The sequence below is a fragment of the Phocoena phocoena genome, chromosome X (genome assembly GCF_963924675.1).
Source record: "Phocoena phocoena chromosome X, mPhoPho1.1, whole genome shotgun sequence".
NCBI lineage: Eukaryota > Metazoa > Chordata > Mammalia > Artiodactyla > Phocoenidae > Phocoena > Phocoena phocoena.
The window spans coordinates 45,809,556-45,863,651 of NC_089240.1; the positions used below are offsets into that span (position 1 = coordinate 45,809,556).

Genomic DNA, 54,096 nt, shown 5'->3' on the forward strand with positions numbered 1-54,096 from the left:
AGGTTATGGAGTCTCCCTCAGCTCCTTGTGTGGAGATCTCATTGTGGAGAGGAGTTTTTCTGACTCCTGATACCAGCTGTGGCATAAAGACTATTCATCTTTCAGGGAATGGGCAGGGCCTGTCTGTCTTGTCCTCAGACATTAGGGTTCACCTCCTCTGGGATTCATTCATACCTGTAATAATCTAGGACAAGTTGGTTGTGGAGTCTGGTAAGCCCAGTTTCAAGGTATGGAGCCCTCATGTCTTGGTTGTGTGACCTTAGCCATGTCACCTGTCCTCTCTAAGTGTCAGTTTCCTCATCAGTAAAATGAGTTGAATACCTACCTTGGATAGTTGTTGTGGGTGTTAGAGCATATGTGAGTTACCTGGCACCTGGCTACCATTTATTGAACACCTACTACTATCAATATTAAAGGGACAGTGGCCTGCCTAGTGGTTAAGAACATGAGCTGAAGATCCAGACCAACCTGATTTTGGATTATAGCTCAACTACTTACTAGCATTGGGACCTTGGTCAAGTTTCCTAACCTTTTTTAGCCTTAGAACATTTGTAAAATGAAGTTACTGTACCTACCTCAGAGTTATCATGTGTGTTCTTGTAGCAGGGTATATATGTGAGGTGGGAGCCTTCACAGGCCCCAGACTCCTCCCCAACCTGCCCTCTCAAGAGACTGGCCCCCCCATCCCCAGGGGACCTACCTTTAGCTCCCCCCTCTCTCTAAGGCTAACAAAGAGGACTGAGCTGGCCCCTCAGTGTCATAGGGCTACCTCGTTATGGAAGCTTTCTAATGTTAATTGGCTCTTGCATTTCTGGAGTAAACCCAACATTTTCATCTTATGCTAAATCTTTTTTTATTCATTTGGTTTACTAATAAATTGTTTAGGATTTTTGCACCTTTCGTCATCTACCATGTTTGTCTGGTCAAGTTTATTAGTGGGCTCATCCAGTAAATAAATTAGTTGGTCCAGTCATCTAAGTTTTCAAATTAATCGTATCCTCTTATTTTGTCATTTCTGCTGTATCTTTTATATTGTTCATATTATTTATTTGTGCCTTTTCTCTTTTTTTCTTGATTAGTCCCTCCAGAGATTTTTTTAGTGGTTAGTCTAGAAAATTTACCATACATATTCAACCTAAAGTCTAAAGTTAAACATTATCGTAATCCCCCACCCAAACAATACAAGGATTTTATAATTTTCTTTTCTAAGGAAGATATTAACATATACACTAGATGGACATTAACAATATTATTATTTTGTGCAGTGTTTAAATGCTTGTTTACTATTTTATTTGTTCACCTTCCTTCTTAAACCTCAGACCTCCTTTTTGGGGATAATTTTCTTTCTTGAAATATATACTTTAGAAGATCCTTTAGGGCAGATCTCTTTACAGGAAACTGTCTGAATCTATTTATCTGTAAATGCCTTTATTTACTTTATTCTTCTTGAAAGATAGGTTTGCTAGGTACTCAGTTCTGAATTACCTTTTTTTTTCTCTTAACACTTATAAAATATTATGGCGCTGTCTTCTGGTTTCCACTATTACTGTTGAAAAGTCTGCTGTCAGTCTAATTGTCTTTTTTCTTTCAGGTGTTCTTTTTCTCTGGCTGCTTTGAAGATCCTTCTTTGATTGTTGCTTGATTCTAAGGGCTTTTTATCATTGTTGTTCTCTGAATGTCCCTTTGTATAGCTTCCTGATCTTGCTTCATGAATACAATATTTTTTCTTGTCACTCTGAGGACATTAAATAATAGTGTCTTTCAAAAAAGTGTTCTTTTCCTTGCATAGTTTTTGTTCCCAAATATGTGTATTTGGGTGTCAGTGGCAGTGAGAAACACTCACTGGCTACCAGATTTGGCCAAAGGCATCACAGATACCAGAGACATAACCTATTCTGAAGCCCTAGAGAGAGTTTGTATGATATTGAGGGGGGCTCCATTAGTGTTTAAGCGTGGGTCAGTGCCACAGTTGTCACTTGATAGCATGGTAGTGCAGTATACTCTAGAGCCAGACTGCCTGGGTTCAAATCCTAGATCTGCCATTTCATACCTGGGCAAGTCATTTCACCTCTATATTCTTTAGTTTCATCTTCTGTAAAAATGGGGATAATAATAGTACTTACTTCACAGAGTTATTGAGGGTATTTAATGAGTAAATATATCTAACATGTTTAGAATAGTGTCTGGCAGATAGTAAGCACTATATATGCATTTGCTATTATTACCATTATTACTTTTGTGCTGAGGGAATTGAAGGGAGAAGAAGAGCTTCTATGGTGCAATGAGGAAAGCACAGAGTATATCATCTTGCCCTGTGTGTTCTCCTAATATCTTAGAAATAAAAGCCATTAATGAAAAACACAAAGTCGGGAATTTAGAGGAGTTATTTGGGTACTTTAGGCTGTGGGATATCAAGTTCATTAGGTAGTCAGAATGGGTTAGGGTTCTTCAGTGGGAAAACGGGAAGCAGGGTTTAAGGGTAGGCTCCTCTTGAGAGGTGACCCACATTGGCTACTTCCTCATTGGAGCAGAACAATACCAAATGGGCAAGCAGTGACAGTGAGGGTTAATCTAGGGTAAAGGATTTCCTAAGCATTTATGTGTTTTTTTTTTTTTTTTTTTTTTTTTTTGTGGTACACGGGCCTCTCACTGCTGTGGCCTCTTCCGTTAAGGAGCACAGGTTTAGGACGCTCAGGCCCAGCGGGCATGGCTCACGGGCCCAGCTGCTCCGGGGCACGTGGGATCTTCCCGGTCTAGGGCACGAACCCGTGTCCCCTGCATCGGCAGGCGGACTCTCAACCACTGCGCCACCAGGGAAGCCCCCCTAAGCATTTAATAGTGCTTTTCTCTTTGGAACTAACCTGTCAGGTACTGAGAGGCTTTAAAGGGTGTGATGGCTCTTCAGGCTGGGGACATGACTCTGTTGAGGGGCAAGTCTGCTCCCAGGAGTTGATTCACACTCTCAGAGGTAGGACTGACCACATCAGAAATGCTTTCAGTCTTTGTTCTAAATTCTCCTGGGCCTTCTCTGAGTTTGGGAAAATTCCCAGCCTCAGTAACTATCTCAGACACAATCTATGTGTCAGAGGATATGAACAGGAGGAGTGAGTCATACTGAAAATAAGTGCTTGGTGGGGAGGCATATTTGAGGAAAGAGTCAAAAGTGAAAGTTCAAGAGATGCAAAAATTTTAAACAAGATTTTATCAAATCAAATCCAACAATGTATTTAAAAAGATATCACAACCAAGTGGAGTTTATCTCAGGAATGCAGCATTGGCGTAACATTAGAAAATAAGTCAATGCAGTTCACCATGTTAACAACCTCCCTCCAAACCCCATATGATTATTGCAATAAATGCAGAAAAACATTTGACAAAATCTAATATCCATTCCTGATTTAAAAAGAAAACCTCTTGGTAAACTAGGAATGTAAGGGAACCTCTCGACCTGATATAGGGCATTTACAAAAAACCCACAGCTAACAGTATATTTAGTGGTGAAAGACTGAAAGTTTCACCACCACCCCCCCCACAACATCAGAGACAACACAGGGATGTCTGCTTTCACCACTTCTGTTCAGCATTGTACTGGAGGTTCTTGCCAGTGCAGTCAGACAAGAAAAGAAAATGCAAGACATCAAGAAAAGAAAAGAAAATGCAAGACATCAAGAAAAGAAAAGAAAAAGCAAGCCATCCAGATGGGAAAGGAGGAAGTAAAACTATATTTTTTATAGTTATAAAAAACTATATTTTATAGTTATATAAAACTGTATTTTTATAGAAGATGACATGACTGTAGAAAATCCAAGTGAATCTACCAAACAGCAAACTACTAGGACTAATAAGCAATTCCCCAAGTTGCAAGATACAAGATCAATATACACAAAACAATTGTATATGCCAACTGTATATAGCAATGAACAATTGGACATAGAAATTTTTTAAATTCCAGCTATAATAACATCTAAAAATATGAATTAGGAATATATCTGACAGAAAGACCTGTACACCAGTATTGCCGAAAGAAGAACAAAATAAATGGAAAGATACACCTCGTTCATGGGTTAGAAAACTCAGTGTTGTTAAGATGTCCATTCTCCCCAAACCAATCTGTACATTCCTCATAATCCCTTTAAAAGTCTCAGCAGGCTTTTTTGCAGAACTTGACAAGGTAACCTTAAAATTCATATGGAGGGACTTCCCTGGCAGTCCAGTGGTTAAGACTCTGCACTTCCAGTGGAGGGGGCACGGGTTCAGTCCCTGGTTGGGGAACTAAGATCCCACATGCCACGTGGGGTGGCCAAAAAAATTTTTTAATTAAAAATTTTTAAAATTCATATGGAAATACAAAGGCACTACAGAATGTGTTACAGAGTACGGAAGCCTTGGTTAGGGTCCAGCCTTCCCACAGGATCAGTGCTGTCAGTAGAGCCCACACTGGAAAAACAGTAGAGGGGCCTCCACAAACAGGCCTACAAAGGATATGAACAAGCGATTTCCTGAAGTAGAAAACTGAAAAAACTAACGGGCATAAGAAAAGATGCTCGGTCTTCCCTGGTGGCGCAGTGGTTAAGAATCCACCTGCCAACGCAGGGGACACGGATTTGAGCCGTGGTCCGGCAAGATCCCACATGCCGTGGAGCAACTAAGCCCGTGCACCACAACTATTGAACCTGCGTTCTAGAGCCCTCGAGCCACAACTACTGAAGCCCGTGCGCCTAGAGCCGGTGCTCTGCAACAAGAGAAGCCACCGCAGTGAGAAGCCCATGTGCCGCAACGGAGAGCCCCCACTCGCCGCAACTAGAGAAAGCCTGCGTGCAGCAACGAAGACCCAACACAGCCAAACATAAATAAATAAAATAAATAAATTTATTTTTTAAAAAAGAAAATATGCTCAAATGCATTAGTTATCAGAAAAGTACAAAATAAAGTTACAGTGAGATTTCACTTTAGATCTCATAGATGGGCAAAATTTTAGAAAACTCAATCATGCCAAGTCCTATATTGGGAATGTGAGGCATAGGGACCCTCATGCACTTCTAGTGGTAGAAGGGACTTGGGCAGCCATCCCAGAGTTGAATGTGGCAGTACGTAGTCCAATTCAATATCCCCATGTGCCCTCTAAAGAAATTCTCACACAGATCCATAACAGGTCATGTAGGAGAATGTTTGTTATGGTGTGGTTTGCAACAGTGGGGAGTTGGGGGCATTCTGGGTGTCCATCACCAGGGGATGCACAGGGAAATAGTGAGGGATGCGCTCCATAGTTGGCCTTTCAGCAGTTAGATCAGTGAGTTAGATGTACACAGAGCATCACTGGTGATCTTCAACACATAGCACTGGGCGAAAAATAATAAGCCATAAAACAAAACACTATTCACCTAAGTTACAAATACATGCACATATACACCAAATATAAAAGAACTTGAACAAAAGGATATAAGTTAAACACATTCAAAGAGATGCCTATGGGCTTCCCTGGTGGCGCAGTGGTTAAGAGTCCGCCTGCCGATGCAGGGGACACGGGTCCGTGCCCCGGTCCGGCAAGATCCCACATGCCGCGGAGCGGATGGGCCCGTGAGCCATGGCCGCTGAGCCTGCGGGTCTGGAGCTCCGCAACGGGAGAGGCCACAACAGTGAGAGGCCTCCGTACCGCAAAAAAAAAAAAAGGTATGCCTATGAGGTAGGATTTGGGGTGGAACGGGAGTGTGGATAATAGGGAGTAAACAAAACAAGCAAGGGAGAAAGAAAAAAATAAACAGGAAGCATGTATTCCTTTGTCTTAGGTCACCTACTCTCTATGGCATTCATCCTTTAGCATCTGCTCTTCACTAAGGAGGAAACAGCCCCATCTGTCCTCTGTCAACCTGAGGACAGAATGCCCAGGTGAGCCTGACTCAGAATATCTGGACTTTGCAAATTTGACCACATGCTGCCGAAGCTCCTGCACCCCCTCCCTCCAAGTACTGCACAGCCTGGATCGGGCATGCACATACATTCCACCCAACAGAAGTTATCTGCTGTCTTCTACTCTTGCGGGGGGAGCAGGTCATGGGGAGATGAGAAGTAGAGAAGTCAGAGGGGCCCACTCCCCATCAAACCATACTGTTACCAGACAACTAATTTTTCTGGTCTGCACAACAGCCCTCTGGTGCCCTGACTGTGGTGAGCCATGTGTGTTTCCCTGGACTCACATGTGACCTCACCCCGATGACCTCCCTAGACTCGGCTCTTAAACTCTTAGGGAAGCTGGAGCCGGACTATGACCGAGAGACTGTTCAGCTTATCCCCTCCTGGGTATCTTCACCTAACAGTAACTTCAGTAACCAGCTGGGTGTGTGTTTGCCACTCCGGTTTTCAAAACAAAATAATATATATTATTTAGGTAAACTATAATGAAAAGCAAAGGAATGAGTAACACAAAAGTCAGGATAATGGTTTCCTCTGGGGCAGGGGAAGGAGGTATGTGAAGGGATACACAGGCGGCTTCTAAAATACTGTAAAGTTCTAGTTCTGAACCTGGTTGGTGGGTATATGGATGTTTTATTATTCTTCCTTAAACTGTACAAGTAAGTTTTAGAAACTTTTCTATATGTTGAATGCAGTTAAAATTTTCAAAGAAACACAGTTTTCAAACCCAATAATATTTACACCTGACAGAACACATAGAATCGAAGAGAATCACAGTGAACACATTAGAATATCTACCTATGGAGGCAGAGGGTTGGAAATGGGAGTAGAGAATGAAGGGAAAATGGAATGCATGGGTAAATAAATAAAAAGACATCCATTCTAGTGGTCAAAGATAATGTGGAGTACAGTTTCCTCTACCTTCTGCACCTGAATATTGAATATGAATATTGAATGAATTGAATATTGAATAAAGCAGCTGGGCCTTATAAATCTGTCCAAAACCAATAGGTGCAAAGTCAAATCACATGAAGATTATTATAATAAAGCGTTGCTACAGAAAATTTCCCAAGGCGGAGGATTTTGAAGGCCCCTCTGAGTGGTCGTCTCCAAAGTTTTATCTGTAGACTCCTACCCAACGTTCCTGGAGGATTCCCATACAGCCCTTGGCACACCAGCCCATTTCACAATAAAACTCAAAAACAAGCAGAGAAAACAGGAGACTAAAGTCATGTCCCTAGAAGAGCAGAAGAAGCAAAAGAAATTTCCTCTATAGTTTTAAAAACAAGAAACAAAAAGCTGGCAGTTGGGAAAATGAGTGCTTGAGTAAACCTCAGCCATCCTCAGCCTGGAAAAGAATCATGGGGGTTACACTGAGTCTACTCACATCACTCCTAGCCACACTGTTTCGTTTTATCCCCCAATCGTAGCATCCCCGTCTCCATTGACTGGCAAATGGGCATTTCCCCCTCAATACTAAGGCCACCTGCTCTACCTAGTCTCCCCATGCTCCGTTTGCCTCGTTAGGTCTGTTGTTTGCTGGGATTGAAATTGAGATAAAGCCAATTATCCCTAATCTTAGGAAATGGCTCCCTATTACTGTGTTATATACAATATACCTTCCTGCCTAACCCCTGTGTGTCTACTAACATATCAGGTAGAAATACTACTTACAAATGAAGCATAGTAATGTGCTGTAGGCCAGTTGGAGTATAATGCCCTCTGTAACAACCTGATCTGATCCACAGTAGCCAACTTTCTGGGTTGGGCTCTTACAGATGTCCCAGTCAAAGCTGACCTTAACAAGGGGGAGCAGCTGATTAGGACATTCCCATTAAAATCAAAATTACACAGCATATGCTACCACCTTCCTGTCCCAAAGAGCCTGTCATCAACGTCCTCCTCAAACATGGCATCTTTTTTTAAAAAATTATAGTTAATTTACAGTGTTTTAATTTCTGCTGTACAGCAAAGTAATTCAGTTATGTGTGTGTGTATGTGTGTGTGTGTGTATATATATATATATATATATATTCTTTTAATATTGTTTTCCATTATGGTTTATCACAGGATATTGAATATACTTCTCTGTGCTATACAGTAGGACCTTGTTGTTATCCACTCAAACATGGCATCTTAATACCAACTCAGAGTCTATGCAATAGCCCTGTCCTCCTGGTAAGAAAGGCAATTTATTCCTAAGAGCCAACAGGTCTGCCACCACGTTCAGGACCCACACCACATTAATGAATATGTCACCCCTCTCATCTCAGAGTTCTAAACCCACCATCATCTTCTCCATGAATCCAGCTCAGACTCCTCTGAGATTGATCTGAGCATCTCTTTGTTTCTCTGTTTCAGGACACTCCAATTCCCCAAAACTCTGTCTTCACCCACCATCGACAACAAATAACTTGAACTGTCACTTCCCAGGCTGTACCATCCATAGGGAAACTAGACTGTCCTGTTGGTCCTCGATATGCCTCAGTGTCACCTGAGAGCAGTAAGTCTCAACTCATCAGACCCAATGTACCTTTTACTCTCCTGAAATGGGATTCACTACTAATGGAACCCACCTACACAGTTCTCAAAAATCAAGATAATGCACTAATTTCAACGTAAAAGGAATATATCAAATGATTTTTTCTGCATCAATTGAACTAATCTTATGACTTTTATCCTTTAGACCATTTATATATTGACTTTTGATATTGAACCATAACATCCTTATATTCCTGGGGTAAACTCTACCTGGTTATAATCTATACCTTTGAATATACTGTTAATGTCTGTTGGCTAACATTTTATTGGGGATTTTCATTTCATAAATGAAACAGCCCTAGAATTTTCTTTTCTTTGGTTCTCCTTATCTGGTTTTGCAATCTAGGTTGCACTAAGCTCAAAAAATTAAATGGATAGGTTTCACTCTTTTGTTATTATGCATAAGACTGGAAACTTGAAAGTTTGCTACAGCTCACCTATAAAATCAACTAGGGTTTTGAAGGAGGAGAGTTCCTTGACTACCATTTCAGTTTCCTTAATACTTGCTGGGCTATTCAAGATCTTTCTTTTGTGCCTATTTTAGCATGTTATATTTTTCTAAGAATGTATCCTTTTCATCCAGATTTTCAAATTCATTGGCATATCATTCATAATTCGTCTTTTAAAAGAACTTAATTCTGCATTTTGCTTTTGTATTTTTCTCCCCCTTCCCCCTTTTTTTCTTGATCACTCTTGTCAGAGGTCTGTCTCCCTTATGAGTCTTTTCAAAAACCAGTTTTGGTTTGGTCAATTTTCACTATTGTCTGTTGTTCTCTATGTCGTTTATTTCTGCCTTATCATTATCATTTCTTTCTTATTTCTTTGAATTTAGTAATATAAACAGTGTGGCACTGGCACAAAAATAGAAAAGTAGACCAATAGAACAGCATAGATACAGACCTGTGAATATAAAGGAACCTAGTGTATAACAGATGAATGGAGAAAAGACAGTTGCTTCAGTTGATGGTGTTGAAAAAACTGACTCTTGACTTGGAGAAAAATAAAACCAGACCCCTGCCTCACACCATGTAAAAAAATGGACTCTAGATAGAAGACCTAAATGTGAAAGATAAAGAGAAATTGTAGGAGGATATCTTTGTGACCTAGGGGCTTGGAATGACTTATTAGATAAAACTGCAAGACTATAACGCATATGGTAAAGAGTTGATTGATTCGATTACATCAAAATTAAGGATTTGTGCTTGATGAAAGACACTATGGACAAAGGTAAGAGATAACCTACAAATTGGGAGAAGGTATTTGCAATGTCTAAATCAACAAGGGATTTGATATCTAGAGTATCCAAAGGCTTCCTGTGGATCAACAAAAAAGAGACCACCACCACCAGTTGGGCAAAGCATAGAACAGACAGTTTGCAGAAGAAGAAATTTGAAAAACCAACAGCATGTATGATGAGGTATTCAAGATCATTGGAAATCTGAGAAGTTAAAATAACCGTGAGATATAACTTTACATTTATGAGACTGACAAAATTAGAAAGCAGGATAATGCCAAGTGCTGGTGAGGCTCTAAGGACCTATAAACCCACCTGTGTGGCTGGTGGGAGTGTGGACTTGGGCAGCCATTCTGAAGGCTGTCTGGCAGTACCTTGCCAAATGAAATATGCATATACTGTATGACCCAACAGTTCTGCCCCTGAGTATAATAAATCTTAGGGAAATACACACATATATAAGGGGACATATGTGAGGGTGTTCATCACAGCATTAAACCCAAAAAGAAAAGGCAAAAAACTAAGCGTATGTCTCTTCAAATGAGAAGCTTCCAAGGGCAAAAATACAAGCCTTCACTCTTTAAAGTGGATTTTCCCAGCACATGTGTCCAGGAACCCTACAGTGCTGCAAATCAGTTCCACGGGTGGGAGTTATTGATAGCTGTAACTTTAAAAATAATGACAAATGTTTTAAAAATATCTCTAACATTTACAACTGGTTTTTTTAAACCGGTTTTAAAATACTTTGAAACTAAATTTGAACAGTACAGTACTCGTGTGGTTTTCTCTGTGAACTTCTAGATCCCATGATTATTATGCTGCCAGGAAAGACTCCATGCGTAGCTTCCACCATCAGAGAGCGGCTCTATGCAGGCTGCACTATGCAACACTCCTCTGACCTTCTCTGGGAATCGTTCCACTTAATATGATTTTTACTTTGCTCCTGCTCATCAAGATAATTTGTTTTGTGTGCATAAGTGTAATATTTAAATTTTTATTAGATTCAATCTGGGGTTTTAATTTTTTTACATTTTTTTCTAGTAATACAGAAGTTATGGAAGTTATATCTTATCAGAATCATCAGCATCTATTAGTAGGTGCTGCTATAAGGAACATCATTAATTTTGTTTATTTTCTCTGTTGTTATCTCCCATTCTCTCTTTCCCCTCTCTCCCTACCTTCTTTCCTTCCTTTCTTCCTTCCTCCGTCCCTTCTCTTATTCTTTATTTCTCTCTCTCTCTACTTTCTCTCTGTCACTCTCTCTCCCCAATTTCTCTTTTTCCCCATCTCTTTGTATTACTGGATTTTGATGTTAACAATGAACCAAATGCTGATTTTTGATGGAATTTCATTCTGGGTTATCATTTACTTTTAGAAAAAAATATGAAAACATAATAATGGGATTATTTAATTAAGTCAGAATGGGCTGTTATAGGCCCTTATCACTTCAAAAACGCTGTTATTCAAAATATGTTCATATGTGAGTATAAGTAATATTTATTTTGAATATTTAAAAGTTTTAGAATTTTCATTATGAAGTTAACCAAAAATTAATATTTCATTTACCACATGTGGATTTTTTAAATGTCAGTGAAGTTCATTTTAAGTACTCTTCATGCATCCTAATATTAAATATCATTTTTGAGAACCTAACATATAAATAGATTTAATTTATAAAAATATTTGTTTCCAAATCTGTATTAGGGTTCTCCAGAGAAACAAAACCAATAGAATGTGGGGGGGGGGTGCAGAGAGAGAGAGAGACAGAGAGAGACAGAGAGACAGAGAGAGAGACAGAGGTATTTATTACAGGAATTGGGTCACACAATTATGGAGGCTGACAAGCCCCAAGATCTGTAGGGTGAGTGGGCAAGCAGGAGCCCGAGGAGAATTGATGGTGTAGTTCCCATCCAAAGGCCCAGGAAGAGCCAGTGTTTCATTTCAAATTCAAAGGCAAGAAAAATCTTGATGTCCCAGTTCAAAGGCAGTCAGGCAGAAAGAATTCTCCCTTAATCTGGGGAAAGTCTGGCTTTTTGTTCTATTCAGACCTTCAACAGATTGGATGAGGCCCACACACATTGGGGAGGGCAATCTGCTTTATTCAGTCTACCAATTCAAATGTTAATCTCATCCCAGAGCACCCTCACAGGAACACCCAGGATAATGTTTGGCCAAATAGCTGGCAGTGTGTGGCCCCATCAAGTTGATACATAGAATTAACCATCAAAAGTTCACCCCCTGTCAACTTGACACTCATAGGCATCTCCTTAAATCACACTTAATCTCCAAATGAAGATAATAAAAAGGTTATCCTTCCACCTAACATGATACAACTATCCTGCATACAACCAAAAATGCACTCACCCCTCCCCCAGAAGAGGAGGTAAAGTCCTTGTGTGATGTTTACTCTTCTCTTTGACATCCCATAACTTAAATACTATGATGTAAAGTTAACAATACTTAAATATTATGATATAAAGTGAATACATCTTATTTTACATGATAAGGGGATAAGAAAGGGAAGAAAACAAAGATTATATATATATATCAAAATAAAGAGACACTAGTCATAAAAGTTGTCCTCATTTCTGTAAATGACCATATTGTCATGGCTGGTATTTATAACCACCTTCTTCCACTACCCATTCCGTATTTCCTTTGCCTTTAGCAAGCACCTCAGCTGGTCGTAGTTCTTTACCCAACGGAGTGACGCAGTCCTTCATTCCTGAAGGATCTGGACCATTACTAATCCTGCCTGGACTGGGTTGTTGTAGTTTTTCATTTAGTTTAATCACAGGATATATAATACTAAGAGATACCTAGGGCATCTCCTGTGTTGCAGACATGCTCTTTCTTACCTCTGTTATGGAGTAGCAGCCCAGTTTTCCCTTGGTAGTCGAGATGAGTCACCCCAACCAGCAAAGTAACTCCCTTCTTTGCCTGTTGATTCAGAGGCATGAGGAGCCCAAAGTGGTGGGGCAGCTGGTCTTAACTCCCAGTTCAGTGGAATCATTGTTGTGTGTCCTTGTGGAAGCATTCCTCCCTTTGGGACTAAGCCCTCTAGGCCAACAGAGCATAAGGTCATGGGAACGGGAAGCAAACATTTTGCTAGTGAGTCACCAGGGATAATTTGAGTGGTGCCACTCCTGTTTCTACCCGATTCCTGGACCCATGAATCCTGACTATGGGAGAAACAACACCACATACTGCTCTAGCCCTGCAAGGCATTGCCACCTAACTGACCCTGTAACTGACTCTTCTAAAGGCCATTCAACTATTCATCAGGCCAGCGGCTTTGGGATGGTAAGGAACGTGGTAACACCAGTGAATTCCATAAGCATGGGCCCATTGCTGCATTTTTGGTGAGTTCCTTTATCAGAATCAGTGCTGTGTGGAACACCATCATGGTACATAAAAGAAAGCATTCTGTAAGTCCATGGGTAGTGGTTTTAGGAGAAGCATTAAGTGTAAGGAAGGCAAACCCTTATCCAGAGTGTCTATTCCAGTAAAGACAAAATGCTTCCCCTTCCGTGATGGGAGTGGTCCAGTGTAACCAACCTGCCACCAGGCTGATCACCCCGGGGAATGGTGCTGTAGAGGGGGCTCAGCGTTGGTCTCTGCTGCTGGCAGATGGGTTATTCGGTGGTGGCCGTAGCCAGGTCAGCTTTAATGAATGGAAGTTCATGTTGCGGAGCCCCTGCACAACCCCCATTGCTGCCACCATGGCCACTTTGTTCATGAGCCCATTGGGCGATGAGACAGGGGTAGCTGGGGAAAGAGGCTGACCGGTGTCCACAGAATGGGTCATCCTATCCACTTGATTATTAAAATCCTCCTCTGTTAAGGTCACGCTTTAGGGAGCATTCACATGGGATACAAATATCTTCATGGTTTTTGCCCATTCAGAGAGGTCTATCCACATACCTCTTCCCAAAATTTCCTTGTCACCTATTTTCCAATCATGTTCTTTCTAAGTGCCTGACCATGCAGCCAAACCATTGGCCACAGCCCATGAATCGATATGTAACCACATGTGTGGCCATTTCTTCTTCCAAGCAAAGTGAACAACCAGGAGTACTGCCCAAAGTTCTGCCCACTGGGAGGAATCTCCTTCACCACTGTCCTTCAGGAATGTCCCAGAGAGGGGCTGTAGTGCTGTAACTGTCGTCTTTAGGGTGGTGTCTGCATGTTGTGCAGAACCATCTATAAACCAGGCCCGAGACTTTTCTTCCTCTGTCAACTGATCGTAGGGAACTCCCCATGAGGCCATAGGTGCAGGAGAGAAGGCAGTGTAGGGGGAGAGAAGGCAGTGTAGGAGTGGGGGCCGTGGACATTTGGGCCACTTCTTCATGTAACTTACTTGTGCCTTCAGGACCTGCCCGGACCCGATCATATATTGTATATACTAATTCCATTTGATGATGGAGTGTTGCTGTGCACGTCCAACTTTATGACTGGTGGGTCACATATGCCTAGTTCATGATGGGAAGCTCAGGTCACATGGTAACTTGGTGGCCCATGGTCAAGTGTTCATTCTCTACTAAGGCCCAGTAGCAGGCCAAGAGCTGTTTCTCAAACAGAGAGTAGTTATCTGTGGATGATGGTAGGATCTGGCTCCAAAATCCTAAAGGCCTGGGCTGCGATTCACTTATAGGAGCCTGCCAAAGGCTCCAAACAGCATCCCTGTCACTGACACTTCAAGCACAATTGGACCTGCTGGATGACATGGCCCAGGTGACAGAGCAGCTTGCACAGAAGCCTAGCTCTGTTGCAGAGCCTTCTCTTGTTCTGGGCCCCACTCAAAACTAGAAGATTTTTGGGTCACTTGGTAAATGGGCCAGAGTAACACACCCAAGTGACTATGTTGCATCCCAAATCCAAAGCGGCCCACTAGGCACTGTGGCTCATTTTTAGTTGTAGGACCTCCGGCTACAACAATTTACTCTTCACCTTAGAAGGGTTATCTCAACATGCCCCCTGCCACTGGACCCCTAGAAATTTCACTGACATAGAAGGCTGCTAAATTTTGTCAGATTTATATCCTACCTTCTGATGTGTAAATGCCTTACCAGTAAGTCTACAGTAGTTGCTACTTCTTGCTCACTAGATCCAGTCAGCATAATGTCATCAGTGTGATGGACCAGTGTGATATCACATGGAAAGGAAAGGTGATAAAGCTACGTGCGAACTAAATTATGACATAGGGCTGGAGAGTTGTTATACAACTGTAGGACAGTGAAGGTGTATTTCTGGCTTTGATGGCTGAAAGCAAAGTGCCTCTGGTGGGCCTTATGGACAGGGATGGAGAAGCAGCATTTGCTAGGTGAATAACTGCATACCAGGTACCAAGGGATGTGTTAATTTGCTCAGTGAAACCACATCTGGTACAGCAGCTGCAGTCGGAGTCACCACCTGGTTAAGCTTGCAATAATCCACTGTCAATTCTCCAAGATCCATCTGTCTTCCACACAGGCCAAATAGAGTTGAATAGGGATATGATGGGAATCACCACCCCTGCATCTTTCAAGTCCTTGAAGGTGAAACTAATCTCTGCAATCCCTCAGGAATGCAGTACTGCATTTAGTTTACTATTTTCCTAGGTAGAGGCAGTTCTAATGGCTTCCATTTGCAATTTCCCACCATAATAGCCCTCACTCCACAGGTCAGGGAAACAATGTAGGGATTCTGCCAGCTGCTGAGTAGATCTACTCCAAGTATGCATTCTGTGACTGGGGAAAGAATCATAAGATGGGTTTGGGAACCCACGAGGCCCACTGTGAGACAAAGCTGAGCTAAAACTCCATTGATCCCCTGACCTCCATAAGCTCCTACTCTGACTGGCGGACCAGAGTGGTCTCCTGGAAAGTGTCAGTTCAGAGCCAGTGTCCAGTAGTCCCCCAAAGATCTGATTATTTCCTTTTACTCAATGCACGGTTACCCTGGTAAAAGGCTGTAGGTCCCTTTGGGGAAGGCTGAGAGAAAGATTAACAGTATGAACTTTTGGCAGTGTTCCTCAAGGAGACCTGGGCTCACCATTCCAACTTTCAGGATCCTATTCGTTCCCCATCCATGCTCTCTCACTTTAACAGGGGACACACCCTGTAAGGCCAGGAATTCAACTTGTGTTGAAATTCAGCCAGTTGCAGGATGAGATTCTGGGTTTGATTTTCAGCAATCTCAGCCCTGCAACTACAGGAGATAAGGGTCTCCAGGGCGCACCCAGAAGCTTTCAGGTCATTTATGTGGCTCTTGTGCTGGGAATTCAAATCCTTGAGCTGGTCTTTACTTTCCCCACTTTGTAGAGCAACATTAGGAGCAACCAGCCAAGCTCATTATAGTCATTAATTTAAGAAACATGTTCAAAAATAGTCACCCAGATCCTTGCTTCTTATGAGTGGTTGATTATGAGTATCCACTGGTAATATTTTGTGTATCTCTATAAGCAGTTCATGCGATGGAATATCCGTGCTCTCTTTACTACTGGGATAGTCATTAGTGTCTCTAAAATCTAATCAGATTAGAAAACCAATTCCAGAAACCCCAGAACCAATTCAGAAATTCATCCTTAAAATTCTGTTCCTCTAGGGGCTTCCCTGGTGGCGCAGTGGTTGAGAGTCCGCCTGCCGATGCAGGGGACACGGGTTTGTGCCTTGGTCCGGGAAGATCCCACATGCCGTGGAGCGGCTGGGCCCGTGAGCCATGGCTGCTGAGCCTGCACGTCTGGAGCCTGTGCTCCACAACAGCACAACGGGAGAGGCCACAACAGTGAGAGGCCCGCATACCGCAAAAAAAAAAAAAAAAAAAAAAAGGAGGAAAGGAGAAAGGATAAAGTACTCAGTATATGGCCTTAGGAACACTGGTTATCCACTTGGTTTTTCCTCTTGGCCCACAAAGCCTAAAATAGTATCTGACACTGTTCTCCCCCACCACAGAGAAATGCACTTCAGAAACATGTTTCCAAAAAATGTTGCTAAGGGTTTTATTTCTAACAAGAGGAAAATAATAAAATAAAATTAAAATAGGCTTCAGTTGGAACCAAGTTTCTTGTTTTGCTTTTTTTTTCTTTTGAACAAATTAATTACACACCAACAATCTTCTTTTATTACAACATGAACCCAGGAGGAGGAAAGGAGACAGGGCAGGACATGGAGGGAAGATCAAGGTGGTAGTGAGGACAAGCACCAAAAGCTTTCTTCAGATCACAGGGAGCCCTGCTCAGCTCCCCAGCCAAATTCATTTAAAATAAAAAACTGTGAGCACAGCTATGTGAAGTTTCCTCCTCCTGGGTGGAACAGTCAGGGGAAGGGAGGAGAAGGAGGCAAAGGGAGGAGGGAGGCAGGAGAAGGGGGGAAGGAGGAGAAAGAGTGAGAGGGAGAGGTGAGGTTAGTGTAGCATGGCCTGGCGAGGGCCACAACTGGGGAGAGAAGGGAGAGGAGATTCCCCCAGTTTGCATATGCACTGGCCGTGTCTCTGGAATGGTGCCGGCCCAGCCCCAGCCACCCCCCTGCCCACCTGCCCATCTGTCTATCTGCCTCAGGTGTCTGGGAATGCTGGTTAGAGGCTACCAGGGAGGGGGACTCCAGGGGCCGGCCCCCAGGAGCTGAGGTCTGAACAATACCTTGGAGTCAGAATATAAAAGTCAAGGGACTCGGGGATGGGCTGGGGTGGGGGGGTGGCCATCCCCCCTACTCGCCCACCTCCCAAGAAGCAGGCCTGATGGTCAGAAAGAGGATCCTTGAGGCCAAGGGGTCTCTGCTGGGGTCTGTGCTAGGCTCAGCCACTGTCACAATTGTTGCTGAGGCGGCTGCTGCGGGCAGGGCACGTGCAGCCGGGGAGTCAAAGTGGAGAAAGGGGCCGAGGAGCCTGAACTGGCCCCTAGCGCCGGCTCCAAGCCATTCTGGTTCTCCTGGGTGCCGGGGCTGTCAGTGGTGGGCAGGAGTGGGCCCTCACCCCCAGTCTCCTCCTCCAGCTCCTCCTCCTCCTGGGCCTCCTCGGCCTCTGGCCCTGAGCTCCGTACCCTCTTTGGCTCTAGCTCCTCTCGGGCTGGGTCATCGCCCTCCCCACCCCGATCCACCTTCCGCCGCCGCCGCCTCTCCAGCGCCCGGCCCCGTGCTCGGCTCCCATGGCGCTCTGCCTTCTCCAGCTGTGATCACCAACGGGCAAAGAGAAGTGCGGGACAGTGGTCAGGCCTGGGCTCCCTGCCTGCTTGGCCTGACCTCCCATCCCTGCCCATGATCCCTCCTCTCCTCACCTCCAGAAGTGTGCGGATCCGCTCCAGGTTTGGAGGCTGCCCAGCCTGCAGCAGCTGCCAGATGCTGTGGTTCTCATCCAGGGTCACCTCAAGCAGATCCCCCTCCAACATGAGCTCCTCCAGGGGGGCCCGGGTTGCCTCAGGCAGCTCCAACACAGGGCCAGTCAACTGTGGCAACAGCGAGGACAGCAGCTCCAGGTCTGAGGGGTTGCGGGGACAAGCTGGGTTAGAGGCTGCTCCCGGTCGTACCCCCCACCCCGACAGAGCCGAGGACCACGTGGGTCACTCTGGTGAAATCCAGTGAACAGCCTACCCACACCTAAACCTACCTCTCTTACCTGAGCCCTCCCCCGGGGCTACCTTCTCGGGACTGGTCATGCTGTCTCCATTCTCCAGCAACCCCTGCACCTGCCGAAGAGAGCAAGGACAGGTAGCGGTAACTGAAGAACCAGGCCCGATTGTTCCCCCACAACCTCAGACTTGGGACCCTCCACCTCCGGGAGGAGGGCAGACACAGGCTGCCGGCATGGAGCATTGCAGGGATCTGGAGAGGAGGCAGAACGGGGCAGGGAGGCCAGGCCAAAGGAGACCAAAAGTCATAGAGCAGGGACAGGGCTGGAGCCTAAGTAAGGGTGAGGGCTAGGAGACAGGAATTTGAGGGCGAAAGAGCTGGGCTGTGCAGCTCACCTTAGGCATATCCTTGCCACTGCCTTCTCTGAGAGGGTCAGAGGCAGGGGCTGAAGGGTAGGTAGGGGGCTCCTCGGGCCTGGGTTCAGCCTGCAGCCGCTGGCGAAGCTCGGCCAGCCGTCCCAACACAGCAGTCACATCCTCAGAGGCCAGAGCCTGCCTGGCACGGCCTTGCCAGCTGATGGCCCTCTCTGTGAGGCACTGCAGGGCTTCACCCTCAGGCAGCCGCACAGGCAGTCTCTGCAGCGCTACCAGCAGTGCCAGGATGGTCTCCAGGCGTGGGCGCCGTGAGCGCATGCACAGCGGACACAAGAATTTGGTGTCCCACTCCCACCAGGCCAGCAGTGGGGATGAGGTGGGACTGGGCCTTGGGGAACTGAGGAGGCGGGGTACCGACACACATCGCCCATGGAACCAGTCCTGACACAGGTCACACTGCAGAGCTCCCACCCCAGCTGGCACCTGCCCACACACACAGATGGAGGTTGCAGAGGAAGCTGTGGTCGATGATGCCAGTGGACTGGGCTTGGCGGAGTTGGTGCGACGCAGCTGCAGAATTCCCTCCTTCTCCTTCTGTTCCCCCTCCTTGAAGGCCACGATCTGCCGTGCCCAGGACAGGGGAGGAGAGGTCAGCACCCCAACCCTCCTTCTCTGGCACCATGAATACCCCACTCCCAGACCAGGAGAACTGAGGCCCAGGGAGCAAGCAGTCTGCTGCTCATGGCCACCTGGCTCAGACACTACTGTCACCAGGCTCTTCTCCCCATCTGGGCCCAAGCTCCTTACCACAGAGCCTGGGTCCCTGAGGTCCTGCGCAGACAGCCCCAGCAACTCTGTGTCAGATTTGTACAACCCCAGCTCTTTCTCCATCCACCGGCTGCGCTTGGTGCTGTCTGAGCCGGCGTCTGCACATGGGCAGAGCACCTGAGGCAAGCAGACAAAGGAGGAATGTCCAGGCTTCCCCTCACTCCCACCCCCTCCCTCCCCTGCCCAGCACCCCCAAAGCCCCACTCATATGAGCTGTCTCAACAGCTGGGCCAGAGGCAGGAGAGGCTGTGGGTCAGGGTCCTAGGCCTCACCTCCAGCAGAGTGTAGCAAGAATTCTTCTTGAGAAAGGTCTTGGAGGCCTTCTCCCTCCAGGAGTGTGCCGTCAGTACCTGCAGCTCTAGCTGTCTCAGCTCCTCCAACCCCACAGGTAGGTCCCGGCCAACAGCCACCAGGCCCTCCAAGTCATCCAGGCAGGGGTAGTGATCACCATTCTGGGACAGGGGCAAGAGAAAGCTCAGTTCAACTTGCCAACATCTATGATGCTACTCTGTGCCTGGCCCTGAGCTGGGAAGACAGACTGGAATCAGTCTTGAGGCAGAAAAAACAGGGATCATCCTAAGGAAGGTACACCCACCTGGCTCTCTCTTACAACTCCTACATCCATTGGCTCAGCCTCTGGATATCCAGTCAGTCCCCAGGACCACCAGACTAGTTATTTTGTTGTGGTTTGCCTCTTCTATCCTCCCTGCCCCCCACCATTCTCATCCTAACCAGCATCCTATCTTCCCTCAGGCCAGCCTTGCAACCCTTCTTCACAATGCTCACCAAGCACATTTTGCCTCCTCACGATGTGCTGTGACCCCTTCCTCTCTCTAGCCAACCCAACTCAACCCAGCACAAGGCAATGTATGCCATCTCTCCCAGCTGGACTGAAGGTGTCGGGTGAATGGGGCGGGGGCGGGGGGGGGGGGTGTGCAACAGGGTCCTCACTTGGATCTCGTCCACATCAGCAATCCAGGCCCGGGCCTTAGCAAGAGCCTCCTTGAGAGCCTGGATGTTGGGCAGGTGAACAGGGATGTTTTCTGCCTCATGAATTATGGCCTCAAGCGTGGCTGGTGGATGCTTCTGCCTAAAGGTAGGGAAAAGAGAGGCCTCAGTGTGGGGTGGTCTGCCTAACCAGAAGCCCAGCCTGACTTCCAGATACAGCGGTATGAGCCCCTGGGGCTGCTGCTTGGGCCTATTTGCTTGTATCTTGCCTACGCATGGCTGTCAGTCCCTGCTTGCTCCAGATTGCACGCACCCAACTTCTGCCATACCTCCATGCCTCTGCTTGTCCACCAGTCTGTCAGCCTGTTGGCAGTGCCTACACACACAACCTGCAGTATTAACCTGGTGCTGCACTTTGTCAGACTGTCCCATGCATGGTGTCTTTCTACTGACACCTGTCCATCTGCCTTTTGGTACTTGTGCTTGTGAGTGTGTGCACACATCAGCCTGTGGAGCTAGTCCTCTATATAGCTCTGTATCTGTCCATCTCTGCTTCTCCGTAAGACTATCTCTGCCTCTACGTGTACTATGGAGTTTAAAAAAAAAAAAAAAAAGATAGGAAACAAAAAAGGCGAGGATAGTCAATACACCAACACAGGAGTCTGGTGCCCAAGGCCACCCATGGGAATCATCTTCAGCTTCTCTGCTAAACTTTGAAGGTTGCGGTAGAGCAGGGAGGGGAAGAAGCTAGACCCACCTGGCCTCCAGGCAGAGATGGGCCTTCTCCTCCCAGCGTTCAGCAATGGTCAGTAGCTCCTGCAGTTCAGCTCGGGCCTTGTCCACAGCAGGGCTAGGGGCTACACTGGCACCCGCGACCAACAGTCCCCGCATGACAGCCAGGGTGCCCCTTCGGGCTGAGGGGGCCAGTGTGCGTTTCATCTCATCCAGCCATCGCGCCTGTTCCACCTGCCGCTGGAGCTGCTGGGCCTCAGGTACCTCCACCCCCAGCTGCCGCCCTCTCTCCAGCAGGGACTGCAGGAGCCCCGGACTGGAGGGCAATGAGGCCAGGGCCTCACGGGCTTCAACCTGGTAGGCTTCCACCTGTTCCAGAATACCCTACCAGGACACAGATAAAGAACAAAATCCTCAGCAGGGCTCACACAGAAGTCCCACCACCACGTACCCCTGCCCTACCTACCTCCTTACCCTCCAGTAATTGCGAGGAGAGCCTAGCACGGGCTGGGCTCTCTTCCTTTGCCAGGCCCTAAGCAGTGGTTCCCAACACTCACTGCCCGATAGAATACCCTGTGGCATCTGTTAAAATGCAGATCTCTGGGTCCACTCCCTGAGATTCTTAATAGGGGTTGGTCAGGAGCCTGTGCTTTATTTAAGTCCCCAGAGGATTTTGATGTATAGCATCAGGAGACCCTCTGTCCTAAAAATGCTCTGCTATGCTTGGCCTTCTCACAATCTCTACACTCATACTGGTGTCCACTGCCCTCTCCATCCCACTCCTCTACCTTCCTGAACTTGACTCAGCTTTCCAGGCCCACAAACATCCTTGTTACTTCCTTTCTCCTCTTCCACCTCCACCAGGAAACCTTCCCTTGACTATATGCATCCTGTACCTGTACCCTTGTCACCTGCCCCTCAAATCCCATTTCTAAGAGGCAATTTGCTAAGAACCCGTTGCCTCTTACCTCCTGCTATTCTCACACATGCATCCTGTCTTGCCCAAATACTTGCGAGTTTTGAAAGAAGCCAAGAATGGCCTACTGCTCAGGTCCCCCAACCCCCCACCCCGATCCCTCAGCAGCACTTCAAGTCCACCCTTCCTCACCTTGACATCCCCAATCTGGTGCATGGCACAAGGCAGGTTGTTCATCTGGTCCAGAAAGGCCCGGAGCTCAGCCAGGGTCATCTGTAGACCAGCCACCCTGTAGGGGCTATGGAGTTTCACATGTAGGGTTTCAAGTCCAAACCCAGTCCCCTCCCTCCATCTCTGTGCTAAGGCCCAACACCTTTCCTCATCCCTGCCCACCTTGACCTCTCATACTTCACAGTTCCCCACAAATGCCCAGGTCAGAGGGAGGGTTTTCAGATACATGCAAGTTCATATGATGGGGGTAAAGAATTAGAAGATAGGAATATAGTATATATTTGGTGGGGGAAGCTTAGAAATTGATGGTAACAGAAGCTGGACAATTTTAATCCATCTTCTACTGTGAACTCTATGATCAGTTTATGCTTCTGTGTCCTTTTCTTGTCCCTAAACCTCCCATAACACCTCCCTGCCCACAAAATCCCTCGGCCTCTCTGAAATCAGTACCTTCAGGTACTGATAAAAAGAAACATTCCTAGCTTTCTTAGCACTGGGGTGCTCCCCTCCATTCTAGTTGCCTGGCCTCCTTGCCCTCCCCAACGCCTCCAACTGCAGTGCTTGTCAGCTTCCTGCTGATGTCATCTGCCTAATGGTACCCAGAGTCCACCCCTCCCCCCGCCATAGTCCTTCTCCTAGGTGCTGGCTCCTCAGCAGGCTACCTGTGCCCAACGCCTCATGCTTCCATACCCAGCTTCCTGGCCGCTGACCAGCCCCAGAGCCCGGGACACGCAAGCCTCTGCCTCGCTCAGGCAGTTCTTTAGTCGCTGCAGCAGCTCACTGTTAGGAAATCTCCGCTCACGGGCCTCAGACTCCAGTGCCCTCAGCTCTTCAAGGCCTGGAGAGAGAATGAGAGCAGCAAGGAGTAGGCAGTATTGAGTAAAGGCAGAGGAAGGGGGTGGGGGAGTACAGAAGAAAAGGGAATAGAACTTGCCTGTGGAGTCCCTCCGTCCCCCCATCACTCACTGCGCTTCCGCCCATCCTCCACCTCCAGGGCCACTCGCACTTTGTTGGCCCAGGTGTCAAAGGACTCAGCCCGGACCTTCAGCTTATGGAGCATGGCAGGGAGCTCATCCAAGGTGTACCGATATCTGGAGGAAGAGGGCAGGGAAGAGCACATCTGGCCCAGTTCTGCATCCCCCTCCTCAGCCCACTTCCTCCAGGTAGGCCCCCTGCTCACCGCAGATACTGCCGGCTACTGGAGCACTTGCAGAGGTCATTGATGTGGGAAAGGCAGACAAGGCCGTCTGGGCAGTCATAGCAGGCTAGGGCTGATAGAAAGCACGTGGTCTTGCACTTGATGCACTGGCGCTCATCATCCGGGAGCAGCTCAAAAGCCTCTCGCTCAGCTTCCGTGATGCCCTGGGGGTGTTCATTATATAGAACAAGAAGAGGGCTGCAGAAACCCCTAACTCAGCCACCACTGAGCCCCACAGTAGACTCACTGAGCCCCACATTAGACTCAAATCTGTGCTAAGAGCTGTGGGGGAGACAAAACTCCACAGAGCACACTGCCTTTGTGAAGTCCAAACTCTCAAAGCTGGGGGAATCACATGAAGCAGGGTAAGATCAGTGTGGGCTGAGAGGGAGAAAAATCAGGTAAGATTCAGATCAGCAGAAAGGACCTTCGGGGTGAGAGAAGGTGAGGAAAGTGGTGGACCAAGGCACCAGAGAGATGGCAATATGTGGAAGTGGCCAAGAGAAGTGCCATGTACTGGGGAATAATGCTAGCTTCCAGGCACTCAACGCCCACTGTGTTCCAGGCACTGTGCTGGCTGCTTTATCAGCACACTGCACACACATCTGTAACTTAGAGAAATAAACTCTACGTGCTTGTGTTCAGTGTTTAAAGATACAATCCCCCCCCCCCCCCAAAAACATGGCCTCCAAACCTAAGCCAATGACTTTATCTGTTGATTAGATGAAGAAAAAGCAATCCCTTCCAAAAATGGAGGAAAAGCCAGCTATCCTTGAGTAATTGAAAGACAATATAATGCTATACATTATGGGCAATTTTAGGGATTTTAGAGGGAAATTTTGATTCTAACATTTTTGTCTTCTATACCAACCTAACTTCTGCATAAGTCCATTGTACATTACAAATCCCGCTCCGCCACAAATGCGCTCTGCACATTACAAATCCTGCTCATAAGATGAGTCCACTGAACATTACAAACCTAGCTGCGTTGATATTGAGTAAATTATTTAAACCTCTCTGGGTTTCAGTTTCCCTACTTTGTAAAATGGAGACAACAGTACTATCGTCATTGGGTTGTTATGAGGATTAACAAAGGTAAAGTGACTAAGGACCTAGAAAAGTATCTTAGCACTTAGAATAGTGGAACTACAAAAGGCCCTGAATAGCCAAAGTAATCTTGAGAAAGAAAAACAAAGCTGGGGGTATGAAGTTTCCTGATTTCAAACTATATTACAAGGCTGTAGTAATCAAAACAGTATGGTAATGGCATAAAAACAGACCAATGGAACAGAATTAAGCCCAAAAATAAACTCTCGTATATATAGTTAACTAATATTTGGCAAAGAAGCCAAGAATACTCAATGGGGAAAGGATAGTCTCTTTGATAACTGGTCCTGGGAAAACTGGATAATCATATGCTGAAGAATGAAACTGGACCTTTATCTTATATCACTCACAAAAATTAACTTGCAATGGATTAAAGACTTAAACATAAGACCTGAAACCATAAAACTCCTAGAAGAAAATATAGGGAAGATGTTCCTGGACATTGGTCTTAGCAATGATTTCTTGTACATGATACCTAAAAAGCACAAGCAACAAAAGCAAAAATAAATAAGTGGGACTACATCAAACTAAAAAGCATCTGCACAGCAAAAGAAACTATCAACAAAATCAAAAGGCAACCCATGGAACGGGAGAGAATATCCGCAAACTGTCTATCTGCTAAAGGGTTAATATCCAAAATATATAAAGGAATCATACAACTCAACAGCAAAAAACCAAACAATCCGAATAAAAATTGGGCAAAGGACCTGAATAGACGTTTTTCCAAAGAAGACATACAAATGGCCAATAGGTACATGAAAAGATGTGCAACATCACTAATCATCAGGGAATGCAAATCAAAACCATAATTATCACCTCACACCTGTCAGAATGGCTTATTATCAAAAAGACAAGAGATAACAAGTGTTGGAGAGAATGTGGAGACAAAGGAACCTTTGTGCACTGCGGTGGGAATGCGAATTGGTGCAGTCACTTTGGAAAACAGTATGAAGGTTCCTCAAAAAATTAAAAATAGAACTACCATATGATCCAGAAATCCCTCTTCTGGGTATATATCCAAAGGAAATGAAACCAGGATCTCAAGGAGATATCTGCACTCCCATGTTGACTGCAGCATTATTCACAATAGCCAAAATATGGAAATAACCTAGGAGTCCATTAGTGGATGAATGGATAAATATGTGGGATGTGTGTGTGTGTGTGTGTATTCATACATACACATATAAAATGGAATATTATTCAGCCATAAGACATAAATCCTGCCATTTGTAACAACATGGATGGACCTTAAGGACATTATACTAAGTCAAACAAATCAGACAAAAAAGACAAGTATTATAGGATATCACTTATATGTGGAATCTAAAAAAGCCAAACTCATAGAAACAGAGTAGTGGGAGTTCCCTGGTGGCCTAGTGGTTAGGATTCCGGGCTTTCACTGCCAAGGCCTGGGTTCAGTCCCTGGTCAGGGAACTGAGATCCTGCAAGCCGGCTTGCAATGCAGCCAGAAAGAAAAAAAAAAGAAAGAAACAGTAGCATGGTGGTGGCCAAGGGCTAGGGAGGTAGGGAAAATATGGAGACGCTGCTCAAAGGATACAAACTTCCAGTTAGAAGATAAATAAGTTTGGGGAATCCAATGTACAACATGATGACTACAGGAGGGGAAAAAAGAATAGGTGCTCAACAAATATTTACTGATATTGGCTCTAATCTTCAGATAAGGATACCTATTTCACAGGCCTGTCTCATTTTGCTAAGGAGGAAACTAAGTCTCAGAGAGAGTAACTTGCCCAAAGTGAGAATCTGTCTGCAGCCTATTTTGATTCTGAAGCCAGAGAATGCTGCTAAAAGGATGAAGCCCCTAGGTATTCTTGGATCATGGACTCCTTTGAGAACTGGATGCAAGCTATGAGCCCTCTCCCCAGAAAAGGACTCAAACACACACACACACACACACACACACACACACACACACACACACACACACACAAAATCTTTTACAGAATTTACGGGGTCCAGAACCCTTCTCCTTAGGTAAGGGCCAAGTGTAGAGAATTCTGAGTGTTAGGATGGAAACATCTTTTCCCACCTTGCTTTGACTCCTTCTGTAGTGTAGCACAGCCCCAGAGTGATCATTCAATAACAGTACTGAACAGAGAGAGCAAATGATGCCTAGAAAAGCCCAGGGGCTCACCAACTAATACCACAGACTGACAGGCCCCAGACTTCCAACACTTACCATAGCTGCAATTCTCCTTACAACCCATGCTCATAGGAAAGTTATAAATGAGCTTTAAAATAAGAAAGTATTACCCTAAATTTTCTTATTTTAAGAAAAGGGATCCAGCAAGGGATTCCTCAGGACCAGCATTCCTTTGTAATCCTATGGAGGACTCTCACTAAGTCAACTCCCTAACTGGACAAGTTTGGAGCTTTAAAAAGGCAGCTGGGGCTTCCCTGGTGGCGCAGTGGTTGAGAGTCTGCCTGCCGATGCAGGGGACACAGGTTCGTGCCCCGGTCTGGGAGGCTCCCACATGCTGCGGAGCGGCTAGGCCCGTGAGCCATGGCCACTGAGCCTGCACGTCTGGAGCCTGTGCTCCGCAACGGGAGAGGCCACAACAGTGAGAGGCCCACGTACCACATTAAAAAAAAAAAAAAAAGGCAGCTGAACTACATGAATAGCGGTCCCACTCATCTACAAATGAAACTGACATGTTATGAGAAATCTATTAAAGGAAGACCGCCTTCTACTCAGTAGTATTAACCTAGTTTGAGCTACTGAACTATATGAGTGTAATAAGATGGCATTTCTTAAGAAATGTTCCATATTTCTATCGTTTTCTTCATGTACTAATATTACCAATAATAGCATCTGCTACACTGCAAGTGCAGCAATAGATGCTTTGATATAAATCACCTTACTCAAGCTTTACAACCACCCTGCAAGTGAGGTATTTATTCCCATTTTACAGAGTGGGAAAATGAGACTATGAGAGGTTAACTAACTTGAAAAGGTTATCCAGCTTACCAGCAAGTGGGGGTTTCATATGTCAGTTGGTCTTGGGTTATTTAAATAATGATGCAATAACATCATTAGCAATAACAGCACCTGCTATGGGTCACTTACTTAACAAACATCTTAAATCCACTCAACTATCCCCAAAAAAAGCACTATTATCATCCCCATTTTTTTTCAGATGGGGATACTGATGCTCAGTGAAGTAAATTAACTTACTAACAGTTATTAGTAAATGGTAGAGAATGGAATTGTAGTTTCCAATCCAGATGTGTCTAGTTCTTTTCACTACTCCCTAAGAGAAGTGGCTACATCTTCTACTTCTTCCTCCCCCCTACCTCTGCCAGACTAGGGTACCCAATCCAGGGCACTCTCCCCACCACCCACCTTCTCTAGCAGGGCCTTTCGTAGACGCCGCTCCTCCTGAACCATGATGAACATCTCCTTATGCACAGCTGCTGCCAGGTTCAGGTCCAGCTTCTCTGGACAGGCAGCCATCTTGCAGATGAGTTCCTCATGGGAGAAGACACAGTATCTTCGGAGCCGGCGGTAGTGCTCAATGCACTGGCGCCCAGCTGGCAGCTGTGGACAGGTTCAAGGTTGAGTATGGCAAGTCTGGAGGCGATGGTGCCTCAGCCTCCCCACAACCCTCCTGCTTCTCCCTGCCATCCCATCACACTCCAGACTCACCCAGTCAGCAGTGCAAAAGTTGACAGCCTCAGCAAAGTTGTAGCCTTGGTTAAAGCCACTGTGGTAAGCACGAGGGAAGGTAATGACAAATTCTCCTGCACACTGGTTTGTGCGGACAACCTGAGGAAGAAAAGCCAAGGTCATTGAGACAGAGATCTAAGTCCAGGGTTCTTAAGGAGAGGAAGGAAAGTCTCAGGGAACACAGTCTGACAACAGATTCCCAGACCCTCCAACTCCAAAAGAAAGGACCATTGGTCTCTGCTCTCAAGGTTTTGATTTGTGATGACAGGAAAATTTGAGTCAAAAGCAGGAAATGTACACATACCAAAATATTTCAACTTCCCTAATAATTTTTTTTTTTTTTTTGCGGTACGCAGGCCTCTCACTGCTGTGGCCTCTCCCGTTGCGGAGCACAGGCTCCGGACGCGCAGGCTCAGTGGCCATGGCTCACGGGCCTAGCCACTCCGCGGCATGTGGGATCTTCCCGGACCGGGGCACAAACCCGTGTCCCCTGCATCAGCAGGCAGACTCTCAACCACTGCGCCACCAGGGAGGCCCCCTAATAATTTTTTAAAAATTCAAAAGATCACTTTTCATTAAGCTGGACGTGTTTTTTCATTAATTTTTGTTACCAGTCATGTAAGCAGTTTCAAGAACCAAGTGGTTCTATAAGATTTGTTATAAAATCAGCAGACCTGGGGCTTCCCTAAATAACATGCTTCTAGACTATATTAAAAATAGCCTCCTATGTCTCAATTTGCTTAGTTTTCTGTGTATGTATTAGTAATTTAATCCCAACCTTTTGGACAAGTGTCCAACTTTCCTCTCTCCTATCACTTTTCACCTTTCCGTAGCAGTCTCTCATGGAGCCTTATGATCTGTTTCAATTGGGACCAGCTGCCCTCCCTGGATTGTCACTCTCCCACAACAGATCTCCTGTTTCCTAGATCCCATGTCTTCCTCTTTCTTGGTTTGTTCCTTTGCTGTGCTTAAGCACGTCATCCAACAGCTTCCTGAGAAACGGTGGGAAGAACTTTTAAAAAAAATGCCTCTATTCTACTCTCAACCTTGATAATCTGACTGCACATAAAATTCTAAGTTGAAAATCATTTTGAGAAAAAAAAAAAAGAAAGAAAGAAAGAAAATAATTTTGAAGGCACGGCTCTAGTCTTCTAGATTCCAGTGTTGCTTTTGAAAAGTCTAAAGCTATTCTGACTCCTAATGTTTTGAATGAAACCTGTTTTCTCTCTCAGAAAGCTTGTAGGAGTCTTCTGGTCCCATTGTTTGATATGAAAATTCACCAGGTATACCTTGGTGTGGATCTATTTGCATTCATGTACTGGGTAGGCCCTCTGATTCTGGAAACTGTCATTCAGTTCAGGGAAATTTTCTTGAACAATTTCTTAACAATTTGATCCTTTCAGTTTTCATTTATTCTCTTTTCAGAGAGAATTATTTGAATATTGAACCCCCAGAACAAATTCTCTAACTTTCTCTACCTTTTTCCATCTTTATCTTTCTATTCTATTTTCTGGGAGATTTCCTAAACTGTTTATCTTCTAAGATTTTTATTGTTTTTTTCGTCTTCCACTTTTGCTATCTTAATTTTAATTTTCGTTCTCAGCATGTTCTTTTAAAATAGCATCCTGTTCTTATTTTATGTTTGCAATATATGCTCATCTCTGAAGGTATTAATAAGGTTTCTTTTCCTTTTCTTTTTGAAGTTTACGTCTCCCTGCCTAGCCTCTGTTTGTCCAAGCTGCTTTCTTACCATTTGGTTCTACTTTGTTTATTCTAGAATTTTCTCAGTTGTCTGTTAATCTGTGGCTATCTAGTTATATTCAAGAGTAAGAAATGAAAAGGCTGAATGAAAGTTCTGAGTACAGAGGTGAAGTTTGTCAACTGTGAGCCACTGTAGAGTGAAGCCACTTAGTTTGGGAAACTCTAGGTCTTTCCTTTTGGGCCAGTCAGATTCCCCAGAGAAAACTCCTATTTTTTTGCCTGAAGGAAAAAGGTCTGGCTTGCTATTGTTCTAAGAGCCAAGTGGAGGAAGATGGCTGGGAACCTCAGCATTCAGTAGGTATACAGTGAATCCTACTAGTTTCACTATACTCCTACTCTCAACTGTACCTAGAAGACCTCAATCCAGAGATCTATTTCAACCTCTTTGAAAGTAAATCTCACAGTCTTTTGCTAGAGTGAGGGAGGGTCACGTTTCCAGCTGCCCAGTGTGGGTGGGGATCCCATAGCTGCTGCTTTTTTTTAAAATGCACTTTATTTATTTATTTGGCTGCTTTGGGTCTTCGTTGCTGCGCGTGGGCTACTCTTTGTTGTGGTGCTTGGGCTTCTTATTGCGGTGGCTTCTCTTGTTGCGGAGCACAGGCTCTAGGCGCATGGGCTTCGGTAGTTGTGACATGCGGGCTCAGTAGTTGTGGCACGCGGGCTCAGTAGTTGTGGCACACGGGCTTAGTTGCTCCGCAGCATGTGGGATCTTCCCAGACCAGGGCTTGAACCCATGTCCCCTGCACTGGCAGGTGGATTCTTAACCACTGTGCCACCAGGGAAGTCCCTCCCATAGCTTCTTATATAAATATGAACCAATCTTTATTCTTACCCCATTCGTCTTTACTCCCTGGAATGTCTGCTGCAACCAACTACTGAACCCTTGGTGGGTACTGAGGTATAAATCAGATTGGTTCTCAGATATTCCAGAACTGGCTTAAGATTCAGTTTTCTTATTTGTTTCCTAGTTTCAAGAATTTTGTTTATCATTGTCTCTTTTCTTGTTTTCCCCATCTCTGTGATTTTTTTTTTTACCTTAAAAAAAATCACTTTGTGGCATTTTGTGAAGCTTCAGTAAGGAATGGAAGTAGCCATGTGTATGGTTAATCAGCTGTCTTTACCAAGAAGTCTTGCAAAGTTTTTTAAAATGAACATTCCATGCTGATGAAGACACAGTGAAATAAGTACAGTGCTGTTATGGGGACCAATAACTTCTCTCTGGAAAGCAAAATCGCTGACACATAACCAAAAACCTAAAATGTTTATAGCCTTCAACCCAACAATTCATCTGCTAGGGTTCTAGACTAATGAGGAGAGAATCAGCATCCTAACAATACTGAATCTGCACATTTATTCAGGCCATGCATCAGTTCCCACCTCCAGTACATTTTCTTCTCAAATCTTTCCCTACTTAGAGGCAACATCAGTATTTACTGCTTGTACTACTGCACTGGCCCCCATTACCAACCACTAGAATTGTCTTCCCCAACCAAAATGCAAACCTGATTATGTAATGTCCCTGTTGAGAACCCCTCACTTGAATCCCCATATCTACATGATAAAGCCACGGCCCCAACAGGCAAACTCTTACTCTTCCTTCAAGTGTCACCACTTCTACAGATGCTTTCCTGACCTCCCCCCGCCGCCCCCACTTCTTAATGACCCAGTCTGTTGTCCTTTTGTAGCACCTCTAATATTTTATTCCAGTTGTTTACTCACCTTTGTCCTCTACTCAACTGCACATGACTAAAGGCAGGGATTAGTTTATTTGCTTTCAGGGTGCTGACCAGAGGCCTTGCACACAGAGGGAGTTCTAGCAGTATTTGCTGAATGATCTAGTCCCAGCCTTAATTTTACAGATGTGAAAACTGAGTCCCACAGAAGCCTCAAGTAGCAGAGCCAGAAATAGAACCTAATGCACCCTCATTTTGGCAATGTCACTTTACTGTTTCCTATGCAGTTTTTTTTAGAAAGCTCTCCTCACATTCTGCAGCTATTAAAAAATGACCCGAAAGTCCATCAACTGGTGAATGGACAAACAAAATGTAGTATATCCATACAATATAATATTATTCCATCACAAAAGGGAATGAAGTTCTGAAGCAAGCTATAACATAGATGAACCTCAAAAATATTATGCCAAGTGAAAAGCCAGACAAAAAAGACCACAGGGCTTCCCGGGTGGCGCAGTGATTGAGAGTCCGCCTACCGATGCAGGAGACACGGGTTCGTGCCCCGGTCCGGGAGGATCCCACATGCCGCGGAGCGGCTGGGCCCGTGAGCCATGGCCGCTGAACCTGCGCGTCCGGAGCCTGTGCTCCGCAACGGGAGAGGCCACAACAGTGAGAGGCCCGCGTACCGCAAAAAAAAAAAAAAAAAAAAAAAAGACCACATATTATTCCATTTATATGAACTGTCTAGAAAAAGAAAATTTTTAGAGTTAGCAGATCAGTGGTTGCCTGGGACTAGGGGTTGGAATGGAGAGTGACTGCAAAAGGGCACAAGGGATCCTTTTGGGGTGATGGAAATGTTCTAAAACTGGATTGTGGTGATGGTAGCACAACCCTGTAAATTCACCGAATGGTGCATTTAAAATGCATGATTTTTATGGTACGTAAATTATACTGCAATAAAGCCGTTTTCCAAAAAAGATGGTTATAAACAGTTCATGGTGAGGAAGTAAAAAATTATTCTAGACCAGCATTGTCCAATAGTAATATAATGCCAGCCACATATGTACTTTTTAAATTCTCCAGTAGCCACATTAAAAAAGTAAAAAGAAACAGGTGAAATTAACTTCAATGTATTTTATTTAATATATCCACAATATTATCATTTTAATGTGTAACTGGTATACAAAAGTACTACTGAGATATTTCACATTCTCTGTTTCATACAATGTCTTGAAATCCAACATATGTTTTATACTGTCAGTACATTTCAGTTGTGACTAGCCATGTTTCAAGTGCTCAATAGCCACATGTGGCTAGTGGCTACCAAATTGGACAATGCCATTCTAGATGATCAAACGTAACAAAAGAGATTATAAAATCCATACACTGATTACTGTCATGTCAAAACTTACATAAAAAAGATGGAAATGTAACAAAATGTGGAGGATATAGAGATGACCTCTCTACTGCCATTTTTTGGAAAGGGGGGATGTTTCTTTTATAATAAAAATACTTATACTATGTATCTCTATAAAAAGAAATGGCCCTCTCTCACCAAAGGGGAAGATGGGTGAGGTGGAGGGGGGGGCGCGGCCAAAGACAGCTCTGAGGGACCTCCAGCTGGCTAAACTGCAGCCTGCCAACATATGAATATGAAAATCAGATGTCCTGGTTTGAGGGGATACTGCCAAGTCCAAAGAGCCTGGAGATGCTGGGAACTACCTATAGGAAGGGCCTGGCAGACAGAGGGTGGGGTGGTGAAACAGCAGCTGGCCAGAGAAGCTGGGGAGCTATGAGCAGGAGAAATGCTGTGAAGGTGGAAGCAAAAAAGTCTGTGATAAAAGTTTTTTTAAGAAGAGGTTAGGGCTTCCCTGGTGGTGCAGTGGTTGAGAGTCCGCCTGCCGATGCAGGGGACACAGGTTCATGCCCCGGTCCGGGAAGATCCCACATGCCGCGGAGCGGCTGGGCCCGTGAGCCATGGCCGCTGAGCCTGCGCGTCCGGAGCCTGTGCTCCTCAACGGGAGAGGCCACAACAGTGAGAGGCCCGCGTACCGCAAAAATAAATAAATAAAAAGAGATTAGAATTGAATGAATATATATATGTGTGTATATATATGTATGTATGTATGTATGAATCTTAGCTGTCTGAATCCTTAAGGAGAATCCTCTTCTACTCTTATAATTCTCCTTGACACTGTGGGAAAGAACTGATGCTGTGGGTCAGGAAGAAAGGAGTCTGAGGAAAGGTCAGACCCAATGTCTACTTGTGAAGAGCATAACTTGAAGGGCCCTTGGTCATTTCTACATCTTGAGTCCAGTAATTCTTCTTTTTTTTCCCAGTAATTCTTAAATGAGGTGATGCAGAGAGGGAAAAGGAATGCGTTTCCTCTAATTCCCTAGATATCTCAAACCTTGGTTAAGTATCACTAAAATGCGTAATAAAAAGTATTACTCATAGGTTATATAGTATAGCAAAACAAGCTGAAGGCAAGAAGAAATTCAGGCGAGAACCACTGACCTACTGTACAGATGACCAGGGATCTCAAGGAGATATTAATTCAATATGTACTGACTGCTTACTGTCCCACGCACTAGACTAAGCAGCAAGGTAGCCAAGGATGGTTTTGGGGGGACAGGGTTGAAGGGAGTGGGGAGGAGTAGCAGCACAGAATGAATAAGACTGAAAGCAGAGGTGGAAGATGTACTCATTCCTGTTTCTACAGGACTGTTGATCAGGTTATTTTAAGATCCACACCAGAAAACTGGCCGATACTAATCAACGTCAGAAATTCCCAGGAATATAAAGCCCCTTATAGGTAAGCCAGGATGTATACCCACGGTGGGAGAGAAGTCCACAGAGAAGGAGAACAGGACAAGTCAGGACTCTGGGTTCAGCTTTTTTTTTTTAAAATGATGAAAGATATTGGCACTTTTTTTTTTAGGTTACTTCCCCCCACCCCGTCCCAGCTTTACTGAGATATAGTTGACATATAACATGTTGGTGTACAACATGTGGATTTGGTACACTTATATATTGCAAACTAATTACCACCATAGAACTCTGACCTGTTAAATAAGTAAACAGACCTACCCACTGCTCCAAGAAGGGTCACAATATGGAAAGGATAGCAGAAACTGCTAGCTGTCCCCCTATACTCATTCTCACCCTCTTTCTTAATAGCATGACCTCCAATTTGTAGCTGGTACATGACCATCCTTAATAAAAATCAGATTGTCCAGTTTTCCTCACAGCTAGATGTGGCCATGTGACTAAGCTGTGACTAACCAGAGGTGAATGGAAATGATGTGTGCCCTTAAGAGTAAGGAGACTTGTCTTGCCCAGTCCTTCCTCTATTTCCCTTTTCCACTGGTGGAAGCCATCCCTAAGGTGTTGCCCTCAAACATCAGGCCCAGAGGGCTCACCATCACATTGTATCTCTAATCACTATTATTTCTGTCAAACCTATAGCCTGATTAAGACAGAATAGGAATGAGAAAGGGGCAGGGGTAGATTCCAGACAATGACCACCACCACCACCACCACCACCACCACCACCACCACCACCACAAAGGACACCACTAACTCATTCCTACACCTTGCCCCTATCTCCTGGACACTCACCGGCACACCATGGGACATGAGGGTGTTGGGATTCATGAGGGTGACAAGTTGGTGCAGAAGGTCAGGCTGGCTATCAAAGAGCTCAGGCGTCAGCTTCTTCATCACCTCTTCCAAATGTTCTGCTGCAAGTGAAGGTACCCCATACCAGGTCTTCGGCTCACCCCTGGCCAAGCAGAAAGGAGACATGTAGAGTGGACACACCTATGGTACTGAAGGAGCCCACCCTGACTGCTTCCCTAGCTCTCCAGGACCCCACTCACCAGTGGAGGTAGTTAATGGAGTAACTCCAGTGATCCTCAATATGCCAGCAAAAGGCTGAGAAGACCATGCCCACGTAGAGCCAGGGCACCTTCATGCCAGAGATATCTGCATTGATGTGGCACAGTACGGACTGCTCCAGCACCGGCATCACATTCAGGTTCCAACCACTAGTAGCATACTCCTGTCAGGTCAGGTATTTGTGGAAAAGGGATGAGAGTTTTGCTAAGGAGTGGAGATCTTTAACCCAGGGAACCTTAATTTCGAGGTCATAGACCTTTCTGAAACATCTAAGAAATAATATAGGTGTTCTTCCCCCTGCCTCCGTCAAATGCATACACACAAAATTTCAATCCACTTCACTTTACTTTAATTTTAGGGAGGTTTATAGATGTGCCCACCCACCAAAATATCTGCAAGTTTTAAAAGCCCCTGCTCTGGACCAAAATGCACCCTTCCCTTGATACAGGCCTAGGGCCTCATTATTTCCTGAACTTACAATCCCAGTCCCTGAACACTTCTTATGAATGAGCCAGGCACCCTGCCAGGTACTTCATATACCTTCTCATTTAATTCTTATAAAATTTGTAAAATGGATACTATCCCCATTCTACAGACAAAAAAAACAGCCAATATCATGGCTGGAGATGCCATGCCAGATATTAGGCTGTGTTCTTTACACATACCATCCCATCTACATCTCACAGCAACCATATAAGGTAGGCATAATAGTCCCCATCCTATAGAGATACTGAGTCTTTCAGATACTAAACGACTTGCTTAAGTCACACAGCTGACATAACCATGAATCACCTACTCACCTCCTCCTCAGGGGTTAGGTGCCGCTTACTGTCACTGACGGGGAAACCGCTACCAAATTCTTTGGAATGGATGTCAGCCCCATACTCAACAGTCACATCTTCCTCAATGCTATTCACCAGCCGCCAGAATTCCTTCTCCACGAGTTCTGTGGGCACCATCTAAGGAACAGGGGTAGCAGATGACCATGGCCCATCATATCCTGGCCCCACTGACCCAGGAGAGCTATTGACCATCAGGCACCTATGACCCTAGCCCTGACACTACCCCAGCCCTCCATCACCTACGTGTACGGGCATGTTGAAGTAATCGGCTTTAAAGGAGTCAGCCATCTCGCCAAAGCTCTGCAGAGTGTATTCCCGGGTAGCCTGCTCAAAGCCAAAGGCTTCGGGGGGGCGCTTACACTCCTGAAACCCAAAGGAGAACACGTCACCAAGGCAGAGGCAAAGAGGTGGAGAATCCTCAAAAGCGGAGCTGGAATATGGGGGAGGAGTCAGAAGGAGAACAGCCCTAGGTCTGTACTGAAGGCCCCTGAGGCAGGTCTCACGTCATAGCTCTACCTTTTCCTCCTAGCACTTGAGCACAGTTCGTCTCTTCATTCCCCACATGCACTTCTACCATGCTCTTGCTCTTCTCTTCCTTTAGGACTTTACTATCTAAACCATGGGCTCCGACTTAAATATGCTACCCCATGCTCTTCTGCCACTATTTTTTCTCTCAAGATAAAATGTGACTTTATACAGGATGCTTAGAGAAGTTTTATGCCCAGACTGGAACTACAGACCTGGGAAAATGACACTGAATATTCTAGTAGCTTGGAGGATGGGAAACGAAGGCACCAACTCCTAGTGTCAAACCCCACACTATTCCTGTTCTTTACACTGTCTCAGAAGACAGGACGTGTGTCTAACTCACCTTGTATCTATGTTCGTGGTTTTAGATGAGAGATGTATGTACCCCAGTCAGACACACCTTCTGCTCATGTCTGAAAACTAAAAGTCAATCTGGTCCACTGGCCCACAACCACTTGGAGAAGAGAGCCAAGTAGACCTGACAGTCTGTTGTCTATGATACTTTTGGTATCCAAACTCCTCCCTAAAGGAATCCCCACCACTACCAAGGCAATTATGCACTGCCCTGGTCTCTTTCCTCATTTGTGTGTGTCTAGTGTGTGTGCACGTGCACACCTGGTCTCTATGACCACAGTTGACAGGGCAAGAAACTGTCAGCGTCTACTCTCCAGAAACCGAGGGAGAGATGTAGACAAGCACCCGGAATTTGGATCAAGGTAGGAGGCTCATGAAATGGAACTGAAAGACTTCCCAGGCCTCTTAGCCCTCACTGCTGCTACAGCTGCTCTCCTCACTGCCTCTCTTGCACTAGGTACACTATCCCCATGTATCCTTACTCCTGCACTCCTCCATCCCCCAGTCTAGAAAGCCTGCCCACCTCTTGTAGTTAAAATCTACAACACTGCAAACCAATCTAATTATCACAACAGAAGGAAAATACCTAAATAAATATTATACCCACATGATGGACCCCCTACAAGGAAAGAAAAAAATCATACCCATGAATAAATTTAATAATATAGAAAAATGATTATAAAGTAACAAATGAAAATATACAGTAAGATCCCAAACTTGTTAAAGATAGCTATATATACGCAACAACGAAAAGATGAGAAGAAAATATACCAGACTATTAACAATGGTTGTCTCTAGGTGGTGAGATGATAGGTAATTTGTCTATTTTCCAAGCTTTCTAAAAGAAACAAAGAATAAAAAACTTGGAAATCAAAAGAACATTTTTTTTCATATTCCTGTCCTCCAAATCTCATTGCTGACACCTTCCCTGATTACTACCCTTAGTCACTTTCCTGTCCTCTGAACTTCTACATCTGAATTTCTAACACACAATTTAACATTTGATTATATGTCATCACATATGATCTGTCTAATCATGACTCTCACCTCCCGGGGTGGTCTGAGAGCTCCCAGAGAACACAGGCTGAGTGTCCTCCTTTTCTTTCTCCCAAAGTTCTGCCCAACCTAGCCCCACCCCAGGGACCCAAAACATAAGACTGTGGCTGAGCTAGAAGGCTGCTTTCAATAAGACCGGATGAAGGAAGGCAAGGATAGCCTATGAGGCAGACATAGACTGGGGCTGGGAAGTCCTTACCGCCATGACACACTTTGGGCACCGCCAGACACCCTTGGGAATCTCAGGCAAAGGAGGCAGCAAGCAGAAGATGTGGTAGTTGTCATCACAGCCATCACACAGCAGGAGCTTGTCGTCCTCATCCCCTCGGGAACACATTCGGCATACATATGACTCAATCTGCCAGGGGAGGGAGGCAACAGTTCATCAACCTAAGCCCTGTCCAGCCTTTCAAACATCAGACTCCTCCAGACAGCACCCTAGTCCACAAAGATCTCCATTAGAAACCCACCTTGCCTGCTGGCTGGATCATTCACGGCCCTGTACAGGTTAGTCATGCTAGGCCTGGAATTTAACTGCATGCACGTACCACCTCCGCAAATAAACTAACTGTAGAGCTGTGACAGCAGAGTCTTTATCATTCAGTCCTGAATCCCCCACTTTTATTCATTCAATACTTACTGAACACTTATGTGTTCAACATTATGCTGGACTCTTCAGTACAGCGATAAATAAGACATGGCATCTGCCTTCTAAAGGCATACAGTACTCCAGAGGCACAAGTTCATAAAAATTAAAGGGCAGTGTGGAAACTGCCAATAGCAGCCCATAAAAGGGTACTATGGAAACCTAAAGGAGGAAGCACTCGAATCAGCTGGAGATAAGGAGGAACAGCCTTGAGAAGAACTTCACTGAAACGGTGACACTTGAAACTGAGACCTGAAGGCAAACTGGAATTTGGCAATGGGGCAGAGCACAGGGGAAAACTCTTCCAGGCAGAAGAAACAGCATGTACAAAGGATGGGGAAAGAAAGCATGGCACATCTCGGCAAAAAAACAAACATACCTACAAGTAGTTCAGTGTGGCTATAGCAGAAGGAGTAAGGTGGGCAGTGCTGGGGAATGAGGCTAGAGGTCTGCAGGGACTGGATCATGCATTGTAATGAGGAGCTTAGCCTTTATCCTGAAGCAATGGAGAGGGAGTCTCCTCCTCTGCACCCTTCCAGCACTTCATGTTGACAGCACTTGATCACCCTTTCTTGTTCTTTGTTCCATGTGAGTTGGCCTTGTTTCCCCAATTAAGTGAGCTACCTGAGGGCAGGGCCCACCAGGCCCACTTTTCTGCTTAATGCCACCTGGTCCAGTGCCATGCTGGGGAAATGCTCGTTGAAGGGATGAGAAGCAGAGCATTAGGAAGGCAGGGCTAGGTCCTTACAAACTGGGCATTGCTGTGGTTCCTCCGCAGCCTCATGGTCATCTTGGTGCAGGGCTCTGGGCTGTGACTCAGCTCCTCCTTGCTCTCCAGGAAGGTCTTGGGTGAGGGTGACTCCACCTTCACGTCCCCGCCTGACTCCTCCTTCACCACTATGGTGGGGGGGCACTCGGGCCCTTCCTTATCTGGGAGAGAGGAGAATGCCTCTAAAGTACAAGTCTGAACAGTCGCGGCCCAGGCTCCTCTCCCCTGGTGAGGCCATTCTTCACATTGCCCCAGCCTGTCAGGCCTCACCTTTTTTCCGCAGAGTCTTATCCTTGGCCATGAGGCCCAGGCCCATCATCTTGGGGCCTGCCCCATAGATCTGAAGCTTCTTCAGCTCAGGATTCTTTTCAATGTCTTCCTCTGTGGGTTCCGGCTGGAAGGAAAGAAGGAAATGAATCAAGACTATCTTGGGCAGACTGCCCCATCCTAAAAGAACAACAGCTTGGACTCTATCACATGAGTTCATGCCAGGGTGGAGGCATAGGTAGGCCCAGGCAAGAATTCAGATTGCTTTTTGGAGACTGAGGGTAAGTGAACTCCCTCCTCATTCCTCTCTTGGAATGGAATTAAGATGGGATCTCAGTTTTTCCAACTGTAAAATGAGAACATTAACTCCTATCTCACAGTTACAAGGGGTTTGAGGAAAACATATATAAAGAAATCTAAGTATTTGAATCTACCAATAAATGGCAGTAACTAATATGATCTGGTAAATTACATGCTTCGGTGAGCCCAGGGACAGTGTGTATCTTGTTCTCTGTTGTATCCCCAATGCCCAGAAGAATGCCAGCACATAAGCTTCTTCCTGAGGCTAAGATTTAGTTATAAGAAGAAAAAGAAGAGTTCTTCCCCTATGAGCAGAGTGAGTCAGGAAAGGAACAAGGCAGGCAAGAACACCAGACATAGGAAAGATATTATACAAATAGATCAAAACCCAGCTCAGAAGCTCAGCTGAGAGTAGAGGAAGAGCAAGAGTGAAGCCAGAAAGAGGCACACTACTGCTCAGAACTCAGAGAACCAAGAGAAGGGAGAGTGGAACAGGGAAGAGAACCTTGGTCAGAGGGAAGGGAGAGGACTCTCTTCACCACCAAAGCTCCAAGTTAGAAGAAGGGAAGTACTCACATCAGGCTGTAGTCTCTTGGCTCGCCGGCCATAGCTGTTGAACTTGGAGGGCTGCACAGACTGTCGAAGGGGGATACTGTGGGGTTTGTATTCCTTGTCCTTCTCCTCATTATCAAATGGACGTGTGTTGCACTGCTGGGGACAGGTGAGGGGTAAGGGTCAGGACATGGGGCCCCAGCTCCCAACAGCAAGGACCTCCCTTTACCCTCACCCAATAGCAACCAAAGCCGTGGTTTCACACCGCCCGCCACCCGCCCACCCAACAGGCCCTGCTCAACTGGCCACTGACACCAGCACACACTTTGGGAATTCTTCTCATGCCTCTGCTTATGCCATCCCTCCTTCCAACCACCTCCCCGCAACCATCTCCCCAACTAAACCAAACTCCATCTCTTCCCAGACCTCTCCAGGTCTCCAGTCCACTCCACTGAACCAGTTCCATTAAGAACAAGTGTGGAAATTTGCATCTGGCAGGGGAAAGCCTACTCCCACCCTGGCTCGGCATCCTTACCACCAGGTTGGCTCCAGACTGGTACATCTCATAGGGGTAAACGATGCGTTCATAGTGGGAGCGTAGCAGGGAGCCAATGTTTTTGCCTGGCGGGTAGTTGAGGCGTTGGGCCACCCGAGCCCATCGACGGTCCTTGCAGATGGCTTCATAGCCACCTTCCTCCACCACGATCTGTAAGGACAAGCAGAAAGGGACGTGGATGTGCTGTATGTATGTACAGAAAGGACAACGAGGACAACTCCAGCCCCTCACTTCACTGGAGGCTACCCCCTCCTACCTCCACCACTCAGACTCAAATTGCAGCCAAGAGATGCCAAGAAGTTCTGATGACAGCTTGTGTGCTACCAGGCTGTGCCCCTTCCACTGTAGCCTAGAGATCCAATATCCAAACCAAGGTGGCCCCCAGAGTACCAAGGATATTAAGGTGTGGGGTGGGGAGGGGTTTGAGAAAAACCTGTTCTTACTTTGCTGAGGCTGTAGAGGTCCAAGATCCGCCGTTCTACATTGGGAATCTTTAAGGAGGAGCCCTGGATTTCCCAGAATTTGGCAATCTGATCCAAGTAGTTCAGTTTCACTCTCGTCTGGGCCTGGAGAAAAAATGGCTCAGAGAGGCCGGCCTCCCCCTCTACCTGACCCCTATCTTCTGGCCTAATCTTAGGGGAGGAGAAGGGATGCAGAGCAGCCCACTACCCAGGGCCTCTCCCAGTGAACTGGATCCCCAACTCTAGGTAGCACCTCGCCCACCTCTCTTATCTTTGCCACCTTCCAGGCAACAGGAGAAGCCCAAGGTCCCAAAACAGAGCAGGTAGAGTCATAACAGCCAAAGCTTTACATATACTCTTTCTCAATCTCCCTGACAGGGCTGTAGAAGTATTGTCATTTCTTTTACAGAGAGTCCCTGCTTCCTCAAGTCACACAGCAGGTACCAAGAGATCTGAGTGTCAAATAACGTACGTATTTGCTTTTCCTCTGCTAATAATCTGCTGTATAGTCTTGAGTAAGTCAGTTCTATTCTCTGGACCCGTTTTCTGATTATGAGGGAAATAAAAAACTGCCCAGTCCACTCACCCCAGAAGGGTAGACTTATGAGAGGAACAGTGAATGCCCTCTGGAACTTTGGAATTAAATCTAAGCTCCAGGCATGTTTCAGAGAATGAAGGCTCCAAAAGAAAACATTCACCTCTTCACATGCACCATGAAATTTGTTCCATGGTAGCTGAAGGGTGAGAGTGTATGCTAAAGATAGAATGGCCTAAAGAACTGAGATGGTGTACCAAAGCAGCACTGCCACCTGGCCTACCCAGGAACCAATGTGGGCCAAAGATTCTAGGAACAAGGCATGTACCATGCTTTCCCGAAATCCCAGTGACCCAAGAAGGACTCCCCAAGGCCCCAAGTCTATAACCACCTCACCCTAATCAGAAGGCCTAGTTCTAGGGAGAACTGGGTGAGTCATTATCATTCATTACCTTGCTCTGATCCCATTAGGGGGAAACAGGGACAGTTCTTTCACAGATGAGGAAAAGTAAGGTCTATTTGTGGAAAGGAACAGCCTATGGCTCCTTTGCTATGAGAATCCCTAAGGGGCCAGGAACCCTACTCCCTCCACCTCAACCCCTTAGCTTTCCAACCTTGGCCCATCCCTGTCCCTCCCCCTCATTAGCCAGCACTATCTCTCTAGAAAACCTGCCCCTGTCCCATGGTAGGCTACACCTTGTCCTAGCTATACCCCAGCAGACCTGGTCAGATCCGTTTCTCTAAGGACCTTGTACCCCATACAAGAGATGATTTTTGCCCTGACCAGCACAGCACCTAGACCGACTCTAGAACAGTGATTCTCAATGAGGGGCAATTTTGCCCTCCAGGGGACATTTAAGTAATGCCTAGAGACATTTTTGGTTGCCATAACCGGGAGAGGGTACTATGTGGGTAGAGGCCAGGGATGCTGACAGACATCCTAAAATGCACAGGACAGCCCTCCACGACAAAAAATTACCTGGCCCAAAATGTCAATAGTGCCAAGGCTGAGGAACTGTGGTAGAGAAGACAAGTACGCTTTTAGGTAACGGGTATTCGGTTGGGCCTAATAGTCACCCCCACACCCCCAGACATCTAGTAAGGCTTGAGGATACATAATAATGAGGGAGAGGAGTGGTAGCACACCTCTACCCTACACCTTCCATGGGAAACTCCAGAACTTTACCTCTGGAACTGGCTTGAGGGCATCTACTCTCATTGCCCTGGGGCATTCTCAAGTGCTTAGTGGAGAACCTCATCTTACCCATGCAAAGGGCCTAGATTTCCTGTATGGAACATGAAGGAGAGGGAAAAGCCTACCTGCCTGACCCTCTGTCCAAGTTTGTAACCATTCCAGCTTCCTCACAGACCAGTTCTTGTGTTGTTCCTGCCCATCTACCTCACCTCCCACCTTACCAAGCACCATGGAAGAAAGGTAGGAAGCACAGGGCTGTAGATGAATTGGATAGATGAGGACACATTCAGCTGGCCAAGCAAGAAAGGGTCTCAACCAGCCCCATGTTTCTCTTTTGTTGACCCAAGCAGGGTAGGTTAGTTGACAGGGGAGCTTCAGAAGTAGCAAACCTTTGTGGAAAAGGGCCACCCCCAGCCTTGGGGCTATCAGATTTGGGATGCTAAATGCTCCTGCCCTAGGTTATATTCAGAGCTCTAAAGCTTCCTCCATGCCCTCCAGGCAATTTCACAGAAGAGAGAATAAAGGCCTAGTTAGGTAAAGTACCTTAGACAGAGAAGGTAGGAGGGAAGTGGGATCAGAGCTCAGGTATCCATTCTCCCAACCCCACCACCAGTTGCTAGTCATCTTACCTCTAGTTCATTCAGCCTCTGGATTCGGGGAGTAAACCTGAAGTTGTCCACTTCTACAGCAAAGGGTGGCTGCCAGTCCTGAGTGGGTACAGAGGAGAAAAGGGAGTTGGGTTATTCCAGCATAGTGCAAGACCAGAGGTGCACCAAAAGCAGCTCAGCACCCCATTCGTGCCTTCCCAGACCTCTAGCCACGTCACACCTTTTAACCTGGCAAACACCCAACCCATACACACACAACTCACTACAGGGCTTTAGAAGCCCCTCAAGTCCACATCCAACACCCCATGCACATACCCTGGGAAATGTCTTCAGAGTCCCTGCAACAGTACAGTGCTAGGATTTTAAGAAATAGAGAGATGGGGCCCAAACAGCTGACTTCAAACTCTCCCTATGCCCATATTAACTCCTCATCCCCTAGGCATAGGACACACAGTCTGGAAGTACTGGAAAGCACACAGGATCTGGAGTCAGAAAACCTGGGTTCATGTTTTAGCTCCACTACTTACTAGCTAAGGGATTTTACCTTTCTGAACCTGTTTTCTCAACCGTAAGGTGGGAATATGAACTCCTGCCCTGGCTTCCTCATAAGACTGATATGAAAATTCAACTGGTTTTCAAATGAAAATGTTATTCAAAAGAATCATCATTAAGACTTGACATCTAAGGCTGACCTCACTACCCAATACATATGCAGGGTAGCTCATCTCCAATTTGGGCAGGATTTAAAGGTTTGGGCCTTCAGTGTCTGTTCTCTCGGTTTAAAAGGCCTGAGATAGACACTACAGGGAAGAGCAAGGAACAAGGAGCAAGAATTTGCAATACTCACCTGGTCAGAAAGGCTTCCTGTGGGTCCTCTCTCAAATACCTGCCCAGTACAGGAAGAGGCAGGGGAGGAAGCGGGGAGGGGTGTCCTAAGTGCTGGGATGCACCACTGACTGTGGTAGCAAAGACTGGGAGGATTTGGGGAGAAGGAGGGAAGTCAGGGAAAGATAATGAAAGTGGGGGAGACTCTGTCCTGCCAAGTCAGAGCTTGTTATGTCCTGCCCAAAGGGCAGCTGTGAAGAGCCTTCTCCCCAATGCCCGCCTGCCCCCCCCCACCCCGCCACGCCCCATGCAGTCCTTTCCTCCTCAGAACCCTGGCTCCTGCTTGGGTGGTGAAAAGAACCTCGAGTAACTAGACCAGTGCCCTCATTTAATGAATGGAGAAAGTGAGGCCCAGAGAAGAAATATGATTTCTCCAGAATCACATGCTGAGTTAGTGGGAGAGCCAAGACTAGAACCCCTGTCTTCTGATCTCCAGTCCAAGGCTCTTTGCACTACACCAGGCTACGACTGTTCACGCACATGTGCATACATATGGAAGCGGGGGAGGAGGACCGTAAAAGAGAAGAAAAGCTGTTGGCCTCTTCTGTACACACACTTTGAGAAAAGGGGCCAGGGACTTCCCTGATGGCGCAGTGGTTAAGAATCCACCTGTCAATGCAGGGGAATGGGTTCGAGCCCTGGTCCGGGAAAATTCCACATGCCGCGGCGCAACTAAGCCCGTGCACCACAACTACTGAGCCTGTGCTCTACAGCCCACGAGCCACAACTACTGAGCCCGCGTGCCACAACTACTGAAGCCCGCGTGCCCTAGAGCCCATGCTCCGCAACAAGAGAAGCCACCGCAATAAGAAGTCTGTGCACTGGAATGAAGAGTAGCCCCTGCTTGCCCCAACTAGAGAAAGCCTGTGAGTAGCAACGAAGACCCAATGCAGTCAAAAATAAAATAATTAATTTTTTTAAAAAAAGAAAAAAACAGAAAGGGGCCAGAGGACTCATACTTGCATGCACACATATTTCCCCCCCGCCAAAGCAGGTAGCAAACACATGGGACTCAGTGAAGCTGGGGCAAAAACAAACAAACAAACAAACCCAACAACGACAAAAAACCCTCAAACTAAAATGATATGGCTCAAGCCCAGACAAGCTCCCCATGCCCTCTTGCCTCCCATCAGTAGGGCACTCCCCTCAGCGCAGGTAATCCAGGCAGAAAGGTGCTCAAACCCCAAACTCCAGGCACCTTTCTTTCCTGCTGAATCAAGTTCTAGATAAGAATAAGCGCAACATCAAGCAACCTGACAGGAAATGGCAGAACTGAAATCCTAGAGCAGGAGCTGTGCATGCAACAGATAGCTGGGAAAGGTTCAACAAATCTCCCTGCCTGGCTCTCCCTGGGACCTACAAGCTCCCTCATCCTGCCTTCAGTCCCATACTCCCATGTGCCAAATACTCACTACGTCATGATGGTGATAAAAAGGTTGGCTACCTGATGCAGGAAGCAAGACCCTTCCAAGCTCCCCTGCGTCTACTCCAGTATACCAACACTCTCCTCTCACCCACCTTCCCCTAGAGCAACAGTCACCTGCCTAGCAATTCAGAATCCAAATGGCCCTTCAGGCAAACCTTCAATTTCCAAGCACCCACCCATACAAAGGTTCTCACTCTGGGCCCAAGCACCACTTGGGTGAGTGCTTTAAATTCCAGCCAGAAGTCCTGGCTGCCTAAAGGAGGCCTAGGAGCAGTCCTACCGGAGGGGAAAACAGAACAAAAACCAGAGAGAGCCAGGTCTCCTGGATTAGAGGGAAGTACAGTGTTGGGGTAGAGAAGAGAAGCATAACAAAGGACGGCCCCCTGCAGGACACACACACACACACACCAGGGACATGTCACCTATCCCACCCCTGGTCCCCCAAAGAAGGGTAACAATACACACACACACACACACACACACACACACACACACACCAGGGACATGTCACCTATCCCACCCCTAGTCCCCCAAAGAAGGGTAACAATACCCGCACAAGGCCAGGCTGCCCCAAGAAGTCCAAGATAGAAAAATGGGATAGAAAATTCAAGCCTCAACTACCCCTTATGTCAGATATGCCTCTTTCCCACAGGCCTGCCGGGCCACTTCAGGGAGTGCCTCCTTGATGCTGTCCAGGACTCCAGCCTCTCCTTCCTGCTGGCCTTCCCGACCTCTCACTACCCACTGCCACTTCCTCACCATGGACAAGGAAACCTCAGAGATCTGTGGCCAAGCTCCAACAAGGAAGAAATTAGCTTACCCAACACCTCTCAGAGGATCCATCTGAAACCAGCCTAGATGTATGGCTGAACACCAGAAAGCACCAAGTTGAATAAGGAGGCCTATGGTGCCCTCCTCAGGTGGCAGCAGGGTTTCCCATTTGGTTTCAGCCAGGAGACACCTACTCAAAAATACCCTGTTCCAAACAAACTCAATTCCTGCCCTTGGAATCCCAAGTGGTGACTGAACAACGCATATCATCATTTCCCCTCCATGCTAGCAAGGTGGCAGCCTATCCTAGCCCTTGGGGGACTTCTCCTGGCCTGAAGCCAGGCCTAGGAGCAAAGATATGCCCTTTGTCACTGACATCTGGGAATCAAGGGTTCCAAAGGAGGCAGACTTCCATCCGTCCATTCTGTTTCTGGGAGTCCAAGAATATCCTATCCTCTGGGACCTCCTACATCCTGGGACAGGTCAGAGTAGAAATCTTCTGGGAAGGACTCATATACCCCACTCCAAACTGACTGGTCCAAGACTCTCCAGAGAAGTCAAGCCTGGGCGGTGATGTGCAGGAAAGGCCCAGATATTGCCTTCGACTAGGGAAAGAAGGGAACAATTCCCTGAACCCATCTCAGGGGAGCCAAACAGAGCCTGTGAGACTGATTTCCTGACTGGCTTACCAGCCCAGAATATTATCATAAATGGACTTGGCCTGGCAGGGTGTGAGTAAATATGAGTCAACCCACATAGGAGCAAACCAATGACCACATCAAACACCTTTGCAGTCGCAATAATTACCACTTATCTAGTGCCTACTACACACAGACGCTACCTAGTTTAATCCAATTCTCGAAATAACCATTCATGGGACCCATTTCACAGGCTCAGAGAGATTACGTTACTTGTCCAAGGTCACAAAGCTGGTAAACTGCAGAGTGGAGTTCTGAACTAAGATCTATCTCCCTTCAGAGCTGTGATCTTTCCATTACACCACACTGCCTGCCTGAAGAGAAATGATGCCAGTAAATGGGAGAAAAGCCTTATTTAGAGCAGCCTTGACCTAGGTGGTTTGGGGTAACCAAGAGATGTGCGGGGTGCCTCTCTGGGAACTCTCCCCGGGGCCACTAGGCATCCCTGTCTTGAACCTTACTAGGAGTAGTTCTGAAGGGCGGGGTGGGAGTTGGGGGGTGGAGGTGGGTCTCCGACTTAGGGCCCTCACACCACGAAAGGACCCCTGGCCCCAGCACCCTTTCTCCGACCCGCGTCGCATCCACAACGGTCCCAGCCACCCCATCTCCCCACAGCTCGAGCTGCCCTCCGCTCCAGACTTCTCCGCCCGCTACCCTAGTTCATCATCCCCGGCCTGGTCGCCGGCGACCACCAGCCCAGGGCCTTACCGCGGGTGGGCGGATCTTGCAAATACCCGACTTCTCGGCGATGGGCCTGATTTTCGCAATGTAGCCGAGAGGGTCTCGGAACTCTGCCCAGCTAGGCTCGAACACCGGGCACTCCGGCGGCGGTAGGAAGTCGTCAGACCCCGGCTCCATGGTGGGCCCTAGGACTGGAGGGCTCGGACGGCCCTTAAGGACTCATGGCGGACGCCGCTGTACGAAGCCGAGGCACTGCTCGGGGACTAGGCCCTAAGCGGGGCGGCCGCCGCCCGCCGAGGGCCCAGGGGGCGTGTAGCTGCCGCGCTTTGAGAGGCTCAGGCTGACGTTACTGCTACCACCTCTTCGTCCTGCTCCGTTCCTTCCAAACTCTGCCGCTGCCTCGCAACTACCGCAGCCTTCAACACCACAGTTACCTCCCAACCACCGCGGCCTTCATCGCCGCCGCCGCCATCTTGGTTTGTCAGCGTCTCCCCCCTCCCTTCACCACAACAAACCAGATCCCTCCGCAGGGTGTCCCTCCGAGCCTCGTATAACGTGCGTGAGGCCAAGCCCTAGGGAGCCTTCACCCCGTGGAGACTGAGCTGAATCGGCAGGCGTGGGTTCCCTATCAGGAAGCCGGAACTCAAAAGTGCTTCCCAGACTGAGAGCAAATAGTCCGCCTCAGCGGCGGAGGAACAAAGTGTAATTAACTGCCGGATCCTCTTTCCGGTGGACCGGCGGTGCACGTTTAAAGGCCAGTGCTGCGCATGCGCGTTATGGAGACAGACCGGAAGAGGAGTTGGCGTTGGTGGGTGGTGGGTCCGAACTGGCACCCCCTCGATGACCTCAGCCCTGGCGCGAGCCCCGCCCCAACACGCTCTCTTTCTCCCGGGTCTTTCCGGTGTGGGCCACAGAAGGCGGCTTCGGGTGCCTGATTGCAAGGCACCCTTCTGCAGGCCCACAGATTAGGAGAATAGTACACAGCTCCCAGCTCTAGGCGCTGATACCTCTGGGGCTTTGAACGAAGGAAGTCGGGATGCTGCTCCCTCCCCGGGGATTGCGGATTCTTTGAATCCTGGGTCCCGAGGAGAGGAAGAAAATATTTATTTTGTCCAAGTTTGCGTGTAGAGGCCTCTCAGAGATGGGGCTTCCATTCTTAACCCCAAAGAGTCATTGTCAGTCAGCATTTGAATGAACACTTTCAACTGTTATGTGTGCACTTTTCTCGTGTCCACATTTGTGGCATGTAGACCTACAAAATAAGCCTGAGTGTATCCTACCAGTGCCCACCGTTTGAAGCACCTACTGTTTGCCCATTTGTGAGCCTACAGTGTACTTATCAAATATTTGTGTACATGGATTGTATTTATTGTGTATAGCCTGTCTTGCATTTGAGTACCTACCATGTGTACATCTGCTCCTATTGTGTGCATGTTTGTGAGCAGTTTCTGAATAGGTTTATTGCATCTACTTTGAGTATCAAACCAGTACTTTGCCCATATGTCAGACGTCTACTGCATTTGAGGAGCTCTAAGTTATTCATCAGTTGTGGGCCTACCACGTGTAGTTCGAACACCTACTGTGCACATATTAGTTACATACATGCTGATAAAGTGCTTATTTTATGTTCCCCCATCAGACTGTGAATTCCTTAAGGGCAGGGACCTTGTGACCTTATACATCCTTAGCACTTGGCATGGTAAGCAGTACATTAATGTTGAGTAAACAAAAGAAAAATGAATATTTTTGAGCAGCCTTAGTATATATTGACTAAAAATAATACATACTCTTTGCAAACATTTCCTGGATATATTAAGCATCTGCTGTAAGCTTGAATATGTTTGAAGGTGATGGAGAGTGTCATTCCTTCATTCAGTTAACTGTTTCTAATCACATACCATGTCCCAATTAGGTATATCATTCTGCCTACTTCAGGACTGAGCTAAGGGCATCCGCTCTGAGGGAGTGGGGAACACTGGTAGGAGCTCACACCCTGGAGTCAGAGAGTCCTGATTTCTAGTCCCACCAGCTCTGCCATTTTCTAATTATGTGCCCTTGGGTAAGTCCCAACTTATGTAACTGAATGATGTTGTATGGAGATGATAATCCCTACCTTGCAGGATTGTTGTACAGTACCTGGCATATAGAAGGCCCTCAGTATCTGTTAACTGTTATTTTTACTTCTGAGAGTCAACAAACAATGTGTCAGAACTCATTAAGAATCTCCTTTGTGTCAGGCATTGTGCCTAGTGATTTCAGATTTTTTTTTTTTACCACCTGAACCCTTAGATTGCCTTGAATGTTTGGAACCTTTATCCCTACTTGTCTTGTGAGGAAACTTGTCCCAAGTAATACATATAGTAAGTGACAACTCCTTTCTAGTTTTCTAGGTGTCAGGGGAAACCTCAACCCTTCTCCACCTGAAACACAGGTGAATGACCCAACTGAACAACTGTCTGGACAGGAAACAGAAAGCTAGGTGAGGTGATGCTAATAACAGTAAAAAAAAAAAAAAAAAAAAAAAAAAAAAAATCACTAGTCTCTCACATGTGTAAGCATTTAACAGCCCACATAGCTCTTTCATACCAATTATTTCCCTTAATCTTTGCAACAGTCTTGGGAAAGATGTAGGTCAATTTACCCATTCTGTAGATGAGGAACCAAGTTCCAGACAGATTAAACAACTTGCCCACTGTTACACGGGAAGTTGCTGCTTCGGGGTCAAATGCTCTTCCTGTCATTTGCTCCTATCAGTGATAGAACTAGGCAGGAGAAGGGTGAGGAGAACAAAGAAGATAAAAGAATATGCCAAATCCTAGGTTGAAGGAAGTTTGGCCTTTCCATCTTGAGGCAGCTCAGTGAAGGGCAAAGAGCATGAATTAGGAGTCAGGAGACCAGGTTTGGGGTCTCAGCTCAGCCTAGCCTTCCCAAAGCCTTCTCTGAGGTCCTTAGCTGGGACACCACCCACACCATCCTGGAAGGGCAAATGGAAATTGCATAGAGTCTTTGAAGCCAGTCAGATCCAATTCATTCATTCATAAACATTTATCAAATTCCTACTATGCACCAGGCACTCTTCTGGGCCCTGGGAATATAATGGTGACCAAGACAGACATGGTCCCTGCTTTCTTGCAGCTGACATTCACCTACTGAGATCTACCAAGTACCTCACCTCCGTGAACCTTGATTTTCCCATTTATCCAATGAGACTATGTAAACCCTTCCTCGCAGGGTAGTTATGAAGATTAGAGATCATGATAACTACCATTCATCAAAGGCCAGGTGCTATGAAATAGGTATTGGTATCCCTGTTTTACAGATGAGGAGACCGAAGTTCAGAGAAGTATAAACTTAAGCAAGTCACATGGCTAGTAAGTGGCAGAGTTCAAACCCAAATCTGTCTGACTGCTGTACAATTTTGCCTGTAAAAATCTCAGATGGTGCCCCCTCCCCCCTCCAAACCACAGGTGCTCAGGAAATGGAATCCTTTCTCAATCCTTGGATCTTGCTGGAGACCTGCCTGAGTCTGGACACTGCAGGGTTAAAAACTGGGAAGCACCAGGGAGCTCACCCTGGACTGGGGGTTCGGTTGGCCTCACCCACCCACCTGGAAGAGAGGGTCTAGCATGGAACTGGTATGGAGCAGTGATTGGAACGCTCAGCTGTGCTCTCGACCACACTCACTCCATCCACGTTTTCTGGATGAACTGTACAGTGACTTTGTGCCTCACTTTCTTGATTTGTAAAATAGGGTCCCTTCCAATTCTGAAGTAGGTATGAGCTGTGAGTTCTAACTCCTAAATAGCTCTGAAATTTACCCCCTCCTCCCCATGCCTTTTTCTAATCTTCTGCTCCCCATGAGATCCATTTACTAACTCTAGCCTAGATTATTAAAAGAGCCTCCTCAAGATATCAAGGTCTCTATGTGAATTTATGGAGATATATATATATATATATATATATACACACACACAGAGAGAGAGAGAGAGAGAGAGAGAGAGGGAGAAAGAGAAATATAGATGCATATTATGTGCTTAATACATATGCATGACAATAAAATGATATATTCAAAATAATGATAATTCCAAATGAATTACGATAGTAGTGGATTATAACTCATTAAAATAAGAATCCGTGACTCCACACTGATAGAAATAAATAAAATGAGGGAAAAGGGAAAGCTCTTCCTTCAAAGAATGATGGAGTTAGAAAATCATCAATAGATGCTCAAACTTTTTCCAAATAAAAAAGCAAACCCTGAAAACGTAGCTATAACACTTAGTGCCCAAATCTTGGTTCCTAGATGCCATCGTCAACCAGGCATTTCCAGGTCTCCTTGGAAAAAATGGTTGACTCCAGGGCTGGGGCAGGGAAAGTACAAGATGAGCCTGGAGCATCTTGTGGTGCCAGAAAACAAGGAAGTGCTCAAGGAAAGATGGAGACCTGCCAAAAGGACACAGGAGCCAGCTTGGAGGGCCTCTTGCTGGCCAAATCTGGGACATTTTGAACATCAAAATAAAGAATGACATTAATGTGTTATAACTCACTGAAAATGATAGACAAGCATGGTCCATGAGAATATAAATACATAAACATAGGAGAAGGGAAAGCTCTCCTTTACACTGGAAGGCCAACTAATCCATGTCAAAAGAATGATGGCATTGGACAGTCACCATTTGGCAACCTCAAGAATCATCAGCAAATGCTAAAACTAGTGAGTGAAAGTTTGAGGAGTAACAAGACAGTTACATAATGCCAATGCATCTCCCCTCAAGATACTGACTAATTACAGAGGGAAAAATAATAGCTTTACAACAGAGACACTACGTAGCCCAATGTGTCACCTGGTCTTTCTTCAGCTTCTACGGAGGCCCCGGAGGCGCGAGGCCTGGGTGAGAAAACCTGTTGGCAACAGAGGAATGAGGATATGGGGGCTGCTCACCTCTGCTTTGGGATGTGCCATGCCCACCACCTGGGCTGCCCTCTCGCATTCCTTTCTCATTATTCTGCTAACATTACATACTCGCACACCTCCAGGCTTTTGCACATGCTGCTCCCTCTGACAAATGCCCTCCTTTACTGGGCTAATTCCTACTCACCCTTCAAGACTCAGCTAAAGGAGCGGTTCCAGAAACGCTTACCTGACCCCTGCCCCAAGCTGGGTTTTCCCTTTCTTTGTGCTCCCACACATGCTGTGCTTCCTTCTGGGACTGCACTTATTACTATATTGTATTGACATCATCCCCCCAGGCTGTCTACTTCTGAAAGTCTTGTCCTGCATTGTCCAATATGGTAGCCAGTACCCACATGTGGCTATTTAAATTTAAATTTAAAAATTCAGTTCCTCAGTTCAGTTGCAACCAGCCACATTTCAAGTGCCC

General features: G+C 46.3%; 1 protein-coding gene across 4 annotated transcripts; it reads right to left on the reverse strand.

Annotated features, from left to right (window-relative positions):
• Window positions 1-16,639: 16,639 nt before the first annotated feature.
• On the reverse strand, window positions 16,640-49,414 carry KDM5C (lysine demethylase 5C). 4 transcript variants are annotated; one of them, XM_065900637.1, is made up of 26 exons: window positions 48,743-48,993; window positions 44,276-44,353; window positions 41,899-42,021; window positions 41,435-41,605; window positions 40,924-41,058; window positions 40,051-40,174; window positions 39,760-39,941; window positions 38,565-38,723; window positions 36,671-36,790; window positions 36,386-36,544; window positions 35,567-35,748; window positions 35,307-35,469; window positions 28,230-28,349; window positions 27,927-28,121; window positions 23,438-23,619; window positions 23,224-23,348; window positions 22,948-23,095; window positions 22,219-22,324; window positions 21,136-21,494; window positions 20,382-20,520; window positions 19,703-19,882; window positions 19,410-19,547; window positions 18,624-19,223; window positions 18,275-18,344; window positions 17,937-18,136; window positions 16,640-17,828 (listed from the first exon to the last, which is right to left on the reverse strand). In XM_065900637.1, the coding sequence occupies exons 1-26, from the start codon at window positions 48,890-48,892 to the stop codon at window positions 17,469-17,471; spliced, it is 4,668 nt and encodes a 1,555-aa protein (XP_065756709.1). In that variant the 5' UTR covers window positions 48,893-48,993; the 3' UTR covers window positions 16,640-17,468. The 4 variants fall into 4 exon arrangements, with proteins under 4 accessions (XP_065756709.1, XP_065756710.1, XP_065756708.1 ...); XM_065900636.1 differs by having other exon boundaries at window positions 17,469-17,828; window positions 18,266-18,344; window positions 40,924-41,055; window positions 48,743-48,892; XM_065900635.1 differs by having other exon boundaries at window positions 17,469-17,828; window positions 18,266-18,344; window positions 48,743-48,892.
• Between the last annotated feature and the right edge of the window lie 4,682 nt (window positions 49,415-54,096).

What these genes read in the sequence shown, in the direction of transcription:
- KDM5C (XM_065900635.1), bottom strand. Translation starts at nt 48,892, where the DNA reads ATGGAGCCGGGGTCTGACGACTTCCTACCGCCGCCGGAGTGCCCGGTG. An exon ending in CCAAGAGACTACAGCCTGAT is followed by an intron (nt 40,175 to 40,923) that starts GTGAGTACTTCC and finishes CTTTCCTTCCAG; the next exon opens with CCGGAACCCACAGAGGAAGA. An exon ending in TCCATTAACTACCTCCACTG is followed by an intron (nt 35,470 to 35,566) that starts GTGAGTGGGGTC and finishes CTGCTTGGCCAG; the next exon opens with GGGTGAGCCGAAGACCTGGT.